The 72,089-nt window shown below is 38.8% G+C and overlaps 1 long non-coding RNA gene across 1 annotated transcript; it reads right to left on the reverse strand.

Annotated features, from left to right (window-relative positions):
- Positions 1-20,073: 20,073 nt before the first annotated feature.
- On the reverse strand, positions 20,074-35,976 carry LOC125096308 (uncharacterized). The gene is made up of 3 exons (XR_007126133.1): positions 35,907-35,976; positions 28,277-28,387; positions 20,074-20,276 (listed from the first exon to the last, which is right to left on the reverse strand). It is a non-coding gene; the product is annotated as an uncharacterized LOC125096308 (long non-coding RNA).
- Positions 35,977-72,089: the final 36,113 nt, after the last annotated feature.

Here is a 72,089-nt window from a genome sequence, read left to right on the forward strand (position 1 = left end):
GAAGAAAGCATCTGCTCCCATCATTCCAAAGTACCTGTGTGGTTCTTATATTTTAAATACCAAGAGTACTATTTCTTTGGAAAATTAAAAAATGTAAACAAAGATACTTGAATGCCCATTGACAGTTACTGCTAAAAACAAAAATAAAAGCAAAATTATGCTGAGTAAAATAAGTCAAGCAGAGAGAGTCAAGTATTATATGGTTTCACTTACGTGTGAAGCATAAGGAATAACGTGGAGGACATGGGAGATGGAGAGGAGAAGTGAGTTGGGGGAAATTGGAGGGAGAGACAAACCATGAGAGACTGTGGACTCTGAGAAACAAACTCAGGGTTTTGGAGCAGAGCGGGGTAGGGGGTTGGGTGAGCCTGGTGGTGGGTATTAAGGAGGGCATGTATTGCATGGAGCACTGGGTGTGGTGCATAAACAATGAATTTTGGAACACTGAAAAATTTTTTAAATAAAATTTGAAAAAAATAAAATGGGTGTTGCAAATGATTGTGTTTGATGGATGTAAAACTTTTTCTATGTGTCCCTATACAGAAGTCAGGAGACCTTAATTCAAGTGCCTGGTAGTGTCTGTAAGAAAATCAGTAGATCTCACTGGATTTTAATTCCCTCACTTATAAAATACAGACTGGAGGATATGATTTTTAAGGTTCTTTATAGCCCCAACTTTTTATGCATGAATTCAACTTTGGACTTTTTTTCAGTTTCACCTTCACCAATTCCTCAAAGATGGAGCTGGTACAAAATGCAAAAGCTACAATGTCTTTCTCCAGTCCTAAGTCAATATTATCCTCCCATTCTCGTGCATTTCTCATGGCATTCACTGAGGCACAGGGACTGACCTGGCAGTGTAGGAAATGGGATGAGATCCATTGGCAACACAGGCTAAGAGAGCAAGTGCTCACACACAACACAGAGAGAAAAGGTGGCTGAAGCAGACCCCAAACAGGGAGCTGATACCCAATTTAGGAAGGACACAAATCTAGGAAAAGCCAGGAGCCACGGCTTCCAGATTTGGATCCTCAAATTCATAACTGGGAATATGCAAACAACTCAAAACAGGTTGGGATCAAAAGGGCGAGGAGCAGAAGAGGCCAAGTGTAGAGGGTGTGTCTAGCTGAGGGGAGGGGAAGTGACACACAAAAGGCATGCCACTTTTTTTTTTTTCTTTTATCTGGCCATCTGTGCCGGAGTTTACTTCCCAGAGATAGATAGAGGAGTATCTTCTGTTCCAGTGTTCTTCTAGAAATTCGATACTCCATCAAGAAATGGGTTCTATTTCTTCTTCCTTGAAATTTGGGCAGGTTTGGGCCTTGCTGGTAAGTAGTAGGATGTGGGAGAACTGACGGTGATTTCTGACACTAAGTCATAAACACTGACATTTCTTGCTTGCTCACAAGGCACTGACTTTAGACCCCTGAAGCCGCCATATACGTGCCTAACTGCTCTGAAACTGCTATGCTTTTGGAAGCCCAAACTAGCCCATGGCAACAGAGCCCATGGGGAAGAACAGCAACTGCGCCATGGGAGATGGCCAGCCACAGCTCAGGCTGCTCCAGCCCTGTTTCCATCACTGTTTTGGGTCTAACCACTGCCTGGCTGCAACTGCGTGTGAGATCCCAAGCCAGTAGCACCCAGCCAAGTCCTTCCTGAATTTCCAGCTCACACAAGTTATGAGAGATTGTAAAACAATTGTTGTTTAAGTCACTAAGTTGTGGGGTGAGTCATATCAAAACAACAAATCATCTATAAATCATCCTTTATTATTTCCCACCTCCCCTCCCCAGTTTTGCTTCCAGTCTGAATTCGTCAAGCTCCGTCTACACATTCAGTCCTTTTCTTTCAATATAAACATTATACTATAAACTGAAGCACCCGCACAATCTGATCACCAGGTCTCAGTGTCATTTTCTGCTCTCTTCATCAAGAAATAAATAACCCTAGTATGGCCATTTCTCTTCCTGTTTATATACAATTATTTTAAGCACTGAGCTGTCCCAGTTGTTTATATTTGCATCCATATTATCCCAAAGCAATTGGAAATTCAAAACATGTAATAAATCAGTGATTTATTTGTCTCAAATTTCTCTTCTCCCAGAATCCATTTATTTAACCAACCATATTTTATTGAGTTTCTCATTTGGAGGAGTGTGTGGTTTGTCTTGTTTTTATCCTTTCCTTGGTTCTTATCTTGGCTATTAAATAGGATTATTTGCCAATTTAATATCTAAAGGCACTTCATTCATTAGGAAAATAAAATAATAATGGTTCATCAGTCTAGGAAAAATGCAAAGGAGAAAAGATCAAATTTTATATTATGATCGATGTAGGTAGTTGAACTTGGATGTGTTTATCCAAATCTCTGAATATATAAATTCTCTTAAAAGCTAACTTTCAGATGAAAAAAAATTGTTACTTATCCTAACTGCTGTTAAGAAAGTGACTGCATTTGTTTAGTACGAAGAAGTGGGAGTGGGTTTGCAGTGTTATTCCTCTCTATGACATCCCAACCCATTTTTAGTAAAATCAACCAAAATCATGGGAAGGAAAACATCACCCCATTTAAACCTGTCCACATTAGCTCTTCATAAGTCAGAGAAACACAATCATTTAGTGTAGTATTTTTAGCATCAAAAAAAAAAAAAAATCCCCATCCTCAAAAAAATGTTCATTTATCCTTGAAATTGTTTTTGCTGTCACCACATGATGAATTCTGAAGAAAGGCTTAAATATATTGTTGAATCAGTGTTGATTTAAACATAGATCGACCTCCCACATAGCCACCATCTCTGAGGTGCTGCTAGAACGGAAAGAAGCTAGAAAGAAATGATCAAAATTCCCCAAAATGAACCAATCCTCCCTCCGCCCAAAATGCCCTTCTATGGAAAACCGCAGTCCCTCCTCCACAGAATGTGAAGGACTTTGGTCTACAGTGACACATAAAAGGTATTGCTAAGGGAACATGTTCTAATTTTTAGAAACCTTTTTCACTGCTATCAAAAGCATCTTTCTACAATAAGAAAAAGACCAGAGTTACGCCTTACACTACTCAGGATCTTTCTCCCTTGGCCTCAGCATTTGGGGCTGGAGATACTATTTGTGGAATGAGGCTGAGGAAATGAGCCAAAATGAATTTCAGGCTTGCCAGAGCTTACAATCTTAATGCAAATTCAACAATTAGCAATGCCTCAGCTGTGAAAGCTGGAAAAAATTCCACACATCAGATGGTGAGAGAGGCTGGTTGGGAAAATCACTTCCATTTTACTGTTGTCATTCTGTCATCTCGTAACTCAACTCATAACCTTGAGAGCGGACCTTGTCCCTGTGAGTTACAAACTCCAGAAAGGTAACCTTCCTATTAATCCAAGCTAGAACTATATAAATGTAACAAAAGCCTGAGTGGGGAAAGAGTTTTAAAATATGATATGAGTTTTAAAATATAAAACAGGACTGTATCATCAGTTTCAAAAACAGCCTAGGTTAATGGATATCATCGAATGCCAAGAGGATCCAACTAAATTAAGATGCTTATAAGAATAAACAGCTCTAATGTATCCTTGTCAACTTAAACTATAGAGCATGTGTTATGTATAAAGGCATTTTTGTTTGTTTCTTGAGATTTTTGAAGCAAGCAGACAACACACACACACACACACACACACACACACACACGGCACACTCTAGGGTCATTTAGCCCTGAGTATGTTAGGATCTCTTTGCTTTCACTTTCCCACCTTGGTTTTTTTTTAGAAAGAAGGAAAAAAGATGTAGCTGTGGATGAATATGTGAATATGTTCCCCACTCTTGGACGGAAGAATGACAAGCTGATATGACAAGCTGAGGGGAAACACCTGGAATCCTAAGGACTTCACATGCTAAACACATTTATTCCTTGTGGGGTTTCTCCCCAAATCTTTTCTTCCTAGTTCCCTTGTCAATCATTTCAGATGATGTAAACTCTGTGACTGTCCCCAAAGCTGACAGCCACATTCTATCCCAATCTTCCATTCAGTGACACATCACAACCAGTCTGGGAGTAAATCTTGCTACTTCCCTCAAAAACATTCCTCTTTGTAACCTTCCCTCATTTCCTTCCATTAAAATATCCTCAATTCCCATTAGACACTGTGCTTCAAAATGCAAATTTCAAAAATACCAATGTTTTCATTCAGGTATAATTAACACTGTATTATATTAGTTTCAGGTGTACAATATAATGATTCAATCATTCTATACATTCCCAAAAAAACCACTATTTTTAAGTAACACCACCCCCCTATTTATCATTGCCAAACATCTATTCAGCATATATCTTAGTTTGGATTCTCCCCAGTGCAGAGCTTAAGGAAAAATCTAGGTACGAGTAGTTTATTCAGGAAGTGATCCAAAGACTCAGAGTACAGCTCTGGAGAAGCAAGGCAAGGAAAAGAAAAAGGCACATGAAGAGACTTTAAGCAAGCATGCTACCGCCGTGGGCAATGGCACCTCACTCCAGCTGGGGACCTCCTGAAACGCTGCATTTCACATCCATCCCAGAACTGTCCCACCAAGGAACAGTTATCCACTAACTCGTATCCCTTCCTGTTTGAGTCTTATGTCTGAGATTTTCTGAACTCCCCAGAACTTCTGGCCTGGCAGGCATAGGCAGGATAGCCAGAGAACATCCTGTGGCAGAAAGACCCAGACACTTGAGAGACAAAGTCCTTGGTATGGTTGGGAACTGCCCCCAAAGCTGCAGGTGATTTTCTGAGAAGCCAAGGGGCTGCAGATGGGGTGCCTACCATGGTGCCCACTGCAGCTTACCCCAAATGCTTAGTTAGGCACACAGTAGGTAGTTGTGTTCACCAAGTAGGTTTCCAAATATTCTTTCCTCTTTTATGCTCTATTGAATTATGATCTCTCCTTGTATCTTTACTGGGATACAACCTTTAACCCAATCATTCATTTACACATCTTTTAATCTGTGCAAAAAGCTTCCTGTCTCCATTCTGCAAACACTTGTTTTGAACCCAATTATCTGAGTGCTCTTCTCTCTCTTATGCACTGTCAAGACAATTTACTTCAAATGAGCAAATAGCTCCAGCTCATGGCCTTGCTTTTGAATCTTGGAAAAAGAAACTCAGATATCTTTCCCAACCATGGGTCTATACTACGGGTATGTGTGTGTGTGTGTGTGTGTGTTTTCCAGAAATCTAAAAAGTGTTTTAATTATTTCAGATTCACATTATTTTCTACATCTTCTATTTACATAAGAAAAAATGAAACATATTCTTTTATACATTAGCCTCTTATTCAATCAGCAAATATGAGAGCGAAAAATTTCATCACAGCAAATTCTGTTGGTTTTATATTTAAATCACAATTGCCACTTTGTGAAAGAGCTTATGGTGAAGTCCAGGCAGAACTAGGAAAAAAAAAAGTCAAACATTTACCCAAAATCTGAGCTACCATCTAGAAACTCATTTTATCTCTCATATTAGATATCACCTATTGACTTTTCTTTTTCCTACTATATCACCCTCGTCTTATAACCCAGGATTGTTTATTAACCCCAGGTTTTGGAGACTGTACCACTTCATTAATCTTCAAAAAATTTTTCCACTGACAGTGACTTTTTCAATGTAACTATTATATCTAAGAATTTTGGAGGCATAAACATGTGTTAAGGACTCAGAGACACTGTTTCTCACCTTCTGGTATGGCCAAAGTATTTCTTTTTCTCAAAGTTTGGAGAAATAACCTGAAGGCTATGGATGGGAGTGTACTGTGGTGTCTCCTGTCTGACTCATATTTGCAATGAACCTGCTTTTGGTTTGCTGGTAATAAATAGGACATAATCCTTAAGCAGGTGTCAGAGAAGCTCTACTAATTTATGTGGCAGGACCCAATCTCAGGTGAAGGTTTAATGAGACCCTCACCTGGTATAAAGTGTGCCTGACATCTGTTATAGAAGATGGCTCAGAGAAAAGCAGAAAATGTGTTATGTGAAGAACATATATCCTGACTTTTGTTTTAACTGACAAGGATGACCCTAATAGAGAAGAGGGGGGAAGAAAGGAACAACCACAAAAGACTAGTGTGGCAAATATTGATCTATTATATACTTTCTGGTCATTGTAATAGCTTCCAAACATTCCCCAAAAGGAAAGCATGACATGGATAATTTACGTGCCCATTGAAAGTAATCTTCCAAGCATGAACGGCTGAAGGATTATAATTTCTTTTCCCCCACAATCATCATAGGTCTCCCAGAGGTCATACAAATAACCAGCATCCTTTCATTCTAAACACTACTAAGCCAAGGTTGAGATATGAGCCTATTAAAATCTGGTTTAAAAAGAATTTTATTTTGCCGATGATCTCATTTATTAATTGCTGACTGCCTTTTAAAACCTTCGTGGAAGACAAAGAGACCTTCAAATCCTTTCTCAGAAAATTAAAGCTTTCATTTAAGGACTCCAGATGGGCTGTACTTTAAGTATTAAAGTTCAAATGCTTTAACCACCAACAGATGAAAAGAAATTCTACCCAGTTTTGTTCCACAATTGCCACCCAGTTGTTCTTCAATCCTGGCCAAATTAAGCATCAATTTAAATTAGATTTGCTCACGGGACCCTCAACAATCACAATCAACCCAAGATATTAGGGAGTTTAGGAAATGGGTCTATTAAACGACAATTAAAGCTGTCAGCCTTCCAGAGCTTATTTTCAGTTAATTTGATCCCTAGTAGACAGTCATATTTGACTGCTGTAAACAAAGAGGTCTGCTAGAACATACAAGCCAAGAGCCTGAGCTGATGGCTTGAGCCCTGGAGATGGCATGCCTCGCTTTCACATTGAGGGGGCTTCAGCTGCTCCGCGGAATAAGTGCCTTCAAAATAGTCTCCTGTCCACCTGCTTAAGTCCCTCCTAAAAGTCCTAACATTCACCCAAAAAGGAACTTAGCTTGTTCCTTTCAGAAAAGTCAGCGAAGAGGTCCTAGGGAATGAGCCCAGCTTTTCATTTTTGTGTGAGGTCTCCTGGAAATTCTTTAGGACGAGATGCTTCCAATCTGACACATGGTCAACAGCGCTTTTCATCTAGAATAGGCTCAAAATGGGGTATCAAAAGTCTTAGATTATCCCTACCCTTTGATAGGGTATTTCTACTTCCAGGGATTTATCCCAAAGAAAACAGATCCCTGCACAGAGATTGATGAACACGCATGTTTGCTGCACCATGAGGCATGGGCAAAATGTAAAGCAAGTTTGTTGTTGCCATTCCCCCCACACCATTCTCCTTAACCTTCCCCATGGGCCAGGCCAGCTTTCCCTCCTTGAAAAAAGCCTTCAGTGCCACTTCCTCTCAGACATATACCTCAGGATTTGTGCCCTCCACAGGACCAGAATTTCTAATACCCGGACCTTTCTTCATCAAGACCCGCTTGTGTGTCCCTATGCCTGTAAGTTCATGCTCTCTGCATCCTCCGGGCTAGAAAATCAGCTGCATTTCTCATTCTGAGGTATTAATGGATTAATGTTACCCTCTACTGTGTAGTCTTTCATATTTTAAAATGAGACCCTTCTGAACATAATGCTTTCAACCAAAAATGGGATTATAGTGGAATTTCAGGCTCCACATAAACTCAGCAGTTAGGATGGTTTAAAATCCTCTTTAAAATATATTTTCAGCATGTGTGTATGTATGTGTGTGTTTGTGTGTGTGTGTGTCTTAGTTTATTCATTATGTTCATTATGGAAAGATATTCAAGCTTATTATAGAAAGTGTTGGAAATAAGAAAGAGCGAAAGGAAGACAAATTCATCCATATTCCCTACTGTGCAGAAATGACATTTTTAACATTCTATTGTGTTTCTTCCCAGTCATAGTAATATGCACAAATTTGTTTATTTTCTGGAGTCATAATTACAGTGTGTGCAACTTCTGCATTCTTTTCTCACTTTGCACTTGTATTTAAGAATGTCAGAACAGGGGGGTGCCTGGGTGGCTCATCAGTTAAGTATCTGCCTTCTGCTCAGGTCATAATCCTAGGATCCTGAGATGGAGCCCTGCATCGGGCTCCCTGCTCAGTGGGGAGTCTGCCTCTCCCTCTTCTTCTGTTCCACCACACAGCTTGTTCTCTCTCTCTCAAATAAATAAATAAAATCTTAGAGGAAAAAAAAAAATGTCCATAGTTCTACCCTGAAAAGGCCTTCAATGAGGCCAAGCTTTACAATAGTATACTCTTTCCTTTACTCACCATTTTTCCTGTTGTGAATATTTCTTTCACGTAGTCTTTCTGGACTTCTCATTTCAATCTCTAGATTAAACTGGAAGCCTTCACCATATTTGGCTGGTAAATAAACTTCCCCAAATAAGAGCACTCAAACCCACTTCTAGAACAGGTATGTATTAAAACAATGTGGATGCAGCAGATGCAGGACACTGCCAGGAAGTCAAGGTCAGAGCCTGCAGTAGCGCCAAGAGCCACCCTGCCATAGCTCCACTCCCATGGCTGCTTAAGGAAGTGGGCCACTGCCCTCACAAGACCCAGCCTCCACACCCCAGTTATTTTTTTTTCACACCCCAGCTATTTTAAACATCTTTGGCAGCACCTGTGGTAAGCCCAAGGGGAACAGAAACTGTTCTTGTGTGTCCCAAGAAAGGCTCATTCCTACCACCAGAAAAAGTATCTTCTCTCGACTTCTTTGCCCCTCTCTTCACTCAAGGGCTTCAACTCTGCTTAGCCACACCCACTTCCTTGGCTCACAAACAAAATGTATAGGGTCAAGTTGGGGGCTTCTTGTGTTTGTTGATGATCTGGTGAGCACATTCACATTTCTATCTGGGCTATATCTTTCTAGTGTTGCCACTGACCATGTAGCTAATCCAAGCATTTACCTTGTAAAATCCTACTTGGTAACCAATAATCATTTTTCTTGCAGCTTCAGATTAAATTTTTAAAGTACAGCCAAATGTTTCCTAAGGAAGCAAGATGGAAAGATTTAACATTATTAGAATCAAACCAATTAGTCATATGTTTTGAATAGTGTTCAAAAAAGACATTACAAGGAGAATGGATGAGAAGGGATGAGGAGAATTATTAGACCGCAGTTGATTTGAGTATTTTATTTGTAAATAGCATGTCATTTTACTAATGGAGTTGAATTACATTTAACTTTCCTATAAATGTTGGTTTGTATTAAGTTGAAGCATGTTATAAAGAGCTTTTTACTGTTTTTGAGCAAGCAAGACTGCCCAGCTATTAATAAATGCTTATAAGGAGTATAACTAAATAATAACTAAAAACAATATGATCTACTCAGAGACTTGGAAGGAAGTAAATTCTCAAGGTCTGATGATTGGCATGCTTTCTATCTTTTTTATGGGATACTAAGCACATAGCATGGTGAAACAGTGGGGGGAAAGAGCTGCTTTTCCCCATCCAGTAACTGCTAACCTGCTCAGCAGCAAGTGGGGTACCCTGAGCTACCTTGTGAAGAAGAGCCTGCTTCTCAAAGGGGATGCAGAGAGCTGGGGATAATGGGATTCACAGGAAGTCAGAGCTTTTTTCATGAAGCCTTGGCAGTGACATCTATGTGAGTCATTGAACTGGCCATCATTATTCTTATTGATCTCCAGTCCAGCTCTATTCAACCTTCTAATAAAAATAGCTGAAGGGGATGATCAAATCAGGATAAAGAGGCAGAGGGAGCTGAAATGGCCACGAATATATATTATTATCCCCATAATGACCTAACGGATGTGTAGCTCCGTAGAGTAAAATGAATGGTATATTTCCTTTTTCCATTCTCTTATGTAGTCAGAAGAAATCCAGGAAATGGTATAGGATCTCTATTTTCAAAACAAATACTTATTATCCCATTCCATTTTTTACAGCTATCCTTACTTTTTTTTTTCCTTTTTCTATAAGCTTTTTCTCCAGGAAGAGTTCCCTGTTAGAAATATTACTGCACATCTATCTAATGAAAGTATCATTTAGCTTTTTCATTATTCATTATTTTACAGGATGAATTGACCTTTTCAGTTGTTGTAAAAGTGATGCACTTATATATTTTACCGCAATAAAAAAAATTAATGATGCTCCGAAAATGCGTGAAGAAATGCCTGAAATTCTTTTTAGAAATTCTGGGAAATGAGGGATTTGGAGGAATTATTTAAATCACAAATGGTAAAAAGACTCATCATTTACTGGTTAAAAGTTGGCATGCTTTAAAAATCTCACGCAGTTTACAGATTATGAGACCCTTTCCCTGGCCTTTTTAAAGGCATAAAGTATGTTCAAGACTTGCCCTTTCCCAAATGATTCAGGATTAAGTAGAGAAGAGCAGGCTCTAATCATGGTTAGACTACAAAGAGGGTCATCTTTTGGCTTCTTCCCTTGGCACTGGTTCTCAGCAAGCAGCCATACTGGGGATTTTTCAGTGTCTCTCAAAGGACACCCACTCAATCGCATTCATGTTCAGTGCACTGGAAATTTTTCTTTGTAGAAACCAGTAACTATTTGCTTTTATCCTGAACCACACAGCAGCAAAACGCAGAAAGGCAAGATAGACGAATCTGAGCCCCCCTTATTAAGTGTTGGTTCTGTCAAATTTCAATCTTTGTACTGATCTGTCCTCAATCCTTGATAATACTTACAACACCGCACCTTGATTTTCACTTCGTGGTTTCAGGATAAAGAGGTCTTAGGCCAAACCCAGCCAACCAACACTCCCAGCACACAATCTAAATATTATGCCATTCTGTTATCCCTAACATAGCACTGTCTTGAGATCAGGACTATGTTTAATTCACTTTTTTCTACCTGTGCCTGGCATATAGTAAGCTTCAATAAGTGTTATGAAAGAAGGAAGAGACTGGATCTAGCCATATAGAATAAGTCAATGTGCTTCATCCAGTGAATTTTTGAAACAGCATCCCTGCTCATGTATCATATGTTGGATTCTTTTTTCACCCAAGAAAAGATTTTAAGAAAGTGCGAAAGACCATAGACTGACTACAGCACTCATGTCGGTAGAACAAAGACCCACAGTAACAATGACAAATGGGATTTAGACTTCAGAGCTCTTTATTCTCACCCTTATATTCTTAAATTTTTGACATATCTTTAAAAGAATATTACATGGCTCTATTAAATTTTTTTTTCATCAAGAATTGATTTTTTTTAAGAGAAGTTGCAAGTTCAGAGCAAAATTGAGAAGAAGGTACAGAGATTACCCATATACTCCCTGCCCCACAGAAGCACAACCACACCATTATCACCCTCCACCTGTAGAGCAGTACACACATCATAATCACCCAAAGTCCACAATGTACATTAGGGTTCATTCTTGATGTGCATTCTGTGGGTTTGGACAAATGTGAAATGAAATGTATTCATCATTATGGTATCATACAAAATATCTTCACTCCCTAAAAGTCTGTGCTCAGACTATTCATCCCTCTCCATTCTCTAACACCAAGAAACCTCTGATTATTTTACTGTCCCCATAGTTTTGCCTTTTCCTGAATGGCATATAGTCAGAGTCATACAGTATGCAGCCTTTTTAAATTGATTTCTTTCACTTAGTAGCATACATTTAAGTTTCCTTCCATTCTATTCACAGCTTGATAGCTCATTTCTTTTTAGTATTATCTGGATATACCTCAGTTTACTTATCCATTCATTGAATGAAGGACATGTGGTTGCTTCTGAGTGTTAGTAATTATGAATAAACTTAATTTTATTCATAATTATTGTGTACTAAGTACACACAGGGTACTAAGCACCTGTGTGCAGGGTTTTTTTTTAGGTGGACATAACTTTTGTTTAGGTGGACATAACTTTTGTTTAGGTGGACAAAACTTTTCAACTCCTTGGGGAAATACCAAGAAGTATAATTGTTGGATCACAAAGTAAGAGTATGTTTAGTTTCCTAAGAAATTACCAGACTCTCTTTTAAAGTTGCTGTACAATTTTGCATTCCCACCAGCAATGAATGAGAGTCCCCGTTGCTCTACATTCTGGCCAGGATTTGGTGTTTTCAGTTTTCGAATTTTGGCCATTCTAATAGATAGATAGTGGTATCTCATTGTTATTTAATTTACATTTCCCTGATGACCTATGGTGTGGAGGGAGCATTTCTTATATCCTTATTTGTCATCTGTATCTTCAGAGGTGTCTGCTATCTTTGGCCCATTTTTTTAATTGGGTTGTTTTTTTCTTATTGTTGAATTCTAAGAGTTTTTTATATATTTGGACATGTATCAAGTGTCTTTTGAAAATATTTTCTCAGTTTGTGGCTTGCCTTGTTATTCTCTTGGCATTATCTTTGCAGACAATTTTTAATTTTAATGAGGTTCAGTTCATCAATGATTTCTTTGTGGATGGACTGTGCCTTTCATGTTGTATCTAAAAAGTTACCTCTATACTCAACGTCATCTAAGTTTTTTTCCATGTTATCTTCTAAGAGTTTCAGACTTTTTCATTTTACATTTAGTTTTGTGATCCATTTGAATTAATTTTTGTGAAGGATGTAATGTCAATGTCTAGACTCAGGTTTTTGCATGTGGATGCCCAGTTGTTCCAGCAGCATTTGTTGAAAAGTCTATATTTGCTCCCTTGTATTATTTTTGCTTCTTGGTCAAAGGTCACTTATCCACATTTATGTGGGTCTATGTCCAGGCTCTCCATTTTGTTCTACTGATTTATTTGCCAATTCTTTCTCCAATACCACACTTTATTAATTACTGTAGCTTTATAGTAGGTCTTAAACTGGGGTAGCATCAGTCCCCCAACTTTTTGTCTCCTTCAACATTGTATTGGTTATTCTGGGTCTTTTGCCATTCTATATAAAACTTTGAATCAGATCGTCAATATTCACAAAATAAGTTGCTGGGGTTTTGACTGGGATGAGATTGATTCTCCAGAACAAAATGGAAAGAACCAACGTCTTAAAAATATTGAATCTTCCTATCCATGAACATGGAATATCTCTCCATTTATTTAGTCCTTTGATTTCATTCATCTACTAATACTTTTAGTTGTAAAATTCCAAAGATATTGTCATATTTTTCTTTTTAAAATAAAAGCATCCTCAACAAACAGCATTACTACTATTTTTTTTAATTGTAATATAATTGACATCTAACATTGTATTGGTTTCAGGTGTACAATATAATGATTTGGTATTTGTGTATATTGCAAAGTGATCTCCACCATAGGTCTCATTAACATCTATCCAGGATGCGTAGTTATAATTTTTTTCTTGCGATGAGAACTTTTAAGACTACTCTTTTAGCAACTTTCAAATACACCATCCAGTACTATTTTTTAATATTTATTTATTTAAGAGAGAGAGAGAGTATATGAATAGGTGAGAGGGTGTGGAGAGGGAGAAGCAGTTTCCCCGCCAAGCAGGAAGCCCGATGTGGGGCTTGATGCCAGGATCCTGGAAAACAACCTGAGCCGAAGGCAGACGCTTAACCAGATGAGCCACCCAGGTGCCCCACAATACAGTACTATCGATTATAGTCACCATGCTATGCATTACATGCCTCTGACTTATATATATTACAAATGGAAGTTTGTACCTTGTGATCCCCTTTAAGTTACTGCTATTTCTTGATATTTCATTTTGTAATTATTAACTCTTAATTTAATTCATAAAGACATAATGGGGACTTTTTAATCAAAATAGAATTTTTGAATATATTAAAATAAAACTGCTGCCAAGCAACTATGAAAAAAATTTCAAAGATATTAAGTAGATATGATGAGAAACAGTATGTTTGTATAATCTTGAAGTATCTCTCCACACATGCTTTTTAATTTCAGAGGGAATAAAAGTCTATTTACAGTGGCACATGCTACCTTAACCAAGTGTTCAAAACTAACATCACCAAGAATGAGATATATCAACATTGTGTTCTCTCCACTGTGATGCACTGAAAAGGACACAATAACACTATTGCGATATTTTGGCCAAAAGGGCATAGTCTGAATTTAACGTGAAGAAAACAGAGATAGTCTGAAATTGAGGGAGATTTTACAAAATAACTGACTGGTATTATTCAAAAGTGTTAAGGTCACAGAAGATAAAGAAAAACTGGGGAATTGTCCCAGATTGGAGGAGACTAAGAAGTCAGGACAATTAAATGCAATATACAACCTTGGATTGTATTCTAGATCAGAAAAAAGATATTAGTGGGACACTTGGAAAAATTTTAATAAGACCTATAGATGGGTTGTGGTAGCCTATGTTAATTTCCTGGCTTGGATCATTATACAAAGATTATGTAAGATGTTGACATTTGGGGAAGCTGGGTGAAGGGCATATTGGATTGTTTTGTACTATTTTGTTACTTATTTTGTATGTCTGGAAGTATTTCAAGTAGACAAAGAATTTTAAATAAAAAGTTCTAAAGATCTAGATACTGGATTTCAGCGAATATGAGCATTTAATGCATTTCTGAGAAAAAAGAAATAAAGATCACAAAGTTGCTTGCATTTACTTTAGATCAATGGGTAACTTGAACAGTTTGCCATTTTAATTAAAGAGAGAACAAGACACAGAGTGGCAGAAAGACAGACAGTGAAAGACATCCTAAGTTGCTATATCTGAATTGATGAAGTGTTTCAAACAGAGCCAAGGCTTCATCTTGGAGCCACACCAAAGAGGTCATTGCTGTCCCTGTCACAGCCACATCTATGCTACCAGAATCAAAGGGAAGCTTTTCTCTGATTGGTTGGGTCAGGCTGCTAATGAGGTGAAGGTCATGGATTGGATCTGCTGTCACAGCCTGCCCAGTACCGCTCTGTCTCTAGGCGTTCTGCTGATCACAAGGGAGCCAGGTAAGGAAGCTTGATGGCACCGGTGCAAGGCTAGCTCTACTGCAGAGAAATAATTAAAACATACGCCCTCCCTATGGTTACCTTTAAATATAATGGACACACTTGAATAGAATCACTGTCATCTAAAAATATGCCTCTAAAAATAACTGCACTGGGAAAGGGATCCCTCATTAGATTCACTTTTCCCTGTCGAACTTATAATTAGGGGACCTGGAAGGGTAACGCTGATTAGCCTACTATGTAATCCACAGACACACAGAAATTCTTGAGAGCCCTGTTACTTTAGTGGAAGGATGTGATGGCTTTGAAAGCCTGCTCTCTGATTTATTATCTGTTAGGTAGACACCAAAGTACATAAAGAAAGAAGCTTGCTCCTGACAGTTATACATCTTTCAACTTTCATGTTCCAAAAAAAGTTATTGAGAGGGGGCTTCTTTCAACATGATTTTCCCTAAGCCTCCTGTTTACTAGGAGAGCTTCCCCGTAGTACTTAGGATTTACAACTTGGAAGGAACCACAAGCTGGAAATCTACAATTCCAAATATCAGTCCATTTTGGAGCCAAAGAAGTAGAATATATAGCTATATGCAGCTATAGAAGTAGAATAGGTTTAACCATATGATTATCTTTGGAACCATAAATAAACTCAGCAATTTCAAAGTACATTTACTTACACGGTCAAGTTAAAAAACAAAGTTAGTGGGCTTCACTCACTTCCACACGCCATTAGAGGAATTCCATCTATTTTATTTAAAGAGTTATTACTTTGAGAGTTTTTAATGTGAGAATTTGTGAACTTCACAGGGCCAGGTGACAGGGAAGTGCCTCTGAGTGACAATGCTGCCCCTCTGTTTTCTCCACTGAATGGAGGATTTTCAGGTCCTCCTGGCACTTCCTAAGCAAGGTGAAGTTTAGAAAAAAGCAAACAAAAAACCAATATGTGTTTAATCCATTCTTCTCCTCCTGATGTCAGTGTACTCAGCAGATCTCAGGGAAATCACCTGGTTCATTAGGATAAGACTTGTTGGTAGTGCCTCTTGATAACAGAAATAATACAAAAACTAGAAGCATATTCTCCACCTAACATTTGTGAACCCATGGTCAAACCACTGTTCTGAGCAAAGCTGAGGATAGCTACAGAAATCAATGTTAGAAACCAACAACTGTGGAATAGAAAGGAAGTAAAATCCTTCAAGACTCCAGAACCACTGGGTTGTAAATATTCCTAAACCCAAGCTTAAAAAACAAAGATGCCAGACTATGTTATACTAAAATGGTTGTGTCATTTTTAGATGAAGCAATTCACATTCAACCACTCCATCTTGATCTATGTTTTCCCATGGGTGGACTTGAATAGACATCCCTATGTTCCTTCTTACAGACTTTTAGTGTCCAAAGAATGGCCTAATTTTGTATTTCTATCACCTAGTTCCTTTACCAGCTATTTCAAACATAGAAACAAGTAGTCTGAATTATTTTCCTCTCTGAAAATAGTTAAAAAAGTTTATTTCATTACACATATATACAGTTTTTAAGGAGAAGTTGGGGAAAACATTACATGTAATGAATTGGTCCATGAAATAAGATATAACAATGTTGTCTCTGAGAAAAGCATAGAATATGCTAAAGGAAAATTTATTCATGACATTTGTTAAAGAATGTTTAGACAAACTTAATTCAAGACCTTGCGATAGGTGCAGGGATCACAGAAATGGATTTTATAGTAAGACATGGGGCTTAGGGTCAAGTCAGAATACAGCAAGGAAAAGTAGAAATTTTATAGCCAAGGAACTAGGTGGAGGGCGGGGGGTCAGTGGATGAAAAATTAAGTGGGTAGGGTAATTCTTGATAACCTGGCCTAACAGGATACTTGCTAAAGGCAGGCCAGGGTGCTCAGTTATTATGTGGGAGGTAGTTAGCGGGGAGAACCCAATTAGATATGGAGGGTGATCCAATCTTAAGGATAGGGGATTCTGGCTAAACCAACTTAGCAAGATTCTTGCTAAAAGACAAACATGGAAAACCTAAATTTAAGGCCTAGTTGAGAGGAAGATTCAGATTCAGAGGAACCTGACAGAAGTTTAAGAATAGACTGTGTCAAAAAAAAAAAAAAGAATAGACTGTGTCAAATATAACAGGAAGGTACCCACTGGTGAGGACCCATTCTCCCTATCTTGCAGGCTAACCCCATGAGGGCACAGGTGGAATTACATTTATTTTTTGAAAGACAGAATAGCAATGAGGACCTCCGTGCAGGGACTAAACAAACTTACTCGACCTTTTTTTCCCCATGCTTGTATTTGGGAATCATGAAGAATGTCTTTTCACAGTTTACTCAGCACATTTGCACACATTATTTCCTTTATTTTATTTTTTTCAGAGTTATTTATTTATTTGGGAAAGAGAGAACAGTGGAGGGGCAGAGGGAGAGGAAAGAGAGAATCTTGAGCAGGCTCCATGCCCAGCGAGGAGCTCGACACAGGGTTCAATCTCACCACCCTGAGATCATGACCTGAGGTGAAATCAAGAGTCAGATGCTTAAAAGACTGAGCCACCCTGGTACCCCACACATTATTTCATTTTTTTTAAAGATTTTATCTATTTACTTGTCAGAGAGAGAGGGGGAGAGCAAAAGCAGGGAAAGTGGTAGGCAGAAGGAGAAGCAGACTCCCTGCTGAGCAAGGGGCATGATGCAGGACTCCATCCCAGGACCCTGGGATCATGACCCTGAGCCAAAGGCAGTATCTTAACCAACAGAGCCACCCAGGTGTCCCAAGATTATTTTATTTAAAGTAAAGAGTATGATTATCATTTTAGAGATGAGAAAAGTTAAGACTCAGAGGCTATGGTGACCATGGGGACATAGCAAGGACCCACCCAACTCAGAACTGTGCCTCCACTTTCTTGCCCCCCAGGTGAGAGTCTGTTTCTGACGAGCATCCACACAATCATGGCTATGCCTTTTCTGCTCAATATTCTCAATAACCAGAACCCTAGATCATTCCTTTTTTCCTCTCAAAATCCACAAAAATAGACATTTGCTCAAGGAGTCCCTCTCAGTCATATTAAAATATCACCTCAAACTGAGCACAAAGTATCCTTTGCTTCCCAATGATCAAGTTAATAATATAATGGCCTTTGATGGAGATAGAAGTGATTTTACAACCTTACTTTTAACCATGGGACCAACCAACCAGGAGCTCACATACAGATGCAAGTGCATTGCATGCAAGCTTTGAGAAAAATGAGGAAGCATCGGGATGACCTAATAAATTTTGAGTCTGAGTGGACAAATCCCATGAGGTCCAAAACTTCAGGGAGCTACCACAGTGCCAACAGATTCAGGCGTCTGTGTGCAAAGAGTACTCCAAGAGGCAGTGCTTCTTCCCTCCTGGAGTGGCCCCACACCTACAGATACTTTTTGTAAGTGCAGATCATAGACCCTTTGCCTCAAGTCCTCAAATATACCCAGACCCATAGAGCCAAATTTCCAGGACAAGCTTCCGAAAATCTATAGTATTATAAAGCTGGGAGTGGGGAGGGCTTCCGATGCCTGCATCCAGTGACAGAATTTCCCCCACAGTAAGAGAGAGCCTAGGGAGAAATGCTCTGTCCCATAATGCCTACTTACAACTCCAAATGCATGCAGGGCCCCTGTTGCCATGAGACACAGAAACGTGAAAGGGACCAACAAAACCCACCAAAATGGCATAAAGACTACTTCAAAATGAAAACACCTGCACAAACAAGTAAGGGCGGGGGGCGGGGGGGGGAACCACCTCTAAACTTCCCTCGTTTCAACAGAATTTTCTGAAAATTCAGCCTCCAGGGGGGGAAAAGCCTAATCCTTAGCACCTAGAAAATGTGAGGATTCTGCAGCCATAAATCCTCCTCCAGGGAGCTTCCAGCCAGGAAGAAGAATGACCACGCACACAAGTACCTGGATGAGAAAATGTATAAATGCATAGCAAGCCTTATCAGAACCTCCCATACTTCCCCACTGAAACTCTAACTACCAACACCTGGCCATTATGCTGATATATAAAGTTTTACCCCTGGCTACTTGGAGCGCTAGTCTTTCTGTAATGCTGCTGCATGCATGTGTAATACAATTTTCTCCTGTCGATTAAAATTAAACTTGATTAAAATTTCAGATTGCCCATTGATTCACAGGCCCTGACCACTACCACTAGGACCTTGGTTGGTAGAAGAAAAGTTTTCCTGACAGACCTCCAACATCACCAAGTCATGGAACTGACCTTACTCATCAGCAAGATTTCCTATTATAAGAGAAAAATAAACCCCAATTTGTTTAAGGCACTATTAGCTGGATTTTCAGCAACTTAAAGCAGAAAGGAGAGCTGTCAATTCACCCTGCTCATTCGTGTGAGCCCAGGCACAAGATAACTGCATCCCCCCGCCCCCAACCAACGTAACAGGAAAAGTCATAGTTCTGACTTGGACCTCAGAAGGATTACACAAGAAAGCACAGCAGCATCTCCTCTGATCTGTTTCAACTCTTAACATATTTCACTCCATGAACTAATGCAGGTTAGCTTCTTATACTTGTTCCTCGAACAACCCATAGCAACCCTGGATTGATCTGAAAAAATGGACAAGTGTAAAACACTGCCACGGTTTGAAAACACTACTTTATCCAGGGGTGCCTGACTGCCTTCGGCTCAGGTCATGATCCTGGGGACCTGGGATCAAGCCCTGTGTTGGGCTCCCTGATCAGAGGGGAGTCTGCTCCTCCCTCTCCCTCTGCTCCTTCCTCCTTTTGTACTCTCTCTCTCAAATAAATAAAAATCTTAAAAAAAAAAAAAAAAGCCCTCCTTTCTCTAACTGTTCCTATTATGAAAGAAAATGTTCAGATATGGCGGGGGGAGCTCTGTGTTTTCATGATTAAATGGCACTCTCCACCACAAAGTCCTCAGTGTGCTGGGGAAAGTTCAGAGCTAGGGGATGGTAAAGGGTGAATGGGAAAGCTAAAAGGAGTCTTTGGGCTGAATGTAGGTTTCTTCCAGAGTCTATAGGAGAGGAGGAGGCAAAGGTGGGAGTGAGCTGAGTTCTCAGTAAGTGGGTTGAAAGAAGCAGGATGAAAGGATGGGAAACAATGAGCACCACCCCCAGACCTGTATCCAAGTGGGAAGGGTTCATGAACTTCGAGAAATTAAACGGGAACTTGAACTACAAAGCCCAAACCTTTAAATTACCCTGGCAGTTGGCAAGGCTAAAAGAATATTTTCACATTATAGAAGCTGTGTGGAAATTATTTGAATCTTGGTATCTTCATCCACAGAGTAAAAAGAATGGAAATAAGTGGGTTTTAAGATTCTCTTAGCTCTGAGATCTCATAATTCTATAATTTGTCTTTGCAAGAGGATTCTGACCACAGCTGTTCAAGTTAAATCCATATCCCTTCCTCCAGCCTGAAAAAGAAAGTCCACAAGTTTGAAAAGGTAATTCTCAAATTATCCCACAACAGTATAGCTAGTGCATTCATTTCTAGCCCAGTAATTGAGCCTCATAAATCAACAGGTTCAGTAATTCACTCTATAACTTTTTTTTAAAGCACCCGCCACATATCAGACACCGTGGGTGCATTCAAGATGCAAAGAGAGATCAGATACATCTGTTCTCAAGTTACTCAGTTAGCTCAAGCCAACACATTTTCCAAAATCTACTCCAAGTATTGTTAAATAAATGAAAGAATAATTATTGTAACTCTGTAATAATTATTCTAAGAGAAATATTCTCCCCTCTTACCAGCACCCTCTAAGGTTGGTAATGTAAAGAAAAGCATTCTTGTCATTTCTCTGGTTGGGTGTTTCCATCTTGGCACCCAGTTGCCAACAGTGAGAGTGTGGGCCAATATTTGATGACTATCAGAGCAGGGCACACCTACCCTTTCTCGATGCTTTTTTGCCCCAATACAGGACTAAACAATAATAAAGGTTTAGGTAGTTCTCTTTGTTAAAGCGTTCAGGAAATATTTCCAAAACCTGACACAGTAGAGGAGTAATGGCGATGAATGGGATCAATTACTATACCACTGGCCACCTCACTCTCTTGAACTCCCAAAAGGAAGTGGCTCCTCTCCTAGTCCATTCAAAGATGCCCTGCATGGATGGTTCATATTCTTTTCCAACTCTGTTTCTTCCTGCTGTTTTCACCCTTAAAGTTGCATCCCTAACTAGTGACCTAGAGTTATAGTCTGACCTCCTTCCCCAGGGTATCCCATACATCCTGACCATCCTGACAAATAAATAACTTCCAGGACTCTGGTCAATTTCTGTTTCTGGCAGATTTCACAATCTTAGGCACCCAATAAATAGCAAATTCTTTCTCCCAGGCATAATTTCTGCTGCTATACAAGTGAAAAAATGGTTTGCTAGCTCTACTCTAGGAAATGATGAGCTTGTGACCTTTGGATTTAGGTAGGCACTAAAGGTAGGGAAACAGTAAAGTTTCCTTATCTTAAAGTATCCATATATAACAGTAACAACAACCCCCCAAAAAAGAAATACAGTGGGCTAATTTCCTTCTATTGGCAGTGTGCATTTTTCCTTCTAACATTACTTTAAGAGTTAGTGCTTATGTTTTCCACCACACTGAGAAGAGAGTTGTACAATCTGATGTACAATCAGATATTGATAAACAGCCTGAGAAAAGAGTGACTCCCCTTGGTGAGATCAAGAAAGTCTTCATAAACAATGTGATATTTAACTTGACATTTGAAGGAAGTTCACCAGGAACAGAGGTGGTGTAAGGGTAGAAAAGCTTGAGGTCCTATTTCAGGCAAGGGGAAAATATGAGCAAGGCACAGAGGAGTGAATCTGCTTGGTGTGTTGAAGACACTAGTAAAAGTTCGCCATTCTTAAACTGTTTGGGGGAATCTCAGACTTGTTGTTTCTCCCCCAGTCACTGCTCTAGGAAAGACTTCTGAAGGTCTATACTACTTTTGAGAAATAGCAATAAGAGATGCTGAGCTGATCCCCAACTAACTTTATAAACATCCTCCTAGTGTTAAAGCTGTCTAGAGGATAACAGATGCAGAGTCAGGAAGAAAAGAACAAAGCCATGTGCAACATTCTTTCTGCATTCTATGTCCCAGATGAAAAACATAAAATCCAATTCCATCTGTCATTTCATGGCTTCTTAAAGTAAGTAATTCAATCTGATCCTTTTTTTCTTCCCCTCCAAAACACATTTAAATAGAAAGAAAGAAGAAAAGAAGGAAGGAAAGGAGGGAGGGAGGGAGGGAGGGAGGGAGGGAAGGAGGGAGAGGGGGTTACTCTGTAGGAAGGACAAGATCAAAGAGTCTACAACACAGCAAGATGGAAGTAGAAGAGAGACTATGAGAAATACCATAAGAAAAGTATAATCTAAGAAATGAGGGATAGTATCTAAATAGAGGAATCAGTGAAGGCCTCCTGAAGGAAGTAGCAAGCAAGGTCATGAAGGTTGGGTAGGAGTCTAGCAGGTGATAATGTGAGGGGAAGGCAAATAGAGCAGAAGGAGTAGCATGCAGTGGGAAAACCCAAAGCATGTGTAGAGTTGTCCAGTAAAACTTTCTGGGATGATGGAAATGTCCATATCTTTACTGTCCAATATGGTAGCCATTAGCTACATGAGGCCACTGAGTGCTTGAAACTTGGCTAGTGCAACTGAAGGACTGAACTTCTAATTTTATATAATTTTAATTAATTGAAATTTAAATAGCCAGTGTGGGAATAAGCAAAGACCATCAAATGAAAACAGTCCAAGGCTATTTACTCAGCGTCTGCTCTAACAAGGAAGTCAGCCACTATCAATTGTTTTGGCAGAGATTCAAAGGCAGGCAGAGGAAACTTTATAATCAAAGAAAGGGAAGGCTCCCAGTATGCCCTGATTGGAGTCTATTGGCACAGTGAAGCTGTAGGAAAACTAATTACAAGTGTGGCATCCTTTGTGATTGGTTAGTGATACATCTTTGGCTTTCTGTGATTGGTCCTAAGTTAGAAGTGGGGGCAAAGCTCAGAGAAGCTGTCAGCTATGAGTCAAGTCCTGGCCATTTGCAGGGATTATTAAAGGCCTTATTGTCTGACTTCCTGTAGTGTTGCCAGTGATAATGGTCTGACTTCCTAGAAGTTTCACTTAATAGATAGCAGGCTGGCTTCTTGGGCTGGTGACTGTAGACCATGGGTTGGCTTTCTAGGCTTTTGTTGCAGATTGTGGGCTTGAGTTCTACTTTAATAAATGGTCTGTCCATTATCTGCATATTTGCTCTCTCATTGCTAGTGGCTAGTGGCTACTGCATTGGACAGTGAAGTACTATAGACAAAAGAAATCCATTCTGGTGGAACACAGGATGTGTTTCAGAAGACAGTAAGAAATAAAGCTAACAGAGGTAAGACCAGAATATAGAAACCAGTGTGCAAACATAAGGAATTTTTATTGGTTTCAATATGAGTAAAATATCATGGAAAATTTGGGAGGAGGAAGCTACATGATCACAGCTTTGCTTTATCAGGATTAATCCAATTTTAATATGTAAAATGAAACTAAGAGGGAAACTTAGAAACAGAGGGACTAGGTCAGCATCCTGTAATAGTTCAGAGAAGGGAAGATGGCATTGCAGGATGCAGGGAAGGCAGATGGAAAAGAATAGAGGCGAAAATAATCTAAATGTATAATATGAAGTTCTTGAAATCTGATTGGATATAAGGAATTAAAAAAAAAAAAAGTTTTCCAAAGGACTTTTGAGCCCAGAGTAGGTAGAAGATTATAGCTCTTTTAAGGACTAAGGAAGTAAGGAAGTAGTGAGGTGGGAGGATGGAGCTCAGGGAAGGTAAATATTGAGCATTCAGACTAGTAAACCTCAGCAGACTGAAAACAAGGAAAACATAGGAAAAACAAATCAGAAGGAACCAAAAGAAAATATGCCTTCAAACAAGAGAGAGAACCCAAGAAAGATTAATAAAAGGATATGCCAATCCTAAATTATTTCATTAAGTAAATAATTATGCATTCACTTCAAATCCATAAGTTATGCTTGAGAGACAGTTTTCAGATGATCACAGTTATATTGGAAGAGTTCTGTTTAACATAAGCAATAATAACAGATGTCATTTTTTTTAAGAAAAAAAAAAAACCTGATTTTGCTCTCTGCTCTGCTTGAGCTCTATCAATTAATTAAAATAAACAAATTTAACAAAGGTCCTTAGTAACATGCCACATTATTGATTAATAAAGTCTTTATAAAAAGAGGTTGCACACTCTTTTCAAGAGATTTTTAATTAAAGAAATATGCACTGGCTTCATTCACAAAAAGATCGACTGCTCATCAAGGCTTTAGGATCAACTAGCATCTCCCCTTCTTGGTTAATTAGTCCAACTTGGTTCACAGCAACTTTCTTTTCTCATTTCATTGTATTCTTTATCTTGGTACTTTTTTTTTTTTTAAGATTTTGCTTATTTATTTATTTATTTATTTGACCTAAAGAGAAACCACAAGCAGGGGGAGCTGGAGAGGGAGAAGCAGACTCCCCCCTGAGCAGGGAGCCCAACATGGGCCTCAATCCCAGGACCCTAGGATCATGACCTGAGCCAAAGGTAGATGCTTAACCGACTGAGCCACCCAGGCACCCCGTATCTTGGTACTTCTGTTTCAAAAGGTTCACATTCAAATGTATCAGCTCCCTGTTTAGCTGACACCCAAGCAATTGGGACCCTTCCCACTGCCGCTGCCTCCACCACCACCACCAACAACCATAGTTATCATCTTTCCAACACCTTCCAACATCTCAAGTGGAAACTGATCAATGACAGACCAGATTGCTCTAAGACAACTGGTAAGATTGAGAAAAATGTCCCATTCCAAGTGGCCTTTCTTGTGTGAGATGGCACCAGGCAGAGACTCTTGCTTGATTCAGTGTCACTTATGAGGTCCCTGATACAGTGTGTTCCCTCAAACCACTTTTGCTGAATGAACTACTAAAAAGAAACAGAAAGAAAATAAAGGCTATAAAACAGGGTGAAAAACCTGATGTAGGCTACAAATCCTCAAAGATCATTGCCTTGTTCATTTATTCAAGTATTTGCTGGGTACCCACACAGGTCAGAGAGTATGCGATATCAGACCCAGTTGCCTGATATACAGTGATGAATAGTCTCTAGCCCCACCCTCCATAAATACATTAACTTAAAGTCTGTGTCATCTATGGTTTCATGCAAAATTGACTATATATCATGCTTAATTCCTGTGCTGCCTAATGCATAGCATTGCCTCGATAAAGTATTTAAAAATCGTTATTGGAAATAAATAGTGCTGAAGGATACCACTGTCATTTCCCAAGAATGTCTGGCTCTTCCTGTTTTCCAGATCTCTCACTCAGTGGTTTTTACAAGATTTGATCAAAAAGGTAACATCACAGGTCAGATATTTTATAATCAGAAAGTAAAGGCACCAGTTTAGAGAACATGTCTTCCAATAGGCTCATAACAAAATCCGAACAAGCTGAAAATCGAATGGAAATTACTCCTCTCGCTAATCCTCCAAGTGAATCTTTGGAGACCAGACATATAATTTCACTAACATTAAGTTTTCCAGCATGATTTCCTCCAACTTCTCTCCTTAAATCAAGATCCTCTCCAAAAACAAACCAAAAGAAAAATTGAATATTTAATCAATTGTTATCAAAAACACATACTTCAAGAGAAGTAATCAAGATATCCTGATAATAAATGCAGAATAATAAAATTGGGGTCATTTATCTTTGGTTGTTTTTCTTTCTACATTCTGAATAATTCACTGATAGCAAAGCACTCATAAACAGGATTTGGTTTGAATCTGTCTCCACACATTTTCTGAGCAATTTCAGTTATCCCTGGGTATAATATATGCTAATCTGGAGTTGAATACAGCCTCAGGTATTATAACATTTGTGTTCTCAGCCTGAAGGAAAGGCATTAATTAACCACAGTTCTAATTCCCCAAGCCAAAATAGAATATCACGGCTGTGGCGATCCCGAAAACAGTAGTCCTATCTGAACATTTTCAAACTTCCAAAGGAGGTTCTAAAATTGGATATCATTATGAAGGCAATGACCCACAACCTCCCTTAGTGGTAAATTCTCTCCCTGGGTTTTTGCCAGCCTGGCAAAAAGATCAATACAATATTCAGATAGATTTATTTCCAATAGACAAATAACTCACATATGGGAAAGTCACTTAATGCAATTCTGAGCTTTCAGACTCCTCCACATCATTCTGCTCCCATGATTGCATTTCTTGGAAGCAGGACAGGCCTTAAGGGAAGTCTCTGAAGCCCTTGGATGCCCCTTCTATGCTCTGATCTACCCTTCACAGTGCTCTGTGTTAACCCTCCTTGAAATCCCATCATATGAATGGATGCTTATCTATCCCCCTGGGAATGAGGTCAGCACTTTCAGGAAGCAGCAGGCCTGGTAAGGCCAAGAGAAGTGGATGTTGGGTTCCTCCTCATTTCAAAGAGACTATCTATCAGGCGGTTTTTGGCAAGCAAAACAACCCAACTCAGATAATGTAGGGAGAAAGGAGATTTAATCAAAACACTCCACAGGACTGGGGAGACCAGAAAACCAGGACTGGAAGAGATACAAATAGAAAATATATACTCTTTCTTGCATAGGAATGAATCATCATGAAAATAGCAATGATGGTATTGGAGAAGCTGCCCTCCACACTCCCCCCCACTCCCCACTGCCGTTACGGGCTCCTAATATGGGCCCTGATTCCTCTTGGCTGCACTCAGTGTTGTGATCCCAAGCCATGAGGGCTCTCATACCCAGAAGTCCCAGAGAAGCAGGACAGTGACAGCATATGAGCCCCAGGTGAGGCACAGGAGAGCCACTCCACAGGCATAAAATGAAAACAAACATAATGACAAGAACAGAACTGATGCTGTCAAAAACCAAATGAAGTCCAAGACACAATGAACAAAGGCTGTTTATTCACAAGTTTGCAGCAAGGGAACCAGCTCTGTCCTCATTGTTTTGTCTCAGTAAGGGTTCAAGAGCGTCTGAAGGAGAGTAGGCTTTATCAGGTGAAAATAGCAAATACTGAGAGCATGTTCGATTGGGAAGCCTTCTATTTAGGTGGGATTTTTGGAAGTGGGGAGATTTTCTAATTGGTCTTCAGGCACATGTGATGGTCTTTGGTTGGCTGCAAGGGGACCACGGACATTTCAAGAAAGAAAGGATTATCCAATGTCAGGATCAGAGAGTTTTCTGTGCTGACTTTTAAGAAATAAGAGTGGGTCCAGGGAATCAAGGCGGCGCTTTGAGCACAATGGTCCTCGTGACAAGGTGACAGGCAGTTTCTCAAAGTTTCAGAAAGAAACTGGGTCAGGAATCAAGGGTGTCCTCATGTAGCACAGACAGAACTAGAGGAAGCAGGTGCTGGGCGGCACTGACAACTATTTTATGGCAGCTGTCTGCCACCTCAGCTGGATCTTACTACTCCAGCCATAGAGGCAGCAGTTCTCCTCAGAAAAATATCTTTATCCTCCATGTCTTGCCTGGGTTTCCATATATTCCTACTCCAAGAGTCCTATCACTTGGGATCATGGGCCTTGTCCTTATGTTTTCCTCAATGCAGTCAGATGCTAAGAATGCTTTGACATGGAAGTAAGGATGCTACACAAAACATGGGTTATAGACTGCGTGTTTGTATCTTCCCCCTCCAAAAAAAAAAAAAATCTTATGTTGAAACCCTAATCCCCAGTGGGATGGTTTTAAGAGGTGTAACTTTGGGACATAATTAGGATTAGATGAGTTCACCTTAAAAGAGTCATGACAGCCTGCTTCCTCTCTGCTCTCTGCCACGTGAGGACACGGGGAGATATCAACAGTCTGCGAGTCTGGAAGAGGGTTCTCACCAGAGCTCGACCACACTGCACCCTGACCTTGGACTTCCAGTCTCCAGAACTGTGCAAAATAAATTTCTGTTGTTTGCAAGCCACGCAGTCTACGGTATTTCTGTTACAGCATCCCAAATGGACAAAGACAACATATTTGGACTAACACATCACTAAAGCTACCACTAAAAGGATAAAAGACACCAGGCAGTCCCTGTTACTGATCCAATAATACAAAATTACAGAATTGTTCTTCAAAATGGCCCAAGGAGACCAAAATCTTTCAAGGTAATAGTTGACCCTCTATCATCTCTTCCAGTACTACTGTATGTGTATGTGTGTTGTATATGCATGCACACACACACACAGAAGTTGAGGATCAAGTTTGGAATGGGTAGAAAGAAAGAAAAAAAATACAAAAAACAAGAGCCCTTTGGAAAATAACTGGAAAAAAAGGCTGTGATGTCTACATAGCCTGATGAAAATTTTATGTAAATGTACATACTTGGTTCCTATTTAGCTTTCAGTAAGAACCAGGTAATGACCATTACCTTTAACATTCCATTAGCTTTTTGTCATATTCCTTAAGAAATTTCCCAGTCAACATTCTCATGCATAATTTATCTTGAATGCTGACACCAACGTCTTTGATTAAGTGCCTCCTACAAATACAAAAAAAGAAAGAAAGAAAGAAAGATATGTAAAATTGTTCAATCTGTCTGCTTCTGTAAATTAATTTAAACTTCTGGAGAAAAGAAGTATCTTAATACAATGCTCATCACACTGAGAGTTTTAAATAAATATGAAATATCATTGTGTATGAGACACCCACATATTTGAGAGAAAGTACCAACAAAACTGCCTTTCAATTCAGAAGGATTTAACATACAGTTTGAATGACATGTATATATTTTCTCTGATATTTTCTGAAAATGTAGAAGAGAGTGTTAATTTTTCCAAATACGTTTTCTTTTGCTTCCCAGCAAAAGTGAGCTTGAACAAAGCAGCCTTCCATCTTCTCCTTTATTAAATTCACATCTGTACCCAAATTGTCCTTCTCATTTGGAGTTTCGGTGTTCCGATTATTGTTGCCTTTTCTTTGTTGTTTTGCAATTGCATAATGTGGTGGTTGCCTTGGTAATAGAAAAGTGGGCTCAAACCTTTTCAAATCATAACCATCTCTATTCCATGTTATTTATTGGATTTTTTTCAGGTATATTTTCCTTTCTATTTTTTTTCTCTTTATGAATTTAAAGTTACTCCTTCCTTTGTCATCCTGATTTCCACTTCCTAAATGCCTCTCAAACTGCCAGTATTTCTTACCTATTCTATTCAAATGGAAAATCAAGCTCATTATTTTATATGCAATTGAAAAATAGACATTTGCATTCGCATTTCAATCAGTATTGTGACTGAACACCACATTCCACATCACATGTGCGCACACAGCCATTCACAGGTACCTCGTCTGTGAGTTACCCTGCTGCATGTATACTATGGTCTGGGGTGCAGGGCAATTAGGAATGGAGGAGTCGGGGAACACTTGTTAAAGCATTCCATGGAGTCCTCAGCCAGCTTCCTTCTGTAAGTAGGCAGAGTTGCTGAAAGCCACCGACCTCTGCTCTTAGCTGCTGTGTGACTGGAAGGAAGACTCCTGCAGTGGCTGGTCAAAGCTCTCTTTTTCTCATGGGTGGCTGTGGAAGGAGGCTGCACCTTAAATATAAAGCAGTAAAGTCCCTCAAGTGTAAAGAGACACCGGGTTTTGATCTGCAGCCCCAGCTTGAGCACTTAGAGCAGGAACGGCCCAGAAGCACACTAATGATTCGTGATTATCAGCATACCACACCTATGGAATTATAAAATTTCAATGAAGAAGGAACTTGGGGAAATTTTGTCCAAGACTTCTGTCTGTAGATCCCCAAATTTCCATAGAGTAACTGGGAACTGGGCTAATGGATCACTCCAATCGTATGTGAAATGCAGGCTGCATGTATGTGTTTTTCTGAAGAGAGAAGCTGGGGCTTTTTTCACATTCTAGTAGAGGCCTGTGATAAGCATAGCATATGCCACAGCTTGCATAGGACAGTCACGTTTATGCCCATGTCCTGGCATAATTATTAATAATGTCCCATTTCACTTTCAAAAAATAATTGAAACATTGTATGGTCTCTCCACTAATTTGGTCCAACCCTCCACTTCTGCACAAAAATTCTGGTACTATTGTATACTTGAAAGTTGCTGTGAGAACGAATCTTTAAATTTCTGACCGCACACACATGATAACTGTGTGAGGTGATGGATGTTAACTAGCCTCATCATGGTGATCATTGTGCAATGATATGGGTGTATCAAATCATCGCATTGTTCACTTTAATCCTACACAATGTTGTTGTCAATTATATCTCAGTAAATCTAGGGGAAAAGTGATTAATTCTGAGAAATAATCATTTCCATTAGCAGAGTATATTCTGAATCAAATTTCCCTGCTGATGTCAGGAATTGGCTTTGGTTATGGTTACTAATGTATTTTAAAAAGGAAATCTCATCTGTATACCATCTTGGGTATTTCCTAGTACTTTCTCAAGATTTCTGGAAAAAATCGGCTATCCAATGATGTCATTCCCCTACTTCAAATCTTTTACTTGTTCTCCAAAGTTTAGGGAGTCAACTCTAAATTCCCTTCTTAAATACGAAGGCCCTTTATGACCTCTCCAGCTTCATTTCTTGCCGTTCCTGACCCACACTCTTCAAGACAGTCATTCCCAACACTGGATTTCCCAACCACACTGCTCTTCCAGGCCTCTCTTGCTTACAAAGGATGTCACTGCTATTCTGAGTCCCCTTCTTCCTCTTTTTCTTTCATCACAAGTGTCCCCTCCTCTAGTGAACTCTCCTCTACTCTCCAGTGAATGAGCCACTTCATTTTTATATTTGAATAGCACTTCTCACAGAAAATCATCATGTTTACTATTATAACCACCAGTTACTTGTCTGTCTTGATAAAATAGACTATAAATTTCTGGGGAAATTGTTCCTTGTGATATTCCCAGCATCTAAGACAGTGCCTGACATGTCATTGCTCTTAAATGTTAGTTGAAAAAATGAATGTATACATTTTGACCAAACAGATTAAGAGGAATGCAGGGAAATTGTGGGGAGTACAGGGGAAGCAACCCAGGTATGAGACAAGATGGATTTGTGGAGACAGGACAGGAGAACGCTAAGAATTTCTATCCTAGGAAAGATAGGATATGAGCTAGCCTATTTTCACATATATCACACATTATCACAATTACAAGGAGGCATATTTGAAGGGATGTGCTAGAATTCTATCAAAAGAGTATCCTTAAACAACACGAAGAAATATTTTTGCCATAATGGTGACTCTACAAAGACTTCCTTAATACATTTTTTAAATGTTATCCCTAGAAATTTAAAAAATTAGATGAAAAACCATCTTGTTCAGGAGTTTGGGTAGATGTGTGAGATGGTCACATAGGGTCTCACAGAATTTAGAGTTGCAAATATCAGTGAGTTCACCTACCTGAGTGAGGACAACACAATGGTGAAGAGTCCAGACTGTGGGTCTAAGAGAGCTGTTTAATCCTAGTTTCACTACTTATTTCTTACTTACTACTTTAATACTTGCTAGCTATATGGCTTTTGTTATCATCAGCATTATTATCTCATGTATAAGGAAGCTGTGGTCCTGAGAGACACAGTGACATAGCTAGGGTCATATAACCAGGAAGTAGTCAAGCTAGGACTAGAATCAGATATTCGGATGTGCAATCCACTCTGTCCATGACATGGGGGCTAGGAACTAAATGAACCAAATACCGCCTAGTTCTTATACGGATGGTATAGCAGCACATAGAATGAAAAACTGCATTAGGAATTCAAAAACTGGAGTCATGTAAACCTGTAACTTTTATTAATGAAAGGATTAAAGTTTCATTTTTGTTAACCTAAATTTTAATTACAAAAACTAAACACTTTTCTTGTGGTAGACTATTTGAAGCCCTCCTTTGTAGCCCCCAAAGCTTTCACGTCACTTTCTTATTTAAAGTTGGGACTTTTAGGGGCGCCTCGGTGACACAGTCATTTGGACAACTGACTTTTGGTTTCTAGTCAGGTTGTGATCACAGGGTGGTGGGATCTCAGGATCGACCCCTGCGTCAGGCTCCATGCTCAGGTAGGCATCTGCTTCTTCCTCTCCTTCTGCTTCTGCCCCTTCCTCCGCTCATGCTCTCTTTCCCTCTCTCTCAAGCTCTCTAAAATAAATAGACAAATCTTAAAAAAAAAAAAAAAGTTAGGACTTTTTAAGGCAATTGAAAGTTTGGCATTACAGCCTCCAAAAAAGAACTGAAAAATTTTTGGCTTTCCAAAGTTTATTGCCTGCAAGAAGCTTTGTATCTATTATTTAGAAAAAGCTGATTGATGGAGTGTTTTTGCTTCCACCTAGACGCTTGATGTCAAATAGATCGAGGGAAAGCCATGTGACTACAGTTCGCACACTCTGCTTAGGAGATATGTATGTTTTGTTAAACAGCTGGAGGCCCAGGGCTAGAAGGTTTAATGTTTAATATTTTTCTTTTGCTGAATACATTTGGGAAGTGATTTTTAGCCATCTTTTCCAATCTCATTTTTTTGCTTTGTAAATTTTTTTCTAGAATAAAATGTAGCTAAAATTTTGTTATAAGATGGAAACTCAAAAGATTGTAAATAAAAATCATAAGGATTCATGGAATCATCACTCCATTTGTATTTATAGAATTCATGTGTCTCTAGTATTTTTTCAATGATTATTTCATAGCAAGGGAGGTCGTTTTCTCTCAGTAATCTCTGTCCTCTAAAATTCAATTCACAATAATCTTTTTCTTACTAAGTTGAATGGATTGTCTTCTTCTCCAGTGTGAGGAATATTTTAAGAAACCTAATGACTAGGTGATTGCAAATCTTTCTGCTGCTATTAAAAATAATGCCTCATTTTGGGCTGAATATTAAGAATCTGCACTGTGCTTGCTGTTTAAAGTGTCTTTTAAATGTCCACAATTGAATTACAGCCTTATGTTCAATCATGAACCATGAAATTAGTTGGTATAACCAATGTTCTGCGACTCAGGACCTGGAAAAAAAGGCTATAATTCAAAATTACTAAAAAGTGTCTCAATTAAAACTGAGCTGTTAAACTTTCTAAAGGCCTTGATTACATTGGTTACTCTACCAAAAGGTAAAACAAAACACAAAATAATTCCACCCATATGCATGATTATTTTATAAAAACAAGCAAACTTTTAAACCAGATAAAGTGGATTTTAGTGACAGAGAATATCATAAACTTAAGTTTCTTCATTTCGATGTGTTTTTTTAAGATTATTTATATATTTATTTAAGAAAGAGAGAGCACAAGCAGTGGGGGAGGGGCAAAGGGGAGAGAGAAGCACACTCCTGTTGAACAGGAAACCCCACTCGGGCCTTGATCCCAGGACCCTGAGATCATGACTTAAGCAGAAGTCAGATGATTAACCAGTTGAATCACCCAGCTGCCCTCTTTATTTCTGTTTTTTTTAGTGAGAGTTGGCATTATGTTTACACATTAATACTTGTTTATATTTTGGGTGGATTTCTGATTCATTCAGTTAAGTGCTCATCATTTCACACCAACTTAGGATATTATACAATGATCAAGCAGACTACTCTAAGATCTGAATTGACTTGAAAGTCAGCCCATTCCTGTAGCATGTGTTCTTGCGCGATGACACTCCCACTATGTGACAAAAGCAGTTACCAGGATCTGGATCTTTGCTACTCAGCAGAGGTCTACGGAATACAGTGTAGACACTGCCTGGGAGTGTGCTAGAGAAGCAGAATCTCAGACCTTACCCTGGAGCACAATCCACACTTTAACAAGATCTCAGGTAAATCAAATGCATGTTAAGCTTTGAGAAGCAATGGTATAGTTTATTGGCCCAAAAGAGTAAATTCTTCCTTAATTGCCCAAAATAATACCTAGGAAGAAAATTAAGCAAGTTTTAGGAGAAAAAAAGTTTATGGCACCTACCATGTGCAACTTTAGACTTTACCTCATTTAATCTTCATTAAAAACCCTGCAAGGTAGTTTATCACCATTTTTATAGGGGATGAACTAAGTACCTTGTTAAAGATTACACAGCTAATAAATGTTGGAACAAAGGTCCAAAACAAGGTCAGTCAGGCTCCAACACTTCCTATCTCTTTTCCATTAATAACACACCACCCCTTATCTTGCTCATTTTTTATACCACTAAGAACCATTAAATGTGTTCAATATGGGCCTTAGGTTGAACTTTATCATCAAAATCCATTTATTAAATTCACTTGGTTGGTCACTTACATTTTCACATTTTGTGTCCAAGGCTATCCTGCCTTGGTTATATCCTCAACACAGCAAACTGAGCTGTTTGTCATACTGCCAAGGTCCATTGATGGCACATCCTTTTCCCTTGACCTCAGAATTTATCTTTTCAATAATTTATGGATGCAAATATTTTCAAGGCTTATTGAAGACAAAATGGTCCCAAAATCTTATTGTCAAACACCATGCTAAAAATTACATACAAATCCTGCAAATTGTGTCCCACTAGCTACATGATTGAGAATTATCAATCTTTCCTTTTGTCAGGGAAGAGAATGACATATAAAAAGTTCCACCCTGGTCACCTGTCACACCATTGCCCCTCACCACCTAGAGACATATTGTAATTCAGTCATCCACCACATTAGATTCTGGATCTGGTTTTCAGAAATCAGTGGCACGTAAGATTTCTAATCCAACGGCACATAAGAATTTCTTCTAGGGAAATCATAGATGTCTGGTGACTAGGCTGCAACTTGAATTAAAATGTCAACGTTTTTTTTTTTTTTCCTTCAGAGAAAGAGTCAAGTTCACCAGTGAATGAACTTAGAAGCAACCAGTCAAACCTATTATACTCGTTATTCATAATAAAATATTCTATGGCAACAAATGCGTGGTCACACAAAGATTTACCTTCTTTCCACAGATACTTGATTACAAGAGGGAACAGGTGGAAATTAAAGTAATTATTTTGTCATATATGCCATGGACTTTTAATGCCTCCTCTCTTTACCAATGGAAACAAGGACATCATTTCTTTTAAATCTGATCAATTACAGGTAACTCAGAACCATTTCAGAGGCCTGCCTTTTCAAGATCAGTTCTTGTGGAATCACTTCTAGTACTAATTTCTGTGTCACTTCAAAAAATGTATAGATTATTCTTCTAAATTGGGTTCTTAAACTACTTCATTCCTCTGTCACTAAGCTACTCGTATGAATAGATGGGTATTATTCCTGGACAACTTTTCGTACCTTCTCTAGACGTAACATGTGTTGGCTAAACCTATTTAAACTTTCCTTTCTTTAATTATATTCATTAATATAATAAATATATGTATCTCAAGTATCAATTTTGGAGTGATTTATTTAGGATCATGTTTTGACCAAATCTTTCATTCCTAGTAACTTGAAGTCAAACTTTTTCATTTATGAAATGAAACAGCTATATTTTATCTTCAGCTATAATCACTGCCTATAGATTAATTTGGGGTAGTAACATTAATAACAATTAAATTTTGTATAGGAGATTGCTATTTACAAAGAAATTTCACGTGTTTTAGATGTTACTTCAGATGTTTCAAAGTAAGTATATCAAGATGTTTATAAGTAAGTATATCAAGAAATATTTTCCACTTCAGTTTCCACATCTTAGAAATCTGAATGAATCTAAAAAGATAAAAATATGGAGCCACTCTAGCTGAATGCTCACTTGTGCACATGACAGTCTCCTTAATAAACAGTTATTGCTGTGGAACAGTGAAGTGCTACAATTGCCTTGTTTATTCAAAGCTACACAGATTTCTATTTTTGGCCTCATTCAAAGTGAACTCAGAAATGCAAATAGAGATTTGAGCAATCAGAAGTGCTTCCTGTTACCACTAGAACTGTTACCACTAGTTCATGATGAAAGCTGCTAGGTCAACTCTCTACACCAAGTAGAAGCTAATGATTCCATAAATATCTAGTTAGCTTCAAGTACAACAGATCCCTATGAATTTTGAAGTTCTATATTTAACTTTGGATTTCTAGAGCCCTTGCAAACCATCACTTAGAATCACTTACTTCTTCACTCATGGACAAGAGCTCATCTTATGTGAAGAAAAAAGATCACTCATGCACCGTTGGTGGCAATGCAAGGTAATACAGCCATTATGTATGAAGGAAAATGTATGTATGGAGGTTCCTAAAAAAATTAAAATAGAATTACCATATGATCCAGTAATTACATTACTAAGTATTTGCCAAAGAAAACAAAAACACACTAATTTGAACAGATACATGAACCCCTATGCTTGTTGTAGCATTATTTGTAATAGCCAAGATACGGAAGTAACCCAGGTGTCCATCTCTAAATGAATGGATAAAAGAGATGTAGTATTTACATACATACAATAGAATATTACTCAGTCATAAAGAAGAATGAAATCTTGCCCTTTGCAACAATACGGATGGATCTAGAGGGTATAATGCTAAGTGAAATAAATGAGTCAGAGAAAGATAAATGCCATATGATTTCATTCATGGGGAAATTAAAAAACAAAACAAAGAAAGAAAAGAGAGGGGAAAAAAAAAAAAACCAGACCCTTAAAGATAGAGAATAAGTTGGTAATTGCCAGAAGGGAGATGAGTGGGGGGATGGGTAAAATAAGTAAAAACGATTAAAGAGTACACTTAACTTGATGAGCACCAAGTAACATATAGAATTGTTGAACCATTATTTGTATACCAGAAATTAATATAACACTGTATCTTAATTATACTTGAATTAAAAATAATAATAAAAATACAAATAAAAAAGAATGCATCTTAAATATACACATTTATGGGGCCCCTGTGTGGGTTCAGTAGGTTAAGGCCTCTGCCTTCGGCTCAGATGTCATGATCCCAGGGTCCGGAGATCGAGCCCCGCTTCAGGCTTTCTGCTCAGTAGGGAGCCTACTTCCTCCTCTCTCTCTGCCTGCTTCTCTGCCTACTTGTGATCTCTGTGTGTCAAATAAATAAATAAAAATCTTTAAAATATATATATATATATATATATATACACACACATTTATGATAAGAGAGATCACCTTTTATTTGCCTATGTATTACACTAAAAAGGCAAATACTAACCTACTAAACACTGAAGAATTTCAACTCTTCTCATAAACACAAGAAAGGTGTGACATAAGATAAAGTGCTGATTTAAAGAAATAAGTGGTGAAAAGTGACAGCCCAGTCTCCAGAATCACAAATGGTGCTCTGACAGGAACATGGTGGAAATTTTGTAGAAAGCCCAGGGACTACCTTTGTTAAAGCTATCTTCAAATATATTTTTTTCACAGATGCTATTGGTGCCCACCCACATGTGCTTTTTTGGTGAGGTCCACTCATTTCCCAGCTGTGTGAGTGTTGGCTGCTCGTGGCTCATACCTCATTCTGCTCCACAGACTGCCTTTCACTGGAGGAAGCCAGTTGACCTGGAGATTTCTAGGAGATGACATCCTCCCTGCAGAGGTGGTCCATAGCCAATCACAACTGACGTGAGGTGTAACAGTCCAGCACCCTTGCTTCTGAAGCAAAACTATGTCTGTAGTACAATTCATGCTCCAGAGCCCCCTCTGGAATTAGGCTGAGGCTAGACTCCTCCCAAAGCCATGTTTTTGGCTAGCCTCTTTTACTGCTCTATTCTGTTTCCTTTGGTTTCTTACAGGTTACTCCTGAGAGCTCACCCTTGATAATTCATTTACATAAAAACCCTCATCTCAAACCTCTCCTCTAAGGAAGCCTACAAAGAAACTATTTCATACTCTTAAATTGTCATTGTTGATGACAATAAAAACTGGCACTAAAATGTAACATGGCACAAATAGATCAATGGGACAGAATAAGGGGACTAGAAATAGATCTACACTCCTATGACAAATTGAATTTTAACAGAAGCATTAGAGCAATTCAGTAGGGAAAGAAAAATCTTATCCAAAAAATGTACTAGAACAACTGAATAGTCCTATGGAAAAGAAGTGGACCTTAACCCTTATCTCACAACACATACAAAAATTAATTTGAGATGGATAGTAGACCCAAACATTCAATTAAAGCTATAAAACACTTAGAAAAATTTTATGAAAATACTATCTAAAAACCTATTAAAATAATAATCAGTAAGGGGAAAGGAAGGAAGCACAGATGAAACAAGACTGGCAGGATGTTGATAGTTATTGAGCTGGGTGATGGGTGGTTGGGGCTCATAATTCTATTCTGCTTATACATGTACATGCATATGTATAAACCCATACATGGTGAATTGATTTTCTACAAAGGTGCCAAGGGGAGCGAATAAGTTTTTCAATAAATAGTAATGGAAAAAACAGATATCCATGTTTAAAAAAATAAACAACAACCCTCACTGACTCACTAATCCTACAAGAATTATTTCTAAATGGTTCTCAGACCTAAACATAAATCCTCACACTATAAAACTTCTAGAACAAAATACAGGAGAGAATTTATGTAACTTCTGCATCACAAAATTTCTTAGATAGAATACAAAAACATGAACCATAAAAAATCTTGATAAATTGAATCTTAACAAAATAAAAAACTTCTGCTCTTCAAAAGACACTGTTAACAAAATAACAAGGAATCCCAAGACCAGGAAAAAAATATTCTCAGTACATATTTCTAACAGAGAAGTATCTAGACTATATAAAAAACTTCATGATATGAAGGCCAAAAACCCAATATAATCATAGGTAAATGACATGAACAGTTACTTCACCAAAAAAAGATATTTGAATGCCCAATAAGAACATGAAAAGATATTCAACATTACTGTCATCAGAGAAATGCAAATTAGACCATGAAATAACAATATAACCGTGAGAATGACTAATATTAAAAACGCCTAGGGGCCCCTCAGTGGCATAGTCGGTTAAGTGGCCAACTCTTGGTCTTGGCTCTGGTTGTGATCTCAGGGTCCTGGGATAGAGTCCCGCTTCGCGGAGCCTACTGCAGGATTCTCCTTCTCTCTCTGCCCCTGCCCCCACTTGTTCACAGGCTCTATAAAATAAATAAATGCATCTTTTATAAAAACAGAGAGAAAAAACAAAATAAAATAAAAAAAAAAAAAAACAGAGAGAGAGGGGCACCTAGGTGGCTCAGTGGATTAAGTCTCTGCCTTCAGCTCAGGTCATGGTCTCAGGGTCCTGGGATGGAGCCCCACATCAGGCTCTCTGCTCAGCAGGAAGCCTGTCTCCCCCACTCTCTGCCTGCTTCTCTGCTTACTTGGCTCTCTCTCTTTCAAATAAATAAATAAAATCTTTAAAAAAATAAAAAATAAAAGTTAAAAAACAGAGAGACAATACCTAATATCTCCAAGTGCTGATGAGAGTAAGGAGCAACTGGAACTCTTATGTGTTGCAGTGGGCATATAAAATAGTCCAACCATTCTGGACAAGATCTGATAGTTTCTTACAAACCTAAACCTACACTTACCATACTCAAAAACCCCACTAGTAGGTTTTTATCCCAGAAAAATGAAAATCTATCACTTAAAAAAATTTATATGAAAAAGTACAGCAGCTTTACTCATCACAGGCAAACTGGAAATAGTTCAAAGGCCCAGCAGTAGGGAACTGGATGAACACACCTGTGTGCAGTCAAACAATGGGGAAACAGAGTGGAGCAAAGAAGAAACACCACCGGCAAAGAGTTGATAGTTGTTGAAGCTGGATAATAGAGAGATGGGGGTTCATTATACTAGTCTGTTTACTTATAGTGTATGTTTGAAAGTTTCCATATAAGTATTTTCAAAATCATTTTCCAAAAATTATTAAAAGCATCTATTCATTGAGTTTATAATTCCTCCTCTGAAAAACCTACTCTAGAAAACAGTCAAAAAGAGGAAATAAGCTACATGTGTGCAAATATTCATCTGATCTGATTTACAGTGTTGGAAAATTTGAAAAGAACCCAAACAGACAAAAACAAAGAAATGTTAAAGAAATCATACTTTATAGAATATTACGCAGATGTCATAAACCGTTAATATAAATGATAGCTAATATTTATTGTGTACTTTTGATGTGGTAGGCCCTATTTGAGCACTTTAGTTAACTTATCTAACATTAATAATATGTAAGAAAAATAGGTCGTTTAACAAATTGTATCTGCTACACACCACGAACTGTGCTAGGCACTGGGAATACAACAGTGACTGAGAATATGCTATCTTTAGTCTCATGGAGCTTTGAAAAGCCTGTCAGAAGATACAGATAATTTAAAAAATAATGACAAAAAATAAAGAAACAATTACAATACAATGCAATAAATGCATCAAGAGGAAAAAATAAAATGTTAATCTTTTGATTTAAGCGGCAAAGTGAATGGGTAAGTGCAGTTCCTCTGTGGCAGCTACGTAAGGGGACAAGCAGTAAAGGACAAGTATTTGACTTCTCCAGGTGATGTAATTACAAAATTAATTTTAATCTGGAATTCCGTTCATGTTGCTACAATATTTTCACTGTCACAGAATTAGATCACATTAATATCAGTCAGCATAGTCATGAGAAGGATTTGTTGCGTGATAATTTTATCATCATTTTTTTCAATCAGACTAGTTTGTCAAATCTTTCTTGGGCTTCTCCTACTAATCAATGTTAACAGAAAAAGGATTCACTGGTCCTAATTCACCATATACTGAAAGTCTGACCTAGTTAGTCTACTTAGAGGAGTTCTTAACCTGGCTGCACATTAAAGTCACCACAGGAGCTTTCAAAACCTAATGATTGATGTCTGGACCCCACCCCAAGCCAATTAAACCTGATCTCTGAGGAAAGGGCACGTTGATCTACTGGAAGAGCCATGGGTCACTTTTTCCATTTTTCCCTAGGTCTTTGTTGAGCTCTTTCCCTTCAGGAAGTTGATCTCCATAATTACTCTATTTTTGGCTGGAAAGATAATTAAATGTACTGATGTAGACACTTTGAAAAGTGATTAAACAAAATATAGGCTTTCTATTCATTTATCCATATTCTAAACTCCTCTGCTCTGAGCAGTGCACATTTTAGATGGCTTAGCCACCCACAACAACACAATAGGGCGCGAAGCACAACTGAGAAAGCAAAGTTAGTTATTTTCATCAACCAGGATTTTCATCATTGCTCAATACAACAGATAAGACAGTGTATGCAGACAGTGGAGAAAGCATGTGACCTAAAATAACATCAGAGCTCAGAGAGGTGGACACAACAGGCTAAAATGTGGATAGTCCTGTTGCAAGTAAAATGGCAAATAAAAAAACAAACCAACAATTCTCCTGGTCCATTTTCCCCATCTGTCCTCCCAAACATCCCATGTGCCAACTCATGCTCCACACAAAGAAATGAGATGACTCAAAAAGAGCTTATTCAAGGGGGTGAATAATGCCTATGTCTCTTCATTCTTTTTTTTTTTTTTTTTGAGATTTTATTTATTTATTCAAGAGAGAGTGATAGCAACAGAGAGCACAAGGGGAGGGAGCAGGAGAGGGAGAAGCAGGCTCCCTGCTTCAACTCGGGGCTTGACCCCAGGACTCTGGGACTGAGTCGAAGGCAGATGCTTAACCGACTGAGCTACCCAGGTGCCCCTTATCAACTCCTCATTCTTTGTGAGCTACTTTCTCTTCTTCGTTTTTCCTCCCTGGCTACATGGAGGTGGGGCGTGCAGCGGCTGAGCCTCTTCTATGTTTATGCAGGTTGTTGTAGTACATTTTGGGGAGTTCTCATGTGCAAGGCAGGGATAATAGCAATTTAACTTGCTTGATACAGTACTTAGCACAGTAGCACATGGATGTGGATACCTAATAAGCCATGGAGTAAAATTAGCCTAATTCTGTTCAGATTCCTTGTTTCATCAGCCTTTGGGGAGACAATGATAATTAGTTGAAATAGCTGGAGAAAAACACTTAATCATAGAAAACCAATGCAGAAAAATTACCAAAGACAAATTGTCTTTGCCTAAGGTACATTTCTGTCTGTGAAAAAGAGCAAAAGTAAGCAACCTTGAAGTCCTCCAAAGCTTACGTGCCAAAATGTTGGGATTTTTGTTCCCCTTGCGTTTTAGTATAATCACTCTGGGCAGACATTTAACTCAAATTCTCAGATGGGTCAAGCTTTCCTCTGACCTTATCAAATAATTAATGTGAGATTTTTACAGAAACCTCCACAGCTTATTTTACTCATTAATATGAAATATAATTAAATGCACAGCAATGACTCTCAATTAATTGCTCAATACTTTCAAGTTTAGAGATAATCACTTTTTCTTAAATACATACAGACTGATATCATTTTTGATACACTGACTCGCATAATGTTCAACAAGGTAATTAAAAACAACAAAAAAGCAAGCGTTGTCTAAAATAATGAAACTGTTTTAGCTCCTTGAGTTCAAATTGAGCACCCTTCTGAAATTGAAAAGTATGATTAAATAAGAGTAAGGTTATAAAGTGTGGGTGGATAGATACAAGCTGTCCTTTTTCCAACCTGGACAGCCCTTTAAGGCTTGTCGAATATCATTAAGGTATCAGTAATGGAAAATTGCCTTCGTAGCAAAACTCACACTCAAGGTAGGGAAACTTCATACACTTCAACTATATAGTAATACGAATGCACAAACCCAACAAATATTGGCTGCAATGCATTTAATTTTTTTTAAATTCCATGCTGTCATTTTGTAACGATACAACCCACATTCTCACACTGAGTAGGTATGGGACCTCTGGGTTGCTTCTGCCTGCCAGCTTCCTCTATCTTAGGGCTGCGGCTCACCTCCTAAAGAGACTCAGGGCCTGCATGGCTTGACTTGGGCTCTTATTTGCTTTTACTTTTGGAGAATACATCAGCAAGATTAATGACAGCTTTAGCTTAATGGCTATGCAAAATTATAACTTTGGTTCTGCCTCCCTATTTCCACCTTATATGCTCTTTAGTAAAGTCATATATTGCAAACACCAAGCCAAGGAAGGCAAGCAGCCCGTGTTTGTGGAGCACCTGTTACTGCACACCTCCAGGGTGAGAAAAACAGGAGTAGGAGGCACACCCACAGAATTGCTAATGCTAGTGAGCCAGAGATGCTGAAAATGAAATCTATGCCAGGGAGCCATCTGCCTTTGACAGAGAACTTGCAACCGTGTCAGCAGTAAAAATCATTTCAGAGGCACAGGCTGAAAAATCAGCTCTGACCTCTCAAGAACAAAGATCAGCATCGCCTCTTCTGCTACAGCTGGTTTAATGTAACCCCCCAGGTAATGTTTTCCGAGTTCTAGCTTCTTTTTGACTTCACACATCCTTTTTGCCTCTGAAATATGAAATACACTGGACTTTCTGAAGCCTGGCTTTAAAGGAATGGATCTGAAGTTCTTTCTCTCTCTCCACTGTGTCTTGAAGTTTAAAGGCAGACATGCTTGGCTGCTGGGGGATGGCTATGGGGTGTTGTGTTTGGTACTTAAGGCATTGATTGTATGAATGAGCAATGCCTTGAAGTACACTTGATAGTTGTCAGTGAAGGTGGAGCTAAAACCCAGAGCCTAACATAGTGGGATTGGTTCAGCAGAGTTTGCATAGTCTCTGCACAGAGTAGCTGTCCAAAAAAGTTTGTTAAGAATGAATGAAAAATTGAATGGACTTGGGCCAATGCGTGAAATGGTGCAATCATTCACCACCTACCATCTCTACATGTCTGGGGTTTAGCTTCTCTACACCTGCTTCAGGCCAGCTTTTCTTTCCTTCTATATCTTTACAGTAGGACCCCAGGACCTCTTATGTTTCAGGCCTGCAGTTTCCCCTGACTTTTCCAGAAATTCTTCCACACCCTTCTCCCCCTACTTTTCCAAGGCCCATGGCTCCTTCCCCTGAACCTGCCCCAGTCCACCTCACATAATGCCTCCAAAGGGACTATCTGAAGAACTGATAAACCCTTGGTTTATGTGATTCAAATTAACCTAAACAAAGTCAATTGTAAATCACAGTCCCTGTCCATGTCATTTTTATTCCTAACAAATTTATTCCTAACAGGCTTCTCATATTACCCCATTTTAAACTACTTTAGGTTGCTTGTATGCAATAATTTATTATTTTTAAAGAAATAACAGTAACATTTATCTTTATAAAATCCATAGTCCATGTAGTTGTTATTTTATCTCCATTTTTAAGAATGCTGTTGTTCATCTTTTCCTATAGTGTGGCTCCCTAGGGGACCTCTCCAGTAGGTGTGCCTGTGTGGGGGGCTCCACAGAGTGTTTGGAAAATAGAACCACAGAATATTCAGTGGAAGAGACAGACCCATGACAAGACAATTTCGAAAAGCTGCACCTGAACTATCTTGTAAGTAATGCATTGAGCAGCATGCCTCACTTTGATTGAACAAGTGTGCTTTGAGAAAAAGTTGTTTTAAATGTCAAGCATCAAATTCTTTAAACAATTCTATACTTCCTTGATTCTGGTTCTAATTTTCATCCAGAAATCAAACAGAAGAGTCTATTTCAAGGCAATATCTGTTGCCTCAAACAGATATGATCAGATATGATCAGAAAATGATATCCAACAACTGTATCATTTATATTTTGTAGTTGATGATGATTCCATAGAGGTGAGCCATTGAAAAAAGAAGAAACCAGACTCCTAGGCCGAGAATAAACATGGCTTGTTCAGTCAGTTAGTAGCATTATATCTGAATCTTAGCTCTCACTTTGACCTTCATGTTTTTAGTTGTTTCTCTTATTGGTAGGAGGGAAGGTCCCAGCTCAAGTAAAAATGCGATTCAACATGTGCTAGCAAGCCTAGGGTTAGAGAGGTGCCACTAGGGGTTACTTGCATGAAGATCTGAGGATACTCAAGCCAGAGAGGCAACAACTAATATTTGGGGGAAATGGAGACAAGTTGGGAGGGACAGAAATTTGATTTCCAAGATAAGAGGCCAGTCACTGGACTGGAGGGAAGCACAGTGTGATAGCCTACAAGCTCAATTTCCCAGGGGCTCAGTTAAAGGCCTATGACAGAGGACCAATGAAAACCAAAGGTTTTTTTTTTAACTACAATTTAAATTGGCATGAAAAGGGCAAGGTTGTCCCCCAGGACTGTCTCCCAGCCAGGAGCTGCCACTTGCTTTTCTCAGCCAGAAATTAATCAAAAATCTCCTGTAAAATAAGAATGACAAGAAAAAATATTATTTTTGCTGTACTTATCTGGCTTTAGGCAGTGAGCTAATGCTTTATGTACATTGTGTTCATCAAAATATCAGCGATCTCAACTTCAAGATTCTCAGTTTAAGCTCAGGCACCAAGTGCAACATCTAAACATTGCTCTGGTCTATATGAGAAGCCCCAGTAGCAAGACATCTTCAGTGAGCATCTATGCCTAGATGCTGAATTTTATATCTGTAGTAGCTAGCCTCCAAGATAGCCCCAATGATCTCTCCTTCCTGGTATTTATGTCCTCATATAATTCACCCTCCTTGCTGAATAGGATTAAACCATGGAACCAGTAGAATATTACAGTAATGTTAGTGTTTGACTTCTCAGGATAGGTCATAAAAGACATTGCAGCTATACATTTTTCTTGGATTTCTCTTGGATCACTTGTTCTGTGAAAAGTCAGCCATCATGAAAACTCAAACAGCCCTATAGATAGGATACATAGTGAGGAACAGAGAGCTCCTGCCAAAAAGCCAGTGACAAATTGAGGCTTCCTGCCAACAACCTTTTAAGTGAGCCATCTGGGAAGCAGATCTTCCTGCCCCAGTCGAGGCTTCAGTTGACTTCATCCCAAGCCAAAAATTTAACTTCGCCTCATTAGAGATCTCACGCCAGAACCAACCAGCTTAGCTACTGTGAATTCCTGACCAATAAAAACAGTGAAATAATATATGTTTATTAATTTAAGCTACTAAATTTTTGGAACAACTCATTACATAACAATTGACAACCAATATCGATTTTGGTACTTTTATACTTGAAAATGAGGTACCAGAGTAACAAGCAACAAAAAGTATGGATGTGGCTTTGGAAAAGGCAGTGGGCAGAAGCTGCCTAGACTCTAGGGAGAGTATTAGTGACAGCCTCAAGTGTAGTGAACAGCCTGCTGATTGAAGTCAGACTGACTTTGAAGAAGGGATGAGCGGGGGACTAAAGGAGATAGAAAAACATATTGGAAACTGGAGAAAAAGGGATGCTCGTTATATAATGTTAGGAAATTTAGTGACACGATTTTATGCAGTATGTGGAAAGGAGAGAGTGTGCCACGTGACGGGGATGACCTAACAAAGGAGATTTCAAAGCAGAGTGCTAAAGGTGCCACTTGGGTGCATCTGGCTTCTTAGAGCAAAATGCAAGCAGAGAGACACAAGCGTAAAAGAATGACTTTCAAACAAAAAAGAACCAAGGACTTTCTAGTTTTAAAGAGTCTCAGCCTCTCAAGATGACTAACAGTGCTAAAATTCAGAATAGCTTCCAGGCAAAGATGAAGCCTAGGACATTACTAGAAAAATAAGGTCTTGTGATAAGTCAAGGGTGTGGCTATAAATGCCTTTGTTAAAACCTCACCTAGATCTAACATAGTGCCTCAGACAACTGTTCAAACAATAGGGCTTCTAAGAAGCTTAAGGATGAATTTCTTCAACAATCTCAGCAGAAGCCCAAGTTAGAGGACTGAACTCAAAAAGATTTGCAGACACGGTTTTTGCCTAAGAAGGGAATGTCAACGTTTTTAAGACTACTGTATTGTCAGAAACACTATTAGCTTAGACAGAAAGGAACACAAACAGCACAAAATGAAAACAAGGACTTCAGACTCCCCAAATTCAACTTCTAGCAAGCAGACTTGAAAGCTACCCAACTACAAACCTGGCTTACCTTTCTTGGAAAAGGATGAGTGACACAAGAGAGCAGAACCAAGAGCCAGAGAGCAGATCCAAGAACCACAGAGAAGTAGGACTGCATCCTAATTAACTTCCAGAATATACCTACTTCCCATTTGAGAGCACCAACACTTGGGCACTTCCTGTTTTCCATATTTGTAAACAGAAACGGCTAGTGCAGTTCTTTTGCACCTATCCCAGCACTGTCTTTCAGGAGCATTATGGGGAAATAGCTTGCACCTTTAGGTTCACAGGTGTTCAGATCAAGAGCAACTGTATTCAAGGAGCTGTACTTCAAAAACTGTGCCTGAGAAGCTGCATCTGTGTCTGAACCTGATTTAGGTGATGGGCTTCTGGACTTCAAGTGGAGGTTGTAAAAGAATGAGACTTCAGGAGGTGCAGCATGAGTATATTTTGCATGTGAGACAGTCATGAGTCTTTGGGGGCCATGAGGTAGACTGTGGTAATCCCCCTCCCAAATGGTCCCCAATGTTCCCTGACTCCTAGAATTTACATCCTTTGTAATCTCCCCCACACTGAATAGAGCTTACCTATGTAGCCACTAACATATTGCAGAAATGACAGTGTGTGACCTCCAAGGCTGGATCATCAAGACCTTGAAACATCTACTCTTATGCTTTCTCTTCGATCACTGCCTCAAAGGAAGTCAGCTTCCATATTATGAGGACATTCAAGTAGCCTTACAGGGAGGACATTTGGATGAGAAAGTCAGTAATGTGCTCATGGGCTAATAAACATCTGCCATTCCAAAAACAATCGTGTGTGTGTGTGTGTGTGTAATTTTATCATTATAAAGGATGTGTAGAACACAATTTATACTTTCTAAAGTCTAAATAATCAATAAAACAATAATTCAAGTTCTGATTTGTAGTGTTTGCTGATATCCAAGTATAAATATTCCCACCTGACTGATTTCAAGCTACGAAAATAGTATCACTGAATACAGAGATAGGATAAGATTAAGATGTGCAATAGGACACAACCACATAATACTTCTGCCATCAGATACAAAAGACATAAATAATCACAGGAGCATCAAATAAAGGACAAATGTGGTAAAACCATCAGGAAGTCATGAGTTTTGAGTATTCATTACCCTTCGATTTAATGTAGTTTGTTTAAGTTTACATAATTTAATTTCTAATAATGGTTATTTAAACATTGGCTTGCAAAATTCCTAGAGTTTAACAATCTTAAAAGCAGATCTTAAAAGCAGATCTGAAGCATCTTCAGTACCCTATTTAGCTGAAACTTCCTGTCAACAGCTCTGTAAGTGAACATCATGGAAGGAGACCTTCCAGCCCCAGTCAAGTCTTCCAATTCCTATAGCTCCTACTAACAGTGTAAAAGACCCTGAGCCAGAAGACCCAGCTGAGTCACCTCTGAATTACTGACCCAGAGGTTCAGTCAGATAACAAAGGTTTATTGTTTAATCCACAAGCTGTTGAGGTGAATTGTGGCTTAGCAACAGATAATAACATAGCAGCAGCTTCTCCAGCCATAGGAGACATTGCCACATTGAGGCAGAGAAAAAGGGAAACCCTTAGAAAGGTTAGAGCAAAATTGTATGGGGTACCCTTGGCACCTCTGCAAACACCCTTAGAAAGGTAAGAGCAAAATTGTATGGGGTACCCTTGGCACCTCTGCAAACACCCCTAGAATTACTGGGGGGGTATTCAAGAAGAAATTTAAGTGTTTCCAGGGGTGTTTTTATTTCCATCTCACCAATGAAGTAACTGAGACACAGACAGCATAACTAACTGTTAGTTTTAAATACAATTTTTTTTTTTTATTTGACAGAGAGAAATCACAAGTAGGCAGAGAGGCAGGCAGAGAGAGAGGAGGAAGCAGGCTCCCCACTGAGCAGACAGCCCGATGTTGGGCTTGAACCCAGGACCTGGGATCATGACCTGAGCCGAAGGCCGCGGCTTAACCCACTGAGCCACCCAGGCGCCCCTAACTGTTAGTTTTAGCATAACTAAAATCACACAGCCAATAAGCCAGTAAGAAGTAAAACCGAAACCCCAGTGGTTTGAGCCCAGATCTCAGGGAGGCTGCAACAATCTTTAAATTTTAGAACACTTTATTATTTATGAAAAATTTGATTCCCACAACAATCTGGTGAGGGAAAAGGAAAAGTTATTTCTACTTTATAAACTAAAAAATTGATTTTTGTACATCTATTACCAGAGCCGAAATTAGAAAGCATTTGAACCTTAGTCCACTATACCCAAAAAAGACTAAAAATTAAAGTTAATATGAGTATAAAATATATCATGTATAATTGTTAAATTTTGTAGTATAGAAAATAAAAATTCAGAATTCAATACCTTTTATGTTACTAGTTTTTCTATTTACACTGAGAAGAAAATAGGTAACAAACTAAGCTTCTATGGCCAATAAATATAGATAATATATTTTTTAATTTATTAAAATTTCACTTATTAAAAATCGAATTTTTTTGGGGTCTTATCCAATTTGATCCAGGACCAGTGGGTTCCTATTAATTTGCATGATTGCCTCGTATAGTATTAATATATTTCCAAGCTCCTCAATTTATTCACTTTAACAGCTTTCCATAAGCACTTCAAATGAATAGTAACACAGTTTTGTTTTCCAGATGTCATTTCATGGGTCTGAATAATTCTACCAGACTTTTATGATTACATCAGTTCAGAATAGCAAAGAACAAACACCAAATTTAACTTGAAACACTTTTAACAAATTCCATATTCGTTTTTTCTCTTAAGATCTTACTATTTATGTATTTGGTACAATAAATGCCATGATGGAGGTTCCATTAAAAAGGCCTAGAATTTGAAAGCCTGGGACGTTCTCTGAGACTAAGTTTGGGAAATAGGAACCAAATGGCCCACCCTGAGAGATGGACTGTGAACGTGATGATTTCAAAGAAATAGGTTGTATCTAGGGGCGCCTGGGTGGCTCAGTGGGTTAAGCCGCTGCCTTCGGCTCAGGTCATGATCTCAGGGTCCTGGGATCGAGTCCCACATCAGGTTCTCTGCTCAGCAGGAAGCCTGCTTCCCTCTCTCTCTCTCTGCCTGCCTCTCCGTCTACTTGTGATCTCTCTCTGTCAAATAAATAAATAAAATCTTTAAAAAAAAAAAGAAAGAAATAGGTTGTATCTAAAATCCAATCAGAAATACCAGAATGTGGCTGCAATCCAATCAAACTGATTAGGGTAGGTAGATTAAGGCCTGAAGATGATTGTGCCCCAAAGAAACTGCATCTAATCAATTGCACTGTAATTTGTAGGAGAAAAAAGCATCAAGGAGCTAGGATGGTCTTCATAAGAGTCTGGAAAAGGGGGAACAAATATGCAGGGAATCAGGTGAAATATATTAAGCTGCATGTTCATTGGTAGGAGCCACTGAAAAAGTTACAGAAAGGGAGTATACACCCTTCCTGGGCACTTAAATATTCCAAGTTCCATGTTTAATACTTTTCACAATATATGCCATTAGTGCCCATCACAAGACTGTGAGATAGGTCTTATAATCCTCCTTTTAGAGACGGACAAATAGAAGGGTTAAGACATTGTGCAGGATCATACTGGTATGTAATAAAGCTGGAATTTGTACCTTTTAATAATCATAATTACAATAACACACAGCAATAGATTACTATTGTAAGTGGATCACGACATTTCTCTAAATACCTAGCTGTGTTATTTCTTTCTAATGGCAATTCTGTAAGGTAGATACTATAATTAATTTCCCAATTTTATTTGAGGAAACTGAGGCACAAATAGATTGAGTGAAATACGCAAGATCACACGTGTTGGTGGAGACTGAATTTGGTTGAACCCAGACAGTCTGACTCCAGAACCCAGGCTCTTCAGCCCTCCCTTCTGCTACTTCTATCAGTCTTGCTCATTCTCAAAGCTGTGCAGTTACTCTCTTATGTACTGACTCCTAGAAGCCTCCTAAGGAAAGACCTCACAGACAGGCCCTGTTTCCTAGCTTCAGAGTACAAACCAAGGCTAATCACATACAATAAGATCATCTTCATAACAAAAGTGTATATAAATACTGTAGCAGTAAATATTTTGGAGGAGATACATTAAATACCCATATGTTCTAAGGAACAAACTTAATAGAACCACCATCGATTAATTTTATGAAAGTATTAAAGAATAAAAAGTAATTATAGCCTGACCAAATCCCAGAATCTTAGAATTATAAAGAAGTGTGGTTACAATGTAATTAGAAGGGCAAGTGGACTATAAACAGAGAGAATATTCGACCCTGTGTTGAGCTTTAGGCTACCTCTACATTATGAAGCAGGGAATTGGGCTCAATAGGAATAATTTCAGGGCACTCTACATTACCTGTCTCAGAAGTAGAGGTAGGCTATTGGCAGTTTTTCAACCATTCACCTCCTCGTGTACTCTAATTCCAACCAGTTATAAAGCTGCTTAAATTTGTATTTAAAAAAATGACATCACTGTTGAGACAGAACTTCAACAATGAATTTTACAAATACAGAATTTTTTAAGAGTATGACTGAAGTCATTCCTTTTTAAAAAAAAATATTTATTTATTTGAGAGAGAGAGAGAGAGAGGGACTGTGCTCATGAGTTGAGGGGAGAGGCATAGGGAGAGACTCCCCACTGAGCATGGAGCCTCATCTCGGAACCTAAGAGATCATGATCCCAGCCAAAACCAAGACCTGGACACTTAACCAACTGAGCCACCCATGTGCCCCTATTCTTAAAGATATAATTAATATATTACACTTTGTTTTCATCTATATGCCTGTTTATTTACCCATTTACCAAACCTGATTATTTAGTGCTCTGAACTTTTGCTGAATTAAACTTCATTTCCATTGGTAATGTTTTTACTTAAGTTCTTTTACAGACATTTGGGTAGAAAGATGAACTAAGAAGTAATTCCTTTGATATTCTTTGATAATTTCATAAAGGAAGAAATTTGGAATCTGAGTGATTTTCAACTAAAAAAAAAAGTGCCAGTCAGAACTGGTTAAACCCTTCCTGACCTTCTAGACATCTGAATACTCTTCTTCCAACTTAACTCATTTTGTCCTAACAGATAAAGACTTCACTTCAGAGTTGATCAGGAGAGTTCCTGCTCCACGAGACTGATTGTAATACTATTCACATGTAGTTGTAAAAACAAAAACTCTTTCCCTCTCCTTCTCTACTCCTCCCTCTCCCTCTCCTCTCTCTCTCTCTCTCTCTGTCTGTCTCTCTCATCTCTCTCCTCTCTCTCTGTCTCTCATTACCTCTCTCTGTCTCTTCCTGGTCTCCCTCACCATCCCTCTCTGTGTCCCTTCCTCCCTCTCTCCCTTGACCTCCTGAGCAGTTCAGGTATTCTCTTCTAATGATCAATTTGCTTTCTGGTTATAAAAATGTTCTATTCCTATTTGGAGAGAGAAGCTAGAAGTAGAAGGCTATCTTGGATTTAGCTGAGCCTAACTGATTCAACAGCTTTCTTATTATAAGCCATGCTATCAAAAGTTCTTTAATAATGATTTTTTAAAAGATTTTATTTATTTATTTGACACAGAGAAAGGCAGCAAGAGAGGGAACACAAGCAGGAGGAGTGGGAGAGGGAGAAGAAGGCTTCCCACCGAGCAGTGGGAAGTCCAGGGTTCCATCCCAGGACTCTGGGATCACGACCCGAGCAGAAGGCAGACACTTAATCACTGAGCCACCCAGGCACCCTTAATAATGACTTTTAAGTAACAAAGACATTTAAAAACAGTATGGTAATTCAGGCCATATTTTTTACTGGTTCTGTTTTAGGCTGATCCAGATATGGCCAGAGAGTGGGGGAAAGTTAAAAAAAAAAAAAAAAGGACTAAAAAGAACTAAACATTGACATGAAGTTCTAAAAACTAATCAACACATCATGCATTATGCATGTGTATATGTATGTGTCAGGCAATCAATGGCATATAAAACATTGGAGAGCATGAACAACAGAATTCAGCATGCAGATCATATAGGGAATGTACATTTCAAAATTTAAAACTGAGTTTGGTTGTGTAATTAATTATCCAAACAGCAACAGCTGATAGACCCAGAATAGAAAGAGTTCAAAAGAACTAGGATAAACATGTAAGGGTTTATAAATAACATCCATCTGTTATTAGTTATATCTCATAGATGCAGCAAATCAACACGTGTTCCTCATATCAGTTACTGTTTGTCCCAAAATATCGCTCTTGCCAAAGCACCTTGGTGCACAGTGATTGAAGATAAATAGGCAGAGAGAGTACTCTTCAATTTTTAGTTTGTAACATTTCTAGATGATGGTACGTTTCCTTTCCATCCTCCTTTTATACTGGGTTAGATATGTTATCTTTATTTGTAACCACAGTGCCAACACCAAAAACTGAAATGATGGATGTAATGGGTCAGAGTCAAGCATTTTTCAGTCTGTTGTGTGACACTATTGTGGGCAACTTGGTAGAATTTTTCAGTCTGTTGTGTGACACTATTGTGGGCAACTTGGTAGAATTTTTCAGTCTGTTGTGTGACACTATTGTGGGCAACTTGGTAGAATTTTTCAGTCCAAGTTTCACTTGGTAGAACTTGCTGGAATTCTACGGGGCAGGTTAGGAACAGAAGAGCCTTCCAAAGAGCCAGAGGACTCAGCAGTAGAAGAGGCTATCATGGACGTCCAGGGAACTCATGGGATGAAATGGTTTTAAAAACATTGACTTAATAGATTCTATTCTAAATCAAGGTCTTGCCTCAGCTTCTGCTAAGTCTTAGGTCCATGAGCAAATTATTTTCCTCCATTGGTTTCACTCAAAGTGAAATAAAATTAGTAGTATCAGTTTCCTCAGAGAGCCTTGTTTAGAATAGTTGCCACTTGTGGAAAATTTTAAGCTTTTGTGAGTGATCAGAATGAGTGAATGAATAAATGAATGAATGAATGAAGTGATTCAGAAAATAGATGCAATGTGAGAACACTGCGGGAGGACTGCGCTAATCAGGAAGGGGTCTTAAGGCTGATGAGCCTCCAACGAACCTTGAGGTGTGGTTAGACTTTAAACAGAAAAGCTGAAGATGGGAAAACATTTCAGGTAAGGGAAGTAGCAGGACCAAGGAGGGGAGAAAATGATCTATAAGACATGCTGGAGAACCTAGTAAGACCAACTAAGGTTTGCTCTGACAGCCTTCCACTTTTGGGGCCAAATAAATTTTTCAAGAGAGGATAATACTGAGTTTTCCTTCCTAGCTTTCTGATTGGTAACTTTTTGACACTGAAAACTGTGATCCACTGAATCTCAAGAATCGCATTACAGACAGAAGTGCAGAAGATACCTCTGAGATCATAAGCACCAACACCTAGAGTACCTGTAACACTAAACAGGGAAAATTGTACTTACTATAGTAAGGTTCCTGTGCTTTTTATGCAGCACAGAAATATATTGTCAGATGCTAAAAGAGACCATTAGTTTAAAAAAAAAAATCTTGCCAAAAATGAGGTTAAGAAAACATTAATGAATGTTAATGAACTGTTTTTATGGTATCTATTACCTAATGATTAATACTTGATCAATGAAATATTTCTCATCTCATTTAGCCCCCTAATTTATTTAGATACAAAATAAAGGAAAATTGTATACCTATATCGAAATTTTTTCCTCTTGGAAATTGCTGTTTAATGGTGAGATGAGTGCTCAGAAGCCTCTCCATTGATCCCTCCCTTTTCAGGGAACACAGAGTCCTTCTATAATCAGCACCAGATGCCACAGAAGATGTGATGTAACACTGACCTGTGGCCTCATAGCATAGACCCTGGTGTCTTAGGGGAAGTGACTTGTTCCAACTCCAGGGTATTCACCATATTTTAAATTTGATTAGTTCTGCTCTTCACTGTTTTTGTGTGGGGGTGAAATATACATAACATGAAATAAACCATTTTAACCATTTTTAAGTTCAGGGGCATTAAGTACATTCACACTGTTGTGAGGCCATTACCACCATCCAATTCCAGAAGTTTTTCACCATCTCAAAGTGAAAACTCTATACTTATTAAACAATAACTCCCCTTTCCCCCTCTCCCAAAAACCCTGATGACCACAATCCTACTATCTGTATGAATTTGACTATTCCAGATACTTCATCTAAGTGGAATCACATAATAGTTGCCTTTTTTGTATCTGGCTTATTTCACAGAGTTTAATGTTTTGAAGGTTCACCCATTGCCTTTCACTGCTTTATCCATTAAGAAAGCCATGTTCTTTCTTAAGCTTGTGCGATTTGTTTATATCTTTATGTGAGATTATATGGACTTTCACCTCCTATCAATACAGAGCATACGAGGACATTATAGCCTCCTATAATATAAATAAATAATACTGTATATTTTGTCCTTGAAATAGAAACAGAGAAAGAGAGCTGGTCAGTTGACATTGCCTCCAAGTTGACATTGCCTCCAAGGATGTGGGCAAGGAACCTAGTAATGGAATCCAGAAATAGTAAGCAGGAGCTGGAGGTGAGGGGGGATTATGGGTGTTTCCCCTGGTCCATCCAACTTTACCTTTCTATGTTTCTCAATGAGGAAGAAAATCTAGACTTGATTTTCTGCTGGTATAAAGCTATTATTACAACTAAGGAGAAGAGAGTGACAGAGAAGCACACATTTCTTAACTGCCTTGTCAGGAAGTGATTTTCATCTTTTCTGCTTACAGTCCATTGGCCCAAACCAAGTGCAAAGCAGTCTGGGAAATGCAGGAAAATATGGATATTCACTGATTACCAAGTATCTCTGCCATAACCATGATACTACCCATGGGATTGCTTAAGGGGAAAAAGATTGTACTTTCCTTTTGGTATTATGGTCTAAACATATCATGTTCTTATGTTTGAATACACACAGGATGACAGCAAAACCCATGACAAATACAAAACACATGCCTCCAGTTTTTATCTGCAATTCCAGGTTCCCAAAAACGCTGGGCACCAAGGGTTCTATCAATAACTAGTTTGAAGGGAAAAAACCTGGCCTGACCTAAAGTGAGGCAATTTATAAAAATATCTGGACCTAAGGTTTTATTTAAAGAGTTGCAAGCCTGATTAAAACATATATGAATTTGAAGTAAGAATAGGGACTAAATTGGAGTAGCAGTTTAGATATATTCAATTTGTCCCTAAGCTTTTAGTCATTTGCCGTGTAAATCTATTAGCTAACATTTATTATTTCCTGTGCAGAAGCATTGTTCTAAGTGCTTTGCATTTATTAGGTCATTTGAGGTTCTCAGAAACCCTTTGGTGTGCTATTAGTGTCTTCATTTACCAGACATGGAAACGAAGTCCCAGTAAGTATAGGTAAGGTCACCCAGCTACAAAGGCAGTTAGGGATAAATTCCAGGTAGCCTTCCTCCAGAAGCCCTTACTTACTACCTTTCATGGCTCCCATATCATATTTAAAACCATATGAAGAAAATCTCTTCCCACAGTAACATCATTACAATGGTAGTGTATTAGTTTTCTACCATCTCTGTCCGCCCCCCCTCCCGCAAAGAACAGGGATTTTGACCACCACTCACAGGCAAGGACTTTGTAGAAGTCTGGGAGTCCAGTGGAGAAGTCCCACAACATCACTGGAGCTAAACGAAACCCAAGATCAGGCACACTGAAGAAGTAAGAGCAACACTCTCTCTTTACCTGTTTTATCCCTCCCCCAAGGCAATAGAGCTCAATGCAAGAGACCTCCTTTGCCCATGTTTTCTACCGCAAGGGAAAAGGAGGGTGTGTGCATGAGCCTCTGGCTTTCCTAGCTGTGCCAGACACTGCCACGGAGGTCTGTTTCTTACCCCCCACTACAGAATACGGAGTGGCAAACTGTGTTAGTGGGGGGTAGTGAGTAGCTGGGAGGAGAGCAGCCAGGGCTCAGCATGCAACATATCAAAAGGACACATATCCTATGTATCAACACCACCAGGAAGCCTGCCTAGGAGCCACTAGCAATGCCTCACCTGCTGACCTTCCCCAACTGGATTATGAGCACCCCAATGCTCTGAGTACCCACCTTCATGCCCCTCCCACCCTATAGCCAGCTCTATATACATCTTCCTGACGGCAAGGGTGGCGAGAGAGAGAGCCTTTGCAGACAACTAGCAAACATGTGCTAAGAGTTCTCCCAAATCTGCAGAATGGGTAGAAAGCATCAACCTGAGCATTCAGTATCACCCTAGGAAAGTAAAATAAGAGGCTATCAAGGTCCGGCCTGGCTGTACATTTAGAGAAGGCAAATAATGTTAAGAGGTCCCCCTCCAAGTGGGAATAAGAAGTGTGACGCAGGTATCCATTGAAACAGTCTGAGAAAGCCTCAGAATCCCTAACACAGAAGATTCCTAAAACCAGTCAGTAAAGACTGAAGGAGGTAACTACTTTTATATGCCAAGACAGCAATGCAGGTCTTCAAGGAACATGAAAAAATCAGGAAAACGTGATGCCACCAGAGGAATACAGTAATTTTCCAGTAACCAACCCCACAGAGATAGAGAATTCAAAACAGTTGTTTTAAGGAAGCTCAGTGAACCACAAGAAAACACAGAAAGATTGTTCAACAAAATCAGGAAAATAGTAATGAACAAAATGAGAAGTTTAACAGAGAGATAGAAGTCATAAAAAAGAACCAAACATAAATTCTGGAGCTCAAGAATACAATGAATAGAAAGAAAAATGCACCAAACAGCATCATCATCAGACTGGACCAACCAAAGGAAATAATCTGTGAAGTAGAAGACAGGTCGATTGAAACTATCCAGTTGGGGGGGGGGGGGGTGTCGGGGGAGAAAAGAAAAGAAAAAAAAAAAGACTGAAATTGAGTAAGGAAAACCTGTAAGAACTATAGGATTCCAGTAAGAAAACAATCTACCCATCACTGGAATCCCAGAAGAAAAGAGGGAAAGGAACAGAAAGCCCATTTAAAGAAATAATGGCTATGAATTTCCCAAATCTGAGGACAGATTCGGACAGCCAAGTTCATGAGGCTCCGTAGGTCCCTCCAAAATTTCAACCTCAAACTATTTTCTACAAGACACCACTGTCACAAAGCTGTCTAAAATCAAAGACAAAGTGAGATTTTTTAAAGCAGCAAGTGGGGGGGGACACCCTCACATAAAAAGGAACCCTAATAGAGCTATTAATGGGTTTCTCAGCAGAAAGAGGAGACAGTGGCCAGGCCAGGGGAGAATGGGATGATCTATTCAATGTATTGGAAAAAAAAAAAAAAAAAAAAAAAACTGCCATCAAGAATATTTCATCCAGAAAAGCTGTCCTTCAGAAATGAAGGAGAGATTAAAGACAAACCCAAGCTGAGGGAGTTAATCACCACTAGATCTTTCCTACAAGAAATGCTGGGGTTTTTCAAGCTGAAAAGAAAGAACACTGATTAGTACCATGGAAACTTGGAAACTTATGAGACAAATCATCACATTGAATACTTTAAGTATATTACAATGTTATTTGTCAATTACACCTCAGTAAAACTGAGTGGGGGAAGAAAAAACAAAAAACTTTCCTGACTTCCCATGGCATCTTTACTTCCCCTGCCGTAGTACTCACTTCATTGCTAGTCTTCGTCTAACAAACACCTCCTGAGCATCAATCACATATCGGTCTCTATTGAAAGGATGGGAGTAAAGCACTAAACAAAACAGCTTCCATGGTTTGGATGGCCTACTACTTATTTGTGACTTTCCATAGGACTTGAAGTTCTAGGGTGGCAGAAATACAATCTACCCTATTTGCCTCTCAATCTCCAAAGCCAAGCACTGGGTTTAACACATCATAGGCTCTTCATAAGTATTTGTTCAATGAATATTGAGTGACAAAAGCATATCACTTTAGCATATAACGCATATGATAAAATCTCACATCCTCAATTAAAAATGCTTTTCTTTAGTTAAATTCTGCTGTTGTTAAATAATCCAGTGACCACTGAAAACACCTAAGTGTTCCCTTGTAACAAAAATTCAGACATCTTTGGTGTCATATGGACATAGGTGCTACATCAAAGCAAAAAGGAAAAAATATATGAGAAATATAGTTAGAGAAAATACACTTTTTATCTCCCATTCTTTGCCCATTCTGAGAAATAAGCCTTGTGGCAGACATCACACAGATAAAAAGGATGTCCAAAAAAAAAAAAAAAAAAATCTTTCTTTGAATATGAATTACGTGACACCTCATAGCAATAGTTTTCTGTACCCCAGTCTACATGACAAAGGAGAGTGTTAACATAGAAATATGCTTCAGGATTTGGGTGATTCATCATCAGGTAGATTTTAGGCCCCAATCTTCCTATAGTTATTCCTCCCAGGATGAAGGTGGAAACTACCCCAAAGTCACCCAGCAGGAGTTCTGCAATAAACAGAACCAAACAGCACGCTTTACTGGTAACCAGAATTCTACTTAGCACCAGTTAAGTTCCTTCCCTCTGGGAACCTGTTTCCAAATTCCACTTGATAAATATAACTCAGAGACCTTGCTATATACCCGTGAACCAGGCACACACAAAGGCTCACCCAAACTTTCCTCATTTTTTACTTTAACTCTGGCTTTCACTTTTTATTTTTCCCTATTTCTCTTCTCCCATCTTTGTTTAATGGACCCCCTGTGAGCTATTCATGGAAATTCTTAAAACTAGGAGGAAAACTGATTACTAAGATTTATGAGGTTGTGATGATTTATTCACCTCTCAAGGAAAGAGGCAATCCATCACATTTTGAAAGGCCGGACAATCAAGTTCTGCCTATATTTATATGACATCATAAAGCTGTTTTCTTGAAGAACGACTAAGCTACCAACTTAAAGATGAGGCTGCCTTGTTCCGGGCAGAGATTCTGAATAAGAATAGTTTAGAAACTAATGTATTTGTTTGCCACTGAGGGCATTTTCAGCGGAAAAGACACTCAATAGTATGATTACTTGGACTCAATGTTACTTAACTTTAAATTTTTTTTTTATTTAAATCCAATTTAATTGACATACACTGTATTATTAGTTTCAGAGGTAGAATTTAGTTATTCGTCAGTTGTATACAATACCCAGTGCTCATTATTACTTCAAGTTCCATCCTTTAATGCCTATCATCCAGTTCCCCTTTCTCCCCACTCCTCTGGCAACCCTCAGTTTGTTTTCTATAGTTAAGAGTCCCTTACAATTTGCTTTACTCTCTGTTTTCATCTTATTTTATTTTTCCTTCCCTTCCCCATGTTTATTAAATTTCAAATATGAGGGGTGGCTGGGTGGTTCAGTAGTTGAGCGTCTGCCTTCATCTCAGGTCTTGAACACAGGGTCCTGGGATCAAGCATCGGGTTCCCTGCTCAGTGGGAAGCCTGTTTCTTCCTTTCCCACTCCCCCAGCTTGTTTTCCCTCTCTCACTGTATCTCTCTCTATCAAATAAATAAAATCTTTAAAAAAGAATTTCACATATGAGTGAAATCATACGGTATTTTTCTTTCTCTGACTTACTTCACTTAGCTTAACACCCTCTAGTCCCATCTACATCATTGCAAATGGCAAGATTTCATTCTTTCTGATGGCTGAGTAATATATTCCATTTTATATATATATATATGTACTACATCTTCTTTATCCATTCATCTGTTGATGGACATCTGGGCTCCTTCCATATTTTGGCTATTGTGGACATTGTTGTTATAAACATTGGGATGCATTCAATGTTACCTAGTTTTTTAATAAATTCTTTTAGGCCAGCATCTCCCCCTGGACCCTACCATGGGCCAGCCTCAGCCTCACTCAGGAATGGGGAAGGTGGATAGGCCAGCTGCCACCAGGGTATTGTTTTTTTCTAGGGGTCCTTCCCCCTTTCTTTTGGAGGTGGTTCCAAACACCTCTCAAATCGAGGTCAACAGCCAGAGGTCAGCTCACCTTTCTTTCTGCTTGCAAAGTCTGAGGTTCTCCTTCTCAAAGCTTCCCTGTCTCTTCTGGCTCTTATGGCTGAGCTTTCTGGGCCTGATCTCCAGAATAGAAGGTGGTAGGTGGTATGGCTTTCGCCAAAACAGGAAGAAGGAATGGTCCCTCCAACTCTTGTACGTAAGGTTAAACTCCAGTGAGACCCACCTGTCAAAGGCATTGGCATCTACTCAGGAAGAGTCCCTGTTGGCCTCGGATCCTTCTTCCACTACCCCCTTTCTTTGCAATGGCCCATGTAGAGAGCCCATAGCAAGAGGAACAGAAGCCAGACTCTGCTCCCAACTTAGTTCCTGGTCAGAATGGTCCAGCCATACTAAGATGTTTACCAGAGGAATAAAGTCCTGTTTGTTCTCTCTCACATACACACACACACAGAAGTTCTTGTTTTTCTACCCTTTTCAGTCTAACAGGTTACAAACTTAATATTTATATTTAATGCATCTTAGAAGGTTGCCTACTTCCTAACTTACTTTCTTGTTTACTATCTATATTTAAAATACCGCATGAATTTTGCCTCTATCTTAAAAGCTACCATTTTGTCCATCTACAATTTTTATCCATCCTGTTCTTCTTTCCAGAAGAATTGAATATTTTCAAATACGTATTAAATAAAGCAGAGATACAGAAAACATACCACTCAAGGTACAGAGCAATGAGAAACCTAGGGAATTAAATGGGCTATAAATACTTCAATGACTGACTTACTATCATAGATCCTCTCTTATTATAGATCTATATGTCACAGCATCTTGTAGTCATTTTATTAAAATGGCTCTACCAGGGCGCCTGGGTGGCTCAGTGGGTTAAGCCGCTGCCTTCGGCTCAGGTCATGATCTCAGGGTCCTGGGATCGAGTCCCACATCGGGCTCTCTGCTCAGCAAGAAGCCTGCTTCCCTCTCTCTCTCTCTCTCTCTGCCTGCCTCTCCGTCTACTTGTGATCTCTCTCTGTCAAATAAATAAATAAAATCTTAAAAAAAAAAAAAGAAAAAAAAAAAAAACCTTTAAAAAAAAAAAATGGCTCTACCAGGGGTGCCTGGGTGGCTCAGTGGGTTAAAGCCTTTGCCTTCGGCTTAGGTCATGATCCCGGGGTTCTGGGATCGAGCCCCGCATCAATCTCTCTGCTCAGCAGGGAGCCTGCTTCCCCCTTCTCTCTGCCTGCCTCTCTGCCTACTTGTGATCTCTCTCTGTCAAATAAATAAATAAAATATTTTTTAAAAAATGGCTCTCCCAGACTGATATTTGCTGCCCAATATTTGCTTCTTCAATAGTCTGAGCCACTTTAGTTGCATTCTGGGTAGAGCCACCAGCATGATATTCAACTGAATTTTTTAAAAAGTTCATCAAACAGTTCCTAGTGTTTGTCTTCCGTCAAGAATTGATCATTTGGTTTAAGAGAATACTTGTTGAGGAAATTCTTATTCACTATAGCGGTGATGTCAAGGAGCAGATTTCTCCCAGTCCAAAAAGAATATTTTAACTAATGTGCATCATAACATCAACTACCTGTCCCATACAATGGCACCTGCCTCTGATGCTCTGTATTCATGTGAGCAGAAACAGATACCATGGCAAATCCACATCTGCTCCGGCACCCAGTGACAGAGAGTGTATTCTCATACACACCTTTCTACTAAACATCTACTGTGGGCTATGTGCTATGCTAGATGTTGCAGATTCCTTACCAGCCAGGGGCTCATGGAAGCTCACAGTACAGTAGGGAGCCAGAGAAGTAAATACATAATTATAACAAAGTGTTAATTACTAAAAACGAAGTTGAACCTTGATCAAACTGAGAAGTTCAAAATCTGGCTACATGAAACCAAAAGCCTGAGTTATGTCCATTTCTGGCTGTTAGCATTAAAGGACTTTCAATCTTTTACAGAAGAAAGGGGATATTGTAGGAAACTCCAAATATGAATAAAAGAGCCATTTTCAGTACATAAATTGTAAGTATAAAATGTGAGGCTACTGGTCAACCTTTTCTCTTATGCTCTTTTGAAAGCTTTCCGCTTGTGTATACTTGTCCATCTCAGCCAACATTTATACTAGAAAACAATCTGATAAGTGAAACCCTAAGATGTTAATGGCTGGTCATCTAAGACATCATCATACCAGAGGATTTGCATACTAATAGTTTATTCAGAAATAAAAGCCAGAATGCACTATTATGAATTACTCACTTTAGATTAGCAAGCAATATACGAGTTTTATCTCTAAATCTGAATATTCTGCCCTGATTTGTTCATAGCGAAATACTCAGGCATTCATTAGTCTATCCAGATGATACACTGGCCCAAGCCACATGCATTCAGAAGAAAATCATTTGGTCGATTACAGTTTTTAATCTAAACATTTGTGATATAGAATTCACGGTGACAAAAACAAAATGATCGCTTTATGTGAAACTACTACCACCAGAAATTATGGCAATCATGGGGAAATCAGTTATATTTTTTAATGTCCCGAACCATATTTATGTTTTCTGTTTTTCCTTTTCACAAGAAAACTCAGGGCTCTGATAAGGCAACTTTTAAAGAAATATCTTAATATATGCACATCCTTAAGTAAGAATATATTTATATACCTCAACTAAGTATAACCTTTGCATGTGGTAAGATTTCAACCTTTAAACAGCAAAACCCCAGACGAGTAGCAAGCAGACAGTCTGTAATTCAAGCAGCTGCTGCTAAGAAAAAATGCAATAAATATACTCAAGAAGAAACTAATGGAGTAAAAAACATCTTTTGACTTAGAAAGCAGAGTTCTCCAAGTACCTCTCAGATCGGAAGCTGTACTAGCAGAAGTTTTATAGGTCACCCAAAGCCAAGGTTATCCAGAAATCCCCAAGTGAAAAAAGATGTACAATTTTATCCCCGGAATATGCAAACCCCAGTCATACCTGTGCTGGGATTTTGGGAGCTGAGCCCAAGGGTGAGTGGGTAAGTCAGAGTCCTCAAAACAGGAACATAAAAGAGATCAAAAACAACTTCCTAGGAAAGTCAGAATTTTAAGTCTAAATCAAGTGTCTGACCAAAGGCTGAGCATAGAGGTGAATACTGTACAAGACATTGGGATGGTCCTCCAAGCACTGAGACGGGGGCAGGGAAGATGTGTTGGAAGAAAAACTGAAACTCCCTGACTTGACTCTTCCTAATGCTCCGTAACTTCACTGTAAGGAGGAAAGAAAGCAAAGACAGGGCAGATTTAAACAGAGGAAGGCCCTCTAGTCAGAAGCTTCACAGCATACATTTTAAGAGAAAATGTCCCCAAATTAAGACAGGGGGTGGGCACTACTGGGTAAAGCTCAGAAACCCCAAAGAGACAGAATGAGTATCACATTTCCTTCAACTCCATTCAACACATTTCATTTCCCAAAGTGCTTATTGTTTTGGTTTCACTAAACTTAATCCCAAATGCAAAGCTTCAGCTCATTAAAATAGCAACACCTAATGCTCTCTGAGGCTAATTCAGATGGTTTCAAACCTTCAGCAAAACCCTTTTAATAGTTTCAAGCAAATTACACATCAAAACTGGTATTGGGGCTGCCTAGCAACAAAGCTAATTGCATAAGATAAATTCATTGCAAACCTTCAGAAAAGCAGATCTTCATTCAAATATGAAAGTCCCCCCCCAACACACACACATAAAATTTTATTTTTTTTTAAAGATTTTATTTATTCATTCGAACGAGGGAGATCACAAGTAGGCAGAGAGAGAGGAGGAAGCAGGCTCCCTGCAGAGCAGAGAGACCAATGCGGGGCTAGATCCCAGGGCCCTGGAATCATGACCCAAGCTGAAGGTAGAGGCTTTAACCCACTGAGCCACCCAGGCGTCCCCACACATAAAATTTTAATGTATAGTGTGGAAATACCAGACAGAATATCTTATTAGACTACCATATTTAACACACTGATTTATGTGAAAAATCGATTTCCCTCTGCAAATTGCATGTTCATCACAACTAACACTTAATAAATCTCTTTGTTTACCTTTTCCCAACCCCTCCATGTCATAACATGTATTCTGATTTGTGAGCTGGAGTTGATTTCTTTTGAAACCATAAATATCTCTTTATGGCATCATCCATGGCAGTTATCTGCCCTGCTGGTTATACCACCAGCCTATTTATGGCACTGACTTTAATGGAAAGCCTTCAGATAAGCCAGGACAGAATTCATTCTTTCTGACTTGTTCTTCTAAGGATGAAGAACATAGTCTTATTTATTCTGCAAAAGTATTTGCTTACATGCTAACAAATCTACAGTAAAAATAAAGAATATTCATAACCAGTGCCACTGGTCTATTTTTTACAAGAGTAAGATAAATCCTAAAATCTTGTTCATTTTACTATCATTAATATTAATAGAACATCCTATGGTAGTGATTGTGACTTCATAAATATCAAATATATCTCAATGGAATGTTCTCTAACATGAAAACAACATAAAAGCAAAAATAAAATTTTTTTTAAATAATTTTATTTTTTATAAACATATAATATATTTTTATCCCCAGGGGTACAGGTCTGTGAATCACCAGGTTTACACACTTCACAGCACTCACCATAGCACATACCCTCCCCAGTGTCCATAATCCCACCCCCCTCCCAAACCCCCTCCCCCCATCAACCCTCAGTTTGTTTTGTGAGATTAAGAGTCACTTATGTTCAACAGTACATTAAAAGGATTATTCACCACGACCAAGTGGGATTTATTCCAGGGCTGCAAGGTTGGTTCAACATCCGCAAATCAATCAATGTGATACAACACATTAATAAAAGAAAGAACAAGAACCATATGATACTCTCCATAGTTGCTGAAAAAGCATTTGACAAAGTACAGCATCCCTTCCTGATCAAAACCCTTCAAAGTGTAGGGATAGAGGGCACATACCTCAATATTATCAAAGCCATCTATGAAAAACCCACCGCAAATATCATTCTCAATGGAGAAAAACTGAAAGCTTTTCCGCTAAGGTCAGGAACACGGCAGGGATGTCCGTTATCACCACTGCTATTCAACATAGTACTAGAAGTCCTAGCCTCAGCAATCAGACAACAAAAGGAAATTAAAGGCATCCAAATCGGCAAAGAAGAAGTCAAACTATCACTCTTTGCAGATGATATGATACTCTATGTGGAAAACCCAAAAGACTCCACTCCAAAACTGCTAGAACTTGTACAGGAATTCAGTAAAGTGTCAGGATATAAAATCAATGCACAGAAATCAGTTGCATTTCTCTACACCAACAACGAGACAGAAGAAAGAGAAATTAAGGAGTCCATCCCACTTACAATTGCACCCAAAACTATAAGATACCTAGGAATAAACCTAACCAAAGAGACTAAGAATCTATACTCAGAAAACTATAAAGTACTCATGAAAGAAATTGAGGAAGACACAAAGAAATGGAAAAATGTTCCATGCTCCTGGATTGGAAGAATAAATATTGTGAAAATGTCTATGCTACCTAAAGCAATCTACACATTTAATGCAATTCCTATCAAAGTACCATCCATTTTTTTCAAAGAAATGGAACAAATAATCCTAAAATTTATATGGAACCAGAAAAGACCTCGAATAGCCAAAGGAATATTGAAAAAGAAAGCCAAAGTTGGTGGCATCACAATTCCGGACTTCAAGCTCTGTTACAAAGCTGTCATCATCAAGACAGCATGGTACTGGCACAAAAACAGACACATAGATCAATGGAACAGAATAGAGAGCCCAGAAATAGACCCTCAACTCTATGGTCAACTAATCTTCGACAAAGCAGGAAAGAATGTCCAATGGAAAAAAGACAGCCTCTTCAATAAATGGTGTTGGGAAAATTGGACAGCCACATGCAGAAAAATGAAATTGGATCATTTCCTTACACCACACATGAAAATAGACTCAAAATGGATGAAGGATCTCAATGTGAGAAAGGAATCCATCAAAATCTTCGAGGAGAACACAGGCAGCAACCTCTTCGACCTCAGCCGCAGCAACATCTTCCTAGGAACATCACCAAAGGCAAGGGAAGCAAGGGCAAAAATGAACTATTGGGATTTTATCAAGATCAAAAGCTTTTGCACAGCAAAGGAAACAGTGAACAAAACCAAAAGACAACTGACAGAATGGGAGAAGATATTTGCAAATGACATATCAGATAAAGGGCTAGTGTCCAAAATCTATAAAGAACTTAGCAAACTCAACACCCAAAGAACAAATAATCCAATCAAGAAATGGGCAGAGGACATGAACAGACATTTCTGCAAAGAAGACATCCAGATGGCCAACAGACACATGAAAAAGTGCTCCACATCACTCGGCATCAGGGAAATACAAATCAAAATCACCATGAGATATCACCTCACACCAGTCAGAATGGCTAAAATGAACAAGTCAGGAAATGACAGATGCTGGCGAGGATGCGGAGAAAGGGGAACCCTCCTACACTGTTGGTGGGAATGCAAGCTGGTGCAACCACTCTGGAAAACAGCATGGAGGTTCCTCAAAATGTTGAAAATAGAACTACCCTATGACCCAGCAATTGCACTGCTGGGTATTTACCCTAAAGATACAAACGTAGTGATCCGAAGGGGCACGTGCACCCGAATGTTTATAGCAGCAATGTCTACAATAGCCAAACTATGGAAAGAACCTAGATGTCCATGAACAGACGAATGGATAAAGAAGATGTGGTATATATACACAATGGAATACTATGCAGCCATCAAAAGAAATGAAATCTTGCCATTTGCGACAACGTGGATGGAACTAGAGGGTATCATGCTTAGCGAAATAAGTCAATCGGAGAAAGACAACTATCATATGATCTCCCTGATATGAGGGAGAGGAGATGCAACATGGGGGGTTAAGAGGGTAGGAGAAGAGTAAATGGAACAAGATGGGATTGGGAGGGAGTCAAACCATAAGTGACTCTTAATCTCACAAAACAAACTAAGGTTTGATGGGGGGAGGGGGTTGGGAGAGGGGGGGTGGGATTATGGATATTGGGGAGGGTATGTGCTATGGTGAATGCTGTGAAGTGTGTAAACCTGGCGATTCGCAGACCTGTACCCCTGGGGATAAAAATATATGTTTATAAAAAAAAAAAAAAAATTAAAAAAAAAAAAGAGTCACTTATGGTTTGTCTCCCTCCCAAACCCATCTTGTTTCATTTACTCTTCTCCTACCCTCTTAACCCCCCATGTTGCATCTCCTCTCCCTCATATCAGGGAGATCATATGATAGTTGTCTTTCTCCGATTGACTTATTTCGCTAAGCATGATACCCTCTAGTTCCATCCACGTTGTCGCAAATGGCAAGATTTCATTTCTTTTGATGGCTGCATAGTATTCCATTGTGTATATATACCACATCTTCTTTATCCATTCGTCTGTTCATGGACATCTAGGTTCTTTCCATAGTTTGGCTATTGTAGACATTGCTGCTATAAACATTCGGGTGCACGTGCCCCTTCGGATCACTACGTTTGTATCTTTAGGGTAAATACCCAGCAGTGCAATTGCTGGGTCATAGGGTAGTTCTATTTTCAACATTTTGAGGAACCTCCATGCTGTTTTCCAGAGTGGTTGCACCAGCTTGCATTCCCACCAACAGTGTAGGAGGGTTCCCCTTTCTCCGCATCCTCGCCAGCATCTGTCATTTCCTGACTTGTTCATTTTAGCCATTCTGACTGGTGTGAGGTGATATCTCATGGTGATTTTGATTTGTATTTCCCTGATGCCGAGTGATGTGGAGCACTTTTTCATGTGTCTGTTGGCCATCTGGATGTCTTCTTTGCAGAAATGTCTGTTCATGTCCTCTGCCCATTTCTTGATTGGATTATTTGTTCTTTGGGTGTTGAGTTTGCTAAGTTCTTTATAGATTTTGGACACTAGCCCTTTATCTGATATGTCATTTGCAAATATCTTCTCCCATTCTGTCAGTTGTCTTTTGGTTTTGTTCACTGTTTCCTTTGCTGTGCAAAAGCTTTTGATCTTGATAAAATCCCAATAGTTCATTTTTGCCCTTGCTTCCCTTGCCTTTGGTGATGTTCCTAGGAAGATGTTGCTGCGGCTGAGGTCGAAGAGGTTGCTGCCTGTGTTCTCCTCGAAGATTTTGATGGATTCCTTTCTCACATTGAGATCCTTCATCCATTTTGAGTCTATTTTCATGTGTGGTGTAAGGAAATGATCCAATTTCATTTTTCTGCATGTGGCTGTCCAATTTTCCCAACACCATTTATTGAAGAGGCTGTCTTTTTTCCATTGGACATTCTTTCCTGCTTTGTCGAAGATTAGTTGACCATAGAGTTGAGGGTCTATTTCTGGGCTCTCTATTCTGTTCCATTGATCTATGTGTCTGTTTTTGTGCCAGTACCATGCTGTCTTGATGATGACAGCTTTGTAACAGAGCTTGAAGTCCGGAATTGTGATGCCACCAACTTTGGCTTTCTTTTTCAATATTCCTTTGGCTATTCGAGGTCTTTTCTGGTTCCATATAAATTTTAGGATTATTTGTTCCATTTCTTTGAAAAAAATGGATGGTACTTTGATAGGAATTGCATTAAATGTGTAGATTGCTTTAGGTAGCATAGACATTTTCACAATATTTATTCTTCCAATCCAGGAGCATGGAACATTTTTCCATTTCTTTGTGTCTTCCTCAATTTCTTTCATGAGTACTTTATAGTTTTCTGAGTATAGATTCTTAGTCTCTTTGGTTAGGTTTATTCCTAGGTATCTTATAGTTTTGGGTGCAATTGTAAGTGGGATGGACTCCTTAATTTCTCTTTCTTCTGTCTCGTTGTTGGTGTAGAGAAATGCAACTGATTTCTGTGCATTGATTTTATATCCTGACACTTTACTGAATTCCTGTACAAGTTCTAGCAGTTTTGGAGTGGAGTCTTTTGGGTTTTCCACATAGAGTATCATATCATCTGCAAAGAGTGATAGTTTGACTTCTTCTTTGCCGATTTGGATGCCTTTAATTTCCTTTTGTTGTCTGATTGCTGAGGCTAGGACTTCTAGTACTATGTTGAATAGCAGTGGTGATAACGGACATCCCTGCCGTGTTCCTGACCTTAGCGGAAAAGCTTTCAGTTTTTCTCCATTGAGAATGATATTTGCGGTGGGTTTTTCATAGATGGCTTTGATAATATTGAGGTATGTGCCCTCTATCCCTACACTTTGAAGGGTTTTGATCAGGAAGGGATGCTGTACTTTGTCAAATGCTTTTTCAGCAACTATGGAGAGTATCATATGGTTCTTGTTCTTTCTTTTATTAATGTGTTGTATCACATTGATTGATTTGCGGATGTTGAACCAACCTTGCAGCCCTGGAATAAATCCCACTTGGTCGTGGTGAATAATCCTTTTAATGTACTGTTGAATCCTATTGGCTAGTATTTTGGCGAGAATTTTTGCATCTGTGTTCATCAAGGATATTGGTCTGTAGTTCTCTTTTTTGATGGGATCCTTGTCTGGTTTTGGGATCAAGGTGATGCTGGCCTCATAAAATGAGTTTGGAAGTTTTCCTTCTATTTCCACTTTTTGGAACAGTTTCAGGAGAATAGGAATTAGTTCTTCTTTAAATGTTTGGTAGAATTCCCCCGGGAAGCCGTCTGGCCCTGGGCTTTTGTTTGTTTGGAGATTTTTGATGACTGTTTCACTCTCCTTGCTGCTTATGGGTCTGTTCAGGCTTTCTATTTCTTCCTGGTTCAGTTGTGGTAGTTTATATGTCTCTAGGAATGCATCCTTTTCTTCCAGATTGTCAAATTTGTTGGTGTAGAGTTGCTCATAGTATGTTCTTATAATTGTCTGTATTTCTTTGGTGTTCGTTGTGATCTCTCCTCTTTCATTCATGATTTTATTTATTTGGGTCCTCTCTCTTTTCTTTTTGATAAGTCTGGCCAGGGGTTTATCAATCTTATTAATTCTTTCAAAGAACCAGCTCCTAGTTTCATTGATTTGTTCTATTGTTTTTTGGTTTCTATTTCATTGATTTCTGCTCTGATCTTTATGATTTCTCTTCTCCTGCTGGGTTTAGGGTTTCTTTCTTGTTCTTTCTCCAGCTCCTTTAGGTGTAGGGGTAGGTTGTGCACCTGAGACCTTTCTTGTTTCTTGAGAAAGGCTTGTACCGCTATATATTTTCCTCTCAGGACTGCCTTTGTTGTGTCCCACAGATTTTGAACCGTTGTGTTTTCATTATCATTTGTTTCCATGAATTTTTTCAATTCTTCACTAATTTCCTGGTTGACCCATTCATTCTTTAGAAGGATGCTGTTTAGTCTCCATGTATTTGGGTTCTTTCCAAATTTCCTCTTGTGATTGAGTTCTAGCTTCAGAGCATTGTGGTCTGAAAAAATGCAGGGAATGATTCCAATCTTTTGATAGCAGTTGAGACCTGATTTAGGACCAAGAGTGTGATCTATTCTGGAGAATGTTCCATGTGCACTAGAGAAGAATGTGTATTCTGTTGCTTTGGGATGAAATGTTCTGAATATATCTGTGATGTCCACCTGGTCCAGTGTGTCATTTAAGGCCTTGATTTCCTTGTTGATCTTTTGCTTGGATGATCTGTCCATTTCAGTGAGGGGAGTGTTAAAGTCCCCTACTATTATTGTATTATTGTCGATATGTTTCTTTGATTTTGTTATTAATTGGTTTATATAGTTGGCTGCTCCCACGTTAGGGGCATAGATATTTAAAATTGTTAGATCTTCTTGTTGGACAGTTCCTTTGAGTATGATATAGTGTCCTTCCTCATCTCTTATTGTAGTCTTTGGCTTAAAATCTAATTGATCTGATAGAAGGATTGCCACTCCTGCTTTCTTCTGATGTCCATTAGCATGGTAAATTCTTTTCCACCCCCTCACTTTAAACCTGGAGGTGTCTTCGGGTGTAAGATGAGTTTCTTGTAGGCAACATATAGATGGTTTTTGTTTTTTTATCCATTCTGATACCCTGTGTCTTTTGATTGGGGCATTTAACCCATTAACATTCAGGGTAAGTATTGAGAGATATGAATTTAGTGCCATTGTATTGCCTGTAAGGTGACTGTTATTGTATATTGTCTCTGTTTCTTTCTGATCTACTTCTTTTAGGGTCTCTCTTTGCTTAGAGGACCCCTTTCAATATTTCCTGTAGAGCTGGTTTGGTATTTGCAAATTCTTTCAGTTTTTGTTTGTCCTGGAAGCTTTTAATCTCTCCGTCTATTTTCAATGATAGCCTAGCTGGATATAGTATTCTTGGCTGCATGTTTTTCTCATTTAGTACTCTGAATATATCATGCCAGCTCTTTCTGGCCTGCCAGGTCTCTGTGGATAAGTCTGCTGCCAATCTAATATTTTTACCATTGTACGTTACAGACTTCTTTTCCCGGGCTGCTTTCAGGATCTTTTCTTTGTCACTA

Source organism: Lutra lutra, chromosome 3 (genome assembly GCF_902655055.1).
Source record: "Lutra lutra chromosome 3, mLutLut1.2, whole genome shotgun sequence".
NCBI classification, from domain to species: domain Eukaryota; kingdom Metazoa; phylum Chordata; class Mammalia; order Carnivora; family Mustelidae; genus Lutra; species Lutra lutra.